At 38.4% G+C, this 72,089-nt stretch overlaps 3 protein-coding genes across 3 annotated transcripts; 2 read left to right on the plus strand and 1 right to left on the minus strand.

Moving 5' to 3' along the window:
- The first annotated feature begins 4,443 nt into the window (after nucleotides 1-4,443).
- On the plus strand, nucleotides 4,444-16,751 carry LOC125177791. Its single transcript, XM_047880189.1, has 5 exons — nucleotides 4,444-4,690; nucleotides 5,187-5,345; nucleotides 5,666-5,907; nucleotides 7,016-7,448; nucleotides 16,518-16,751. The coding sequence occupies exons 1-5, from the start codon at nucleotides 4,495-4,497 to the stop codon at nucleotides 16,718-16,720; spliced, it is 1,233 nt and encodes a 410-aa protein (XP_047736145.1). The 5' UTR covers nucleotides 4,444-4,494; the 3' UTR covers nucleotides 16,721-16,751.
- Nucleotides 16,752-18,528: 1,777 nt separating this feature from the next.
- LOC108677256 lies at nucleotides 18,529-22,559 on the plus strand. Its single transcript, XM_018165459.2, has 5 exons — nucleotides 18,529-18,587; nucleotides 19,148-19,366; nucleotides 19,767-19,928; nucleotides 20,331-20,578; nucleotides 21,612-22,559. The coding sequence occupies exons 2-5, from the start codon at nucleotides 19,156-19,158 to the stop codon at nucleotides 22,212-22,214; spliced, it is 1,224 nt and encodes a 407-aa protein (XP_018020948.2). The 5' UTR covers nucleotides 18,529-18,587; nucleotides 19,148-19,155; the 3' UTR covers nucleotides 22,215-22,559.
- Nucleotides 22,560-40,064: 17,505 nt separating this feature from the next.
- Nucleotides 40,065-49,031, minus strand: LOC108677263. Its single transcript, XM_018165464.2, has 3 exons — nucleotides 48,624-49,031; nucleotides 47,701-47,894; nucleotides 40,065-47,338 (listed from the first exon to the last, which is right to left on the minus strand). The coding sequence occupies exons 1-3, from the start codon at nucleotides 48,708-48,710 to the stop codon at nucleotides 40,858-40,860; spliced, it is 6,762 nt and encodes a 2,253-aa protein (XP_018020953.1). The 5' UTR covers nucleotides 48,711-49,031; the 3' UTR covers nucleotides 40,065-40,857.
- Between the last annotated feature and the right edge of the window lie 23,058 nt (nucleotides 49,032-72,089).

Here is a 72,089-nt window from a genome sequence, read left to right on the forward strand (position 1 = left end):
GTAGAAAATAAATATAAAAACATTTTTTAAAAACCACGTTTTTCGGTTGGTCTCAAAACTAAAAACAATGAAATAAAACAAATAAACAAACTTTTAAAAACCACGTTTTCTTAAAGGACAAAAAAGAAAAACTTTAACTCTTACATAACATTACATAACATTCTACATAACTTCAATGTTATGTAATAGTTAATGTTTTTCTTTTTTTTTGTCCGTTAAGAAAACGTGATTTTAAAAGTTTTTTATTTGTTTTATTATATGATGTATATAGTTAACAGAAAGTTTCTTCCGTTGCCATGATGAAACCAAAAGTGAAAATGTAAAATTTCTCATATGCCTATAACATTGCAGAGCCCCAGACATCGTTGCTTAGGTACCTAGTGTCAACGAACCACCATTTTCATCCAGTAGTGCAGAACATACTAGGTTTTATTTCTGCAGGACTTTTCGGTGAATAAAAAGTTATAATATGGTCCTAATTCATAAATGTAGTCAGGGCTGTTTGTAGTGGACGTTTTATGATACGACTTATTCGGTCACTAGCTTTTGCGTCCAAAACTTCGATAATGCGGGTGTCCGGCTTCGACACGCTATCTCCCATGAAGGTGAACATTAAGGAACATTAAGTAAACCTTAATTTTTACATTAAACATGAATTAAGCATTCAATATTAATTGAACATTAAACATGAATTAGGTACATCACAATAATTAAACATTAACTAGGCCTAAATCATCAATTAAACATTGAAAATTAATTAAACACTATTTAAACATTAATTAAAACGTTTTGTACGCACGTACTTCACTGACGTACATCACTTCCAGTATGTAAACCGAGCAAGGTGTAGCGTCTAATGGACAGAATAATACAATTTATTTATAGACATGCATGAGGAGATGAAAGCATGCCGCTCAATCAGTACGTCAGCAGCAAAATACAAACAATAAATATGCTACAAAAATTCGACGAAATTACAAATGAATTAATAAATTAATTATTGCTGTTATTCATTCAACGATAATCGTCGGTGTGTGGATTGGGTCAAAATCCTTTAACTAGAATCTGTTGACATAAGATATTCTTTGATGCGTGCTTCCTGTCCACTGAAAATTGAAAAAGGAAAAACAGATCAAATTATTAATATTAAAGCCTTGCACTTTGATGCTGCCTCATATCATGTTATATTTTGTAATAAATATAATATCAAGCGCGATTTAGTCAACTACATATACCTAAAAAAACCAAGTTAAAAACTAAACCAGGGCTCTGCAATTTTCACGCACTTATGCTTTGATTTCTTGGCAAAGTTGTGGCAGCAGGTAACTTTACATGGAGCTAAATTATTGGTCATCAGCAGTCATACCGGACGGCAAAATTTTTGATTGCCCACCGCGAAATGTGGCGGAAAGCTCAACCAATTGTTAATTGATGATCATACATTGATCAATCGACATTGATTATGAGTTTTTGATCAATCATTTAGCACACATGAGCTCTTCTTGGTTTTACGAATCTATTTAATAGAGTATTTTGAATGAGTAATATTAAAGCTGCTTGGTTTACTAATTTTGCACCTAGGCAAAATAACAAATGTTTTTGACAAATGTTATTGAAAGCAATAATGAATGAATTACAATTCATGGATAAGCAAACAGAAGAATACGAAGGTTTTATTTTTAAGAAAACTGTAATTGAAAAATCAACAGAGCACAAATAATTTTGGGAGCTTACGTTAATAGAAAGGAATCAATGGTGCCCATTTATTTTAAATAACTTCTGTGGTAAAGTAGGAGGTCAATAATTACAGTTATGTACCTCCGAAAAATCTGACCATTCACCCCCGATCAAAACCTGATCATTTACCTCGATTGATCGAACACTCAAAATATCTTTTAACTCCACCGTCAGTAAAGTTTGGAAACTATTCGTTACTAAAAATCCGGGACTTAACCTAGACTCCTAGAGCGAGCAAACCGATGGTTGGGGACTTGAGGCCGAGCCATCTACAGGCATCATTGTTCAGATCAGCATATTTTTCTTTTCAATGTTCAACTATTCTATAGCCAATATAAACTGCCCGATTTCTTGCCCATTTACCCCAATTCACATATTTACCAATTTTAAACTTACCCCAGATGTCGAAGCTGGCTTTAACCATTTAAATCACTTTAAAAAAACTCACTTGGAACTCACAGGAGCCACGACCGGTCTAGCAGACACACAAATATAAAAACACAACAGTGCGGTAGAATCGCTAATATGGAAAGTAATTGAAAAATTAAAATTAATTATATACACCAAATAAGTTTATTCCATCGAGACACTCGCTCTATAGGTTAAGTCTCGGATTTTTAGTAACGAATAGTTTCCAAACTTTACGGACGGCGGTGGTCAAAAAATATTTTGAGTGCTCGATCAATCGAGGTAAATGATCTGGTTTTGACCGGGGGTAAATGGTCGTTAACCCATTAAGTCGTTTATGCAAATTGTGATGATAGGCCCTCTGTTATGCTACTAACTGTAATTGATTCAATATCAAATAATCTAGCCGAGGAATGTAATAGTAAAATATATCCGTGCAAATGAAAGGTGCGATCAGCAGCAACGAAAATAGAAATGAAATCAACTAGTCCGGTGCAATTTGCGTCTCACGTATCATTAATTGCACAGATTATGATTTTGTTGCATCAGGTAGAAATGTCCAAGAACGTAAAGATCGCGTTTGTCCAACGTCTGAACAGAGTTGCTGGATTTACTGCCCATTCTGCAGGTTAATTACTTACGCGACATTTCCTGGTGGTTATCCACGAAATGGATAAATTAGATCCATCGACGAACAATATCTTTAGGAAAGCAAGTACTTTTTTTATAAATCTCAGTTTTAGCTATCCTCTCGAAGGCCTATAGAGCTTATAACTAATCTTATAGTTTTGAAACTGAGCTTTAACAAAATGAGGCAATTACACGATCACTTTCTGTTGATCAGTAATCCATGCTTGATTTTGAATGTTTGCTATATAATAAATTAATACAACATATTCCATTGCTCGTTTGTTATACGCAGACAATATTGTACAATGATCGTAGGTGCTTCTCTGCTGCATGCATCGTTGCCAAGTTATCATTGATCCACAAAAGCTGTGAAAAACTTTGTTCAGACCACAATTTTGTGGAAAGGAACATCGGCAAACCCAATGCATGTAGTCAGTTACGCACGGCACTCTGCACTGGACCGTCACAAGGTAGAGTGCGTATTTCATCGACTGGCAGAGTTGGTATTGTATACGGTATATATATAATACTAAAGTAAAATTTTATTAACATAGGATGGTAAAATCTGTTCTTTTAAGCAGGTTTGAAATTAAGACCGGATAATTAGCTCTATTTAAGATTTGTTATTGTATATGTTTTTTTTTCAATATGTAAGACAATATTTTTCGTTTGCGTTAGGAAATCGAAAATCGGGTTACCGAGAGTCATTTTAATTTGTTAACAACGTTTGGAATGTATCAACATTCATTATCAGTGAACGTATTAGTATTTTAATGCATATTTTTGTAATATAAACAAATAATAATGCACATGTCGGTAATGTACACTCATTAAAATGAACAAATTGGTAATATACACTCATCACAATGCATTTGTTGGTAATATATACACTCATTATGATGCACAAGTTGGAAATATACACTCACTATGATGCGCATGTTGGAAATATACACTCACTATGATGCACATGTTGGAAATATACAATCATCATAATGCATTTGTTGGTAATATATACACTCATTATGATGCGCATGTTGGAAATATAGACTCATTATAATTCAATTGTTGGTGATGTACAGTCAGTGCAGAGCATATGTTTTTTATATATAATTATAATAATGCAAATGTTAGGTATACCGGGCGTCTCCTCAAATCTCAAATCTACTCGTACTGTAATAGGTTTCTTTTTGCTAGTACAAAATTGGTAGTTCAATGCAGAATTTCGTATAAACCTTTTGTTGGCTGATTAATTAACCGTTGTCAAGGTTACTTGTGGCTATGACCAAGTAACCACAGTTACCGTCAGCAGAACAAAGGACACGTCGCACCGTGGATTTACCTTGACCAAAAATCATTAATTTCCTTAAATACATCCAAGGTCCTAATTTATTTCTCATCAGCAGTGCATCTATTCATCAGTCCAGGCTGCAACATTAAATATAATATACTTGTATACATTTTAATTATTTTACAAATACAATTAACCTTCATCATTTAGCATTCTGTGTCTTAGACTTGAATTCTAAAATCTGATTTTGAGTAATTTTCTCTTCTCGGTATTCCTTACCTTAAAACTGTCTCTCAAATTTAGGTATGTATAACGAAATCATTAGCATCTAAATTATCTCGCATTGTAAAGTTGATAATTTCAATGTACAGATTAATTCTCACCCAATAATTTTCAGAAATTCAAAAGCCGCTGTAATTAAGGATAGCAAAATGGCATGGCAATTCGAAGGACCACATCTAGCGCTTCTGTGGCGCTATGTAGGACTGAGCGTCGTCGCGGGTATGATATTATTGCTGGCAGTATGCGGTGCAGTGGTCGAGCAGCAGTACTACGGCGTTACTTACGACTCCTACAGGAACTTCGCTACAATGAGTTACAGTTATGCTTTAGAAAAAATACATCTTGGTAAGAAATATTCAAAGCTTTATGCTTGATTCCTGCACCAAGTCTTTATGCAGACGCTAACTGAAAAGTTATTTTCAGTTTGGTGCAATTTTCATAACTGTTCCCCTCAGATTTTGCTAGGTTAGAGCTCTATAGTAAAGAGCAATTTTTTAGTGAATGTTCTACTTTTAAACACTCGTCTTTCATTAGTTTTAAACCATTTAAATAGTTCAAAAAATTGTGCTGAAACTACTCATTTAAACCATTTCTCTGGAAATGGATATAGATTTAATTTAATCAGAACAATAAAATAACACACAAGTAAAGTATTTTGTTTATTTGGGTAGTCAAGTATTTTATTAATGCTTACTATTTACTGAACCTTGCAGTGAATTTGGCAATGACGAATATTTAATTTTTATAAAGTTAGCTGTTATGAATGGTTCAAAGGTCATTTATATTTTATCAATGACTTTTGAATGATAAAAACGTACGTGAAAAATTTTTTTTTTCTCAGGCCCGGTCTCCAGTCATTCAATTCTTTTGTGTCTGAGCTCCTGCATTCTGAATCCCAAGTGTCGAGGCTTCGTTAAAGAAGAGAGGGACGGCGAAGTGTTCTGTTACCTGCAAGCAGGCGACAGATGTGAGAGCCAAGCCAACTTTGTTTACATTCCAGGTATATCCTTCTTTTTGTATGAATAATTGAAGGAACTCATTTCTTGCAAGACAACTTATAAAATTTCTTCATCGTTTTTATGATTGTAATTTTTATTCTAAATAATATCATTAAGTCTTTTTGCATTTTTTATTAAAAATGAAATAAGTGTTTTAAAGTTGTTTGCAAATTAGCTAGAGACGAGGATTTAGCTATCAACAAGGTTTAGTTAACAAGAGGTGCAAAAGTTCCAACGAAGAAAACATCCTCAAACACGAAGAACCTAGTTTATTGGAACTCATCTTTTTCAAAATGCAAAGTCACATCGCCCCATTTACCAGGTGTCCAGTCCTACGACCTACGCAAACGAGAAGATCCTCTCCTGCCGCTGACGTGCCAGCAGCGCTGCTTGTCTAAGTTCTACGGCCCCACGACGAACTGTTCCCGCCCAAGCAGTGGTTACGTAGCAGCCTCATGCACTGGGGTTAAGGCTTACAACTCCACCACGGACTGCTCCAATAATCCCTACAATTACACTTGTGAAGAATGTGGCCGCCCCAACTGCTGTGGAGAGCAGTGCGAGGTGAGATGAAATTGCTTGTTGGGGAATTACTAGAATGTCCATTATATCTGCTACTTTTAGATGATGATATCCACAGCATATCTATCATATTCACAGCATATCTATGATAACCACAGCATATCTATGATCCATATCTATAATCCACAACATATCGATCCACAGCATATTGATAACTTCCATAGTTTATCCATATTTTCCACAGCAAATCGATTATATACACAACGAATCCGCAATATCCACAGCATATCGATAATATCAACCACATATGCTTAAAATCCACAACATATAGATTATATCCACTGCATATCGATTATATTCACAGTATATCGATAACTTATACAAAGTTTATTACGTAAGTTTATTCGTAAATCGTAATATTCAGCAAATCGATTATATCCACAGTTAATTCGATAACACCTATTCGATAGTTAATTCGATAACAGCATGCCAATAATATCCACAGCATGTCGAGAATATCCATTATATATTGATATAATCCATTGTATATCAATAATATCCACCGAAAATCGACAATGTCCGCATAATATCGATGGTATCTACTGCACATTGGCAGTATCCACAACATATCAGCATTCCATAGCATATATATCGGCAGTATTTACAGCATATAGATAGTATTGATGTGCTATGCACAATGACAGAGTTGCGTGCAGTTACTCATGTGAGGGCAATAAAAGAGCGCATTTACGAATAGGGTAATTCGCTGCTACGGGTAATTCAGGGTAATTTGCGATACGAATATGGTATCTCAATGCTCAGAAGTCGTAACGTTGATTCAAGTTTTTTTTTTTTGCATCGGAAACAAATGACACGGAGCGTCATAAGCCAGTCTTTAATTTCCATTACGAACAATCTAAAAGGTTCCTTGCTTTTTTTGCTCTTAATTAGAACCACAGAAGAAGTAATGAACCAAATTCACATTAAATAATCAAGTAAATGAATTCGTTTTGTGCCTTACCAGGTAAGCAATGAAAGAGATTTTGGAGGGGTAGAAATTTGATCCAAGGTTCTTCCAACTCCTGACAGTGTGGGGGGACGGTGAATTAATTAACTTGTACAAATATTCTATGCCTCGAATATTTTGCAGGTTTGCCCCAGATACTGCTGGGAGTTGCCGACTTTGTCTCAGCTGAACAATGTTGGGGCTGCGAGTTGTCTTAACTGCGAAACGGTGCTGTGGCAAAATCTATATCCGAATGCCATTACCGTTAAATGCGACGGCATTTGGCAAAGAAACAACTTTAATGGAGCAAAATTTTACAGCACTAGCGGATTAAATTTAGATCCAGGAACGTTTTTATGGCTCAAAATCGCGGTAAATTACGCAAATTCTGAAACTCTGGTGTCATACTTTGACGAAATAAACATCGACGACGTAGATAGCTTGATGGTTGGAAACTACATGGGCGGCATCGCTGGCAACTGCTGGAAGGCCCCTTTCACAGGCCGCGCGTTCTTCATGAACGCCACGAGTAACTGCCTTCCCTTCTACCACGCGTCCAACGAATGCAATGCTACAGGTGTGCCCTCTTACGAAGAACAAATCGCTGCGAATGGCACAATAACTCACCGAGGCTGGTCTTGGCTCAGCGAATGTCGTCCTGACCTGAAGAGCGTGCGTGTGGATAGTATCGACTTGTTCGTGTCGGTAAACTTGCAGGCGCTGGCAGCTAAAAAACTTGAGATCAACCACGCCGACATGTGCAGCATGACTTAGTTTTTCGGTGGTTCAGCCTACTTATAATTCCACAGCATTATTTCAGATTGTGAAGTTAGCTGCTGCCATCAAACTTGGTTAGATTTTTGCAAGGGCCTTCAAAAAAGTCAAATGTAGAATAATTACCATTCCAAATTTAAAGCATTCCTTCTGAGATGCGTGAATTCTAACAATAGATTTACTTCAACGCTCATTAAGCAAAATACATGTACTAAGCTATGCATAGAACTGTAAGCATCGATTGAGAATTTGGACATAAGAGGGAAATTATATTAATGCTCGAAAATTTCTGAAAAAATTGCACCTGATTGATGATGATTGCACTTGCCTCGAGCATTTTCCCAATCGCTACTATATTCAGTCAATACTAAAAATTACTATACTATACTATATTCAGTCAATACTATACTCTATACTATAAACTATTCTATATACTCAAACTATACTATATTTAGTCAATACTAAAATACATTAATATGTAGGCAATATCTCAGAACTTTTACATTATATTCGTAAAAGTATTTCGAACTTTTTCACGTTTTTAATTTTATTTATATGTCATAATAATTAAAAACACGTACAAACATGACTATGTGGGTGATATTATGAAGATTGCGTTGATATTTGAGAACATTGGGCGATGCGCATTTTACAGTGGATTTAAAAAAAATTATATGAAGCGGGAGTTACAGCATTCTCGCTTCAGCTTCCTTAACTCGACAACTGCATCATGGGCCGGCGAACGCGGTATGCGGGTTGATGCGGTAAAAATATTTGATAATTTACAGCTATGTTTTGCGCCATGGTCTCGTATTCGTGAATTTTCATTTTGTGAGCAACGTGTTATTTGGGAAATGATGTAATAATGCAAACAAATTCGTTATGATATGGTGTGCCCGAGGAAAAAGCTACTATAACAAAATTTAGATGCCTGCTCGGCTCTCAAAAAGGGGCCGCCCAGGACTCGGGTAGCACGTAAATCAGCCGCTCATGTCCGCTTCGGTAGTCAGTGTTTGCCCGAGTGTTCGATAGTTAGCCTCTGGGCAGCTTGCAGTCTCGGAATGACTCGGCTCGGCCAGCACTTCTCATACTCTGAGGTTTGAGTTAAATAGTTAGAAATATATTATATATAAGGTATATAGTTATATATTTTATAGTTAGAAATGAGATTCTGACCGGGAGCTGTCGCCTAAGAGTTTCGTTGAGGATAACACCAAAGATTTAACATAATTTTCCCACTGAGTTTTATCGCATTCGTAATCCAAGAACATTCAAATGATAATAAAGTATTTTCGAGGGTGGTACTCGTTACAACAGCTCTCGAGCTCCTTCTCAGATAATATGGTATGAGATATAAGTTATCCAGTTTATTTTTTCACTGACACGAGTTTCATTTTAGATAACTAACGGTATTATGTTAATGCTCGGTAATTTCAAAATTGTGTACCAGGTATAAATAATATCGCGATATATGATGGAATGATGCGTTCTTGCTATTTTAGTTCCAGTAATCCTTATATGTCGTCAGCAATAGAGCGTAATCAGTTTTAAATTGTCATAGATATAGAAAAAGAATGGTTAGTATCTGTTTAAATATTCACTGTTTGTCTCTTCTAATTAAATAGAACTAATTAAAATCTTTGTCATTCACTATCGCGTGTCTTTACCTAGCACCGTTCGGTGACTTCTCTTTAAATAGACGTGAAAAAAGCGTGCGATGTTATCACTTAACCTTCTTGCACCGTACAAGATGTATTAACAAGAAACAAATTTTACCCCTTGGGCTTATAATCTATGGCAGAAGACAATCTATGCAGACAGAAAACAATCTATAATCTATACAATCTATGCAGTTCTAACAATCTTGTTTGAACTGCAGAAGTAAATTTCGTTCACAAATTACCAAAGGAAATACTGGGCTATAACTCTTGTCCAGCATGATAAAGAACACAATATTCTTCCCAAGATTAACTTAGCGAAAGTAAGATCCAACGACAGAAAAATGAGTGGCGGGGCATGCACGGCAAAATATTTCATTGTTTACGGCCAATTTTGGAGTGAACACTCGAGACATCACTCAATGACTGGTACATAGCCCCCGATCGCACTGTTCATGTCAATCATCGTCAGGAAATGTTTTTTCGTGATTTATCAAAGCGATGCTGTACGAATTCCTCACTCTTTTTTTAAAGGAATTCTTGATTGCTGAGAAATGACCAGCATTCGTCTCAATTACTTGGAGCAGAGGAGGCGCTGATCAAATGTCGTACGCGTCACCACCTCAGGCCTCTAGTCCGGTACACACGTCATCCTTCAGTAATAAATTAATTCATCCGCGTATGATGAATACGCTTCATAAATATCGGCAAACCACGGGAACATTAACACACATTAATGTGGATCTCACAGATTACTGAATGACAAGGTTTAATTTGCTTCAAGTTCGCAGGTCTCTCCGTTGAATTATAGCTGCCTTGATAGCTTTGCCTTCTTGATGCACTCGGTTTTAGTGAGGACGAATATCTGCTGAAATGAACTTTGAACTTCTTTTAAGAGAAAATGTTTGGTTCGGCACTTTACTGTTACCATTCAGAATAAAAATTTACTTCAGATGAGATTTTTTATTTTTCAGCCAGTGCATGCAATTACTCTGCAGCGAAATCTTTCACTCGCGTAATGTATGAGTAACGAATAAATATCAGGAATTCCAGTTACAAGGAACTTATCCCATCCAAACTTGGTGTTCCATTTATTTTGATCACATAACGTTTTCGTGTATTAACGAACTTTCTGCAACGTGCAACGGTGCAGCAAGAATTAGGCTCCCGCTTACGTAGGTAATCACTAGAAGTGAAAAATGTGGTTGGATACAAATCTTAAAAAAATAAATACTTACAAAATCTTTTGAAGCGTGCACCTTGCTAGCTGTTGGGTGCTCACTCCTCATTAAATTGGACATCACAGCCACGTTGCGGTGGCGAAACTGCCCCGAGCTCGGACGTTCTACCCACGAACAAATAATTTCCGTTGGCTTGTTAAAGATGGAGTTTCCTACGGTGGCGAGCTAATAATTTCGGGTGGTGGGGCTTTTTCTATTTTGCTGACACATATTTTCATTGCTGTATAACTGACACGAATGATCACCGTCTATTCGGTAGAATTGTAAATGACATTTAGAGTCGTGACCATAAAAACATACGGCCATGAAGCTATAAACTCGGTCCAAACTATAGGCAAGCCTATAAAAAGTAGGGCAACATGGGGCAGCGCGCCCCCCCTTTTTTAAACTAAATTTTTGATGAAGTTCTAATTGATACGATGTGGTTCTTTGTTTTGCTTAAATGCACAACTAATGAGGCATATATGATGTGAATTAGAAGCTCATATGTTTATTCGATTTTTAATGAAACACTATTTTGTAAAAAGTGTCAAAATGGGCCCATTGCCTCACCCCTGGGGCAATGGGCCCATGGGCTTGGGGCAAGGCGCCCACCCTTGGTCCCTTTACCACAGATGCATATTTTTCGTTTAAAAATTAAAAAACAACACTTTACAGTTAAAATAAGAAAATGTAATAAAAAATATGACATTCACTCATTTATTAACAACTCAAAAAATCATATACTTAACTTGAAAAAATATACTTTTGGCTTAAAAAATCTATCACTGACGTGAAGAAAATTATTTCATTGACATAAAAATATATATCCTTAACTTGAAAAATATATCCTTGCGATAAAAAATTCGTCCTAAACATGAAAAAATGTATCCTTGACTAGAAAAATATATTTAGGTGATCAGAAAAAAACTTCGTTCCAGTTTCGTCCATAATCTAGATATTATGTGCAGAGAATTCGTACCTAATCGTGATTTTAGCCAACAACATAAAAACTCATCAACTTTTGGCTCATTGGTGTTGGCTGAAATCATTTTTTGGCAAGGCGAGAGTCAATAACTCGATAAGGGGTCATAAATACGCATATTTAAAAAATAACCCTCCTGCCTTGAGGCGGCAAATCAAAAAATCATGCAATATGAAGTGTAAATTGTAATTCAAAAAGCTAGTCATAGTTTGAAAAGGTCATTGAGACAAATCTAATGATGTATAACACAAGATTTCACCATGCGCGCTTTGCCCCGTGACACGCGTGGGCCCGTTGCCCCCACTAGGTATCATTTCAATTTATATCGTGTCAACATTTTATTTTAAAAGCTAATAGTCTAAACTTGATCTTAAAATTATCCCTATAAATATTACTTTAAAAATATAATTCACAGTAATTTCAAAAGCTTCATCTACAGTAATCGAAAAAAAAAAATTATTTAGCAGCAAAAAATTTTTTATCTGGACTAAAACAGTTATTCACAAATAACTTAATAACGCAAACACTTAGCAAAACGTAAATCCGTACACTTCATCCCAGTGAAACTGTCGACCGGCGGTAGAGAACACGGACCACTATCTGCCATACTTAGCGAGAAACCCGCTATGGGCCCATGACCCGCAGTGGGCTCGCTGCCCCATGTTACCCTAAATACTTACATGAGACTTAGAACATGAGATTTAGAACTTCTAAATCTCGTTTCTCGGCCTCCAATCCTAGTGATAAGTTGTTAAGTTTTTTATAAAATATCTTACATATACAAGGCGGAATGCTTTCGCGAAAGGCGTCTGGCCCCACTCGCTGGGTTGCCTCACACCATTGCCATATGATGGAAGAATGGATAGAATGAAAAATTCTGTTAGAGAAATGTTTAATATTCACGTCAAATAATTCAAAGCTGCTCTACATTTGAATAAATGCACGACATGTGGGGCTACGAAGGGCTAAATCAACATGTAAGTACTGACCAGACGACACAAGTGGCCTGCAAATTAATGCGCTTCTGAAAAGTGCCCTTAATACGCTGTTGCTTCGATTGACCTGCGGAGCTCGAGAAGCGAATCTTTTCCACGAGGCCAATTATTGTGTTCTTCTGATCTGTATGATGGACGACATCCGGAATTTGCTATTCAGATTCAGCATGACCAAATTACCAAGTTCCGTCATGGAAATAATGGCTTAGGAGAATAACACTTGATGTTACTGTGTAAGTTACGTTACAATCAGGAACAATATTCCATGAAACTTAATTCTCTTTCATGTTGTAAAACTATTTTATTCTTAAGATATTTCTAGAAGTTTTGCGCACATCTAAACGCAGAAATTCTCGTGAAATAATTTAAATTCGATGGCCACAAACTGGCGTTACTTGATTAGAGTATAATTTCAAACAATTCGGTTTTCGATAAAAATTACATTTCTTAATTTTCCAACCGAAACTACCTGATGATGGATGGTCTCGGCAGGTGCTTCTATTGCCATCATTTGCCATCGCAGACTTGCTGCTGATCTATATTGGCTGCTGCTGCCATCGCATGCTAAAGAAAATTTGCAGTTGCAGTGCTTCTGCACAGCACGTCGTGGCACTCCGTTCCGTGTCATCACAAGGAAAGGGCGTTAGCCCGCTGTGCCAATTCGCTCTACGCCATCACAAGGGGAAGTGTGCTTAGTAGAAACTCCGAAGCCTTTGGGATAACGAACAGCAAAATGTCTCATCCTTACAATCGACGTCGCCCCAGCCTGGGCGACATTACGTGGCTGTTGCTGCTGGCAGTGGGCACCGGCGCCGTGATCGAGCAGCAATACTACGGTGCCACTTCCTCCGCTTACATTAACTTCGCTTCGAGCGGCTACGATCTGTCGCCGAGGCTCCTGCTGGTCAAACCACTTGGTGAGGAATGTGTACGACTTATGTTTGCTTCTCGTAAGAAGGTATAACGCCGCATCAAATGAAAGTATGTACAAAGCGTGATTCCCTCTCTCACATTACGGTACCAATAAGTAAATACCTTTGCACGTGGTTATTAGTGTATTATTTGAGAATATGTCTTTGTGAAGACAGGTTCACAAATCCGTCCCGGTTATGGTTAATTCAGTTGCTTCCACCCAGGAGACTTAAATTAAATAATGGGGTCGAAAACTAACAATTATGGAAATGATGGCCTACCATACAGCTCAAGGACTCTTAACCAATGAAGTTGCTCCAATTAACGTCAACCTCGTCTACGTAGTCAACTTAAAGATAGTTGCCAGTTATTCTTCCGGAGGCAGATTTGGCAATTATCGTCGAGTAAGCCACAAGGTTTCGTTTTTCTTGGTTTCTTTCAAATTTTATTTGATTTACAGACTCATACGTCATATGAGTTCATCAAATAAATATGGGTCTCCGTGTTTAGAGTTATAGAGAAAAACTCAGCGTTATTTTATAGGTGCTCGTGAGAAATACTGCACACCGATTTGAACACCTAACGGACTCGTGCAAAGACTTACATTCAAGTAGATGCGTCTTACTAAATTAAAACATATGAAATGAAACTGGCTGAAATACGGTTCGTGCAACACAGCACGCCTCAGGCTTACGAGCATCAGACTTATATCCGGCCAATGAATTTAACCAGAAGGAAAATTAAATATTTATTCAAGGAATAAAAAATAACTTCAGGATCACTCCTGCAAACATTATTTCTATTTTCACTCAATGATTTGCGAAAATTTGACAATCATGAAATATATCTAGCTTTAAGTAGGTTAAAAATGTCATCGTATAATCATATAATTTCCCTGAGGTCGAATCACCCGCGACTCCTTGGCGCTGTGCTTCCGCTCCTGCATCTCAAATGCCAACTGCCGGGGCTTCGTCAAGGCGGAGCAGAACGGACAAGTGATTTGCTACCTCCAGGCTTATGACCGCTGCGCAAGCCCAACACCTTTGGTGTTTACCGCAGGTACATGTGCCTTACCACAGCTATGTCAGTCCAACACCTTTGCTGTTTACCGCAGGTACATGTGCCTTACCGCAGCTGTGTCAGCCCAACCTCTTTGGTGTTTACCGCAGGTACATGTGCCTTACCGCAGCTGTATCAGCCCAGCACCTTTGGTGTTTACCGCAGGTACATCTGCCTTACCACAGCTGTATCAGCCCAGCACCTTTGGTGTTTACCGCAGGTACATCTGCCTTACCACAGCTGTGTCAGCTCAACACCTTTGGTGTTTACCGCAGGTACAAATGCCTTACCACAGCTGTGTTGTCCCACACCGTTGGTGTTAACCGCAGGTGCATCTCACTAACCATGGAAAGACTAACTAATTTTCATCGCATAAATCAGTTTGGAATGCAGATATGTATCCAATTTATAATTATTAGAATTAAAGCCAATGAAAAGAAAAAAAAATCCAGCTATCCCAAATCCCGTTATTCGCGTAATAGCTAATTCCGTTACTAACAATAATGCTTATTATTTTATACGAGTTAAACATACATTCTACATTGCAGATACGACTCCTATTATCCACTCGTTTCAAAATACAGGAAATATTGAATTGAGTCGTTTAAATTCAATGTAAATATACCAATTTCGATATAGCATTTTAATTTTTGACGCGGTTCTTTCCTCATTTTCATCCAATCCTATGTTATTCTCATTCGATGAATGAAGTTTCTGATCCAGGTAGTATTGCAACACAATAAGTATTCTGGAAACGAGCCAGAACAGCTAATAAGTTGTGGCGCCAGGCTTCAAACAAACCCACTCACCCAAAGTGTGACAAATATAGAATTTATGATTTCCTCGTCATGATGGTTCCCAGGTGTCCAGTCCTACGACCTGCGACGGCGCGAAGATCCTTTGCTGCCGCTGACGTGCCAGCAACGCTGCATATCCAGCCTCACCAGCGGCGCAGCGAACTGCTCCTCCAGCGACGCCTGCTCAGCAAACTACAACTCCACCACGGACTGCTCCAACAGTCCATACAAATACTCATGTGTGAACTGCAGCCGCCCCAACTGTTGTGGTCGGCAGCGTGAGGTGAGAAAAATAAGCTCAGGCTGCTGTGGAAGGTAGTGTGGTGTACGGGGCAAGGACGAATGAGCTGCTGTGGAAGGTAGTGTGGTGTACGGGGCAAGGACGAATGAGCTGCTGTAGAAGGTAGTGTGAGGTACGGGGCAAGGACGAATGAGCTGCTGTGGAAGGTAGTGTGGTGTACGTGGAAAGGACGAATGAGCTGCTGTGGAAGGTAGTGTGGTGTAGTGCGAGATAATTGGCACGAATGCCATTCACAATTGCACATGGTAGCTTGGCTCTCATTCACACGCAACCATCAAGGTTCTGTAGCGCATACCTCATTATTTCATTTCTGTTAAGATGGTCGGCACCTTTCATTTTCTTCATATATTGATCATTGAAAATGCAGTAGAATAAAAACAACGCATATCATGTGTTTCCATTCCTAAAAAGAAGAACCCTATGATTTGGTTGCAACTAATTTAAGATTCCCTCAATGTAACGATTACATTTTTATAAAGGCTTGCTCTGCAATAGGCTTAAAATCTTAATTCGAAATATTCAAGTATATTTTTTCACAGGTGTGTCCCAGACACTGCTGGGAGTTGCCGTATCGGACGTCGAGCCTTACAAGTGTTGTGTTGTGGCCAAACCAAGTGATGCGTACGATGCAGTGCGAGGGTTACTGGATGGGAATCAATAAATTCGCCAATTATGCTGACATATTCATCTCTGGAGACTTGGGTTTTAGCCCAGGAACGTCGTTCTGGCTCAAAATCCTGGTAATTTACGCAAATTCTGAAAGGCTAGTATCGTATTTTGATCAAATCAACTTCAACAATGCGAACAGCTTGATGGTTGGAAACTACCTGGGCGGCAGTGCTGGCAACTACTGGGAAGCGCCTTTCACAGGACGCGCGTTCTTCAGTATCTATAAGAGTAACTGTGATGAGTTCTACCACACGTCCAACGAATGCAATGCTCCAGGTGTGCCCTCTTACGAAGAACAAATCGCTGCGCAAGGCGCCGTACGTTATATTGATCGAGGCTTGCCTTGGCTTAGCGAGTGTCGTCCTGACCTGCAAGGCGTGCGTGTGACAAACTTCCTCTTCTTTGTGTCGACAAACTTGACGGCGCTCGACGCTAAGAAGCTCGAGACCAACATTACCGACCTGTGCAGTTTGACCTAAGTTTGTAGTGGCTCTGCATCATCGCGTTTACTCATTTACATTGCAAATTTCAAAGTTCGTCAATGCTAACTATCTATCTTTGATAGATTTTTCCACTCGCTTCTCCGGGAAATAATAGAAAAATATGATAGAATACTTGAAGGGAAGCTCCAGCTCAGTATTTATTCATGTCAAGTTTTTATTCGCTTTAGGTGGAATCAATTTGTCTGCACAAAAATGGGAGCGATTGAATGATGAATAATGAATAGATCATATTTTTTTCACGAAAATGCAATGTTCATTCTGCCAGTGCACTGATGTTTTTGTCAAGAATGATGGACTAGTTAGCATTTCGATAAACTGATGATCGAGGCTCTCACGTGTGATCAATCACTGGAAAAGAGAATTTGATTCGCAGAATTAGTTTGCTTCTCAAGTCCGAGTACAATTTTGAAATGTTTGCACAGTTTTTCAAGTCACAGTACATATACAATGTCGAGTATTTTAATGTGTTTTCGTCACACACTTTCATTTATATAGTGAAAAAGAATAGATTAGAATCCCGCAAGTAGTAGCGCCTTACAGACAAAAGAGTACACTATTTAATTGTATGTTAATGTGAACGCGGAAGTCATCGGTCTCTTTCTTGATCGCACAGCTTAGTAGGAGACGAGAGCCGACGAGCAAAGCTAAGACCAACTTGCCACTTGAGTGCTTGATGTACATCAGCAACCACCAACTGACATCAATAACTGTCAACACTGATCCCTACAGGACCAATGAGTGCTTGATGTACATCAACAAGCACCAACTGACAACAACAGTCAATACTGAACACTGCAGTAGCAATTTTCTATTTACCGGCAGGGCGACACCGTTTATGCTAACCATAGACAACGCGATGCACGTCCATCCATAGAACTATGTGTTCCGACGTTTGATAATCAATAATATAATTGGAAGCGTTTTACGTGTCGTTATTTTCCTTTAGGCGATTTTGGGTTCCATCATAACAGTCAAACGACTCATCTGAGCATTTACATGGAGTAAGCGTCTAATATTACAGGCACCTCCTATTTAACTGACATAAATTTTATTTCGTATAACGTTGGCAATTCTGAATCTATTTGCAAGTAATTTAAAACATACGTCAATGTTTCCTACCAGCAAGGCCCTGACGAAGCCATTTTTTCGTTCTGACCGGCGTTATTTGTCATATTTTACAGAAGTTATCGATCAAACTTGACCGAAGCTTTGGTCAATAGTCGAATACAGCCTGTGACGAAAGTTATTGGTCAGTTAACGGTGTTCGTGTTCACAACAATTATCTGATTGCAATATGAACGGAAATTAATGTGGATTCCTGTATATTCACAAGAGTTTATATTCAGACAATAACATAGCTGGAGCATTCTTAGAAGCCTTGCCGTATTTCCTCAGTCTAAAGTTAGTGATGTCTTATAAAATTTCTCACATCTCCCATGCGTCATTTTTTGCAGAAATCACGAGTATATGCATGCATAGTTGAAACACTTCATACATAAAAACTATCAACTAGGATGAATTTTCCCGTTATCTACACTGTCATCTTCTTGACACATTTCATTCACCACTATAGCACATGTCAAACGTAAATCAACGTGTGCTCTAAAGTGCACTTTCTTGAACACACTTCTCATGATTAATACTCTCGAATTTGAAGAAAGGCCTCTGCCACTCTAGATAATTGCTAGTGATGCTTCGCTTAAGTTCTTTAATCAAGGTTCAGAAGTCGATGGCGTGGCGTGAGTGGCAGAGCTCTGGGGCCGCTATAAGGCGAGGGCGCTACCAGCCGCCGCCCACTGAGCTGTGAGACTGCGACGCGTCTTGTCTCTTCCTAAACTGTAATGTGAGACGGGCTTCATTCATTATAAAGAACAGAATTTTTTATTTTGAAAGCGAATGAACCATTTTTTTAGCGTAAATAGGGATTTCTGTTCATCTGTTATAATCAATAAGATTAGCCTACTCTGTAAACTTTTTCTGTAAGATTCCAGTTGTAATTATAGTTGATCTGTTACACTCACTTCTGAGAGATTGTAATTTATTTCAAGTTTCTACTTTTTTCTCCACCAGAATAAAATTTTTTTATTAAATGTGAAGCCTTTAAAAAGTAAGACAGCTCGCAAGTTTTTGCATTCGGGATTTCAATTCAAAAATTCAAATGGCTTCGTTAATTTCCGAAGTCTTCAATTCAATTGAATTTCCTATAACGCATTTCAAGATTCAAACTAAGTCCTCGGCAGCTTCATACGTATGGGCATTGAGCTCCCTGCATCGAGGCAGCGTTTATAAACATAAACAACACTCGCTGAATCATTGCTTTATTAACAACAGCAATTTCTTTGCAAATCACTTTGTCCTGACATTTATGATTTGTACCCGAAATATTCTCACGAAATTCCACAGGATCCGCGATGGCAAGCAACACACACTTGACATATTGGAGAGCAGTGCGGCGCTGTGTGGGCGCGCGGAGTATTCTGATTATATTGGTGGTGTTGACATCACTGTGCTGGGCTGTGGTGGTAGAGCAGCAATATTACGGTGCCACCAACGATATGTACACTAATTTCGCCATTACACAATACGATTCTGCGCCTCGGTTGCTGCAGATCAAAGATCTTGGTGAGAACTTCTGTTCGATGAGCCAGCATTTCGATTTTGGGTCTTGTTTTGAACTCTCGAGAGTTTCATTATAAGATTCTATTAATAATTCAGAAATACTTGGCAGTTGTTCAATATTTTAAAACATTTACAAATAATTTAACTTTAATGCTTTCGTTAATTCAACTGACTTCTGTCATATTACATAAAATATGCCCGTCAATAATTTAAATACGCCTGTATAATAATATAATTATATGTAATCAATCATATAACGTCTGTTTTTAAGTTATTCATAATTAATGCTGACAAATATTCTAGAGCTTTCCTAACTTCACGCTCTGATAACTGTTTGTTCGTGGAATGAGAATAACCCAATTGTCCATCAACGTTCGCTCAGAGACTTAACTACATTTTTCAGGCAAGGTTAAGAACGATTCGTTTGTGTTGTGTCTTTACTTCTGCATCACGACGCCAGGCTGCAAAGGCTTCGTTCAGAAAGTCGACGGAGAGAACCTTCTGTGCTGCCTTCAGGCCTTCGACATATGTTCTACCGAAAGCTACACTTTGGTGTACAATGCAGGCAAGTTATGCTCTACATTGAAGGTCTCTTTATATCTTTAATATACTGTGACAAGTGTAGAGGCAGAAGCTTCTCATCGATTTTCATTCTACTATCATTCTATTTTGACTAGTATTAGCAATAATAGTTACACCTGACTTGAAAACGGATCAATTCAAAATGGACCCGACTGGTCATTCTCACCTTTCTGAATCGGCACTCTATTTTTTCCTTATCATTGGGCAATCTGATGCCTTGTTCATTTACGATACTAAAAAATGCATCTCCATGAGGTGTTTTCACTCGTAATTATTGGAATATAATAAGAAATTAATGCAAAATATTGGAACATGCTGAAAATTTGTACCATCTTAGTAGTATTAATTAATATTAAATTTGAAAGTATTGAATTTTACCTTGCAGATGTGAGATCATACGATCTACGCCCTAAGGACGACAAACTGCTGCCGCTGACGTGCCAGCAGCGCTGCCTCCTCGCCCTCCACGCCAACGCCTCCTACTGCTCCAAGCCTCCTGGCGAGGCGCTGCCTCACGCCTCCTGCCTGGCCTCAGGCGCTCCTCCAAAATCCAGCTCCGACTGCTCCAACAACTCCGTGCAGCTGCCGTGCACGTCGTGTGGCCGCCCCAACTGTTGTGGCATGAAGTGTGAGGTGAGGCCATGGCGTCGTGTGGCCGCCCCAACTGTTGTGGCATGAAGTGTGAGGTGAGGTCGTGGCGTCGTGTGGCCGCCCCAACTGTTGTGGCATGAAGTGCGAGGTGAGGCCGTGGCGTCGTGTGGCCGCCCCAACTGTTGTGGCATGAAGTGTGAGGTGAGGCCGTGGCGTCGTGTTGTCGCCCCAACTGTTGTGGCATGAAGTGTGAGGTGAGGTCGTGGCGTCGTGTGGCCGCCCCAACTGTTGTGGCATGAAGTGCGAGGTGAGGACAATACGAATGCTTCTTTCATGCCAAAAATCCTTTCTATCTTGCTTTATTACCCCTTCTATCTTGCTTAGTAGTTCTTCACTAGACAAAGTATATGGTCATTTTATTTGCTCGTATTTATGCTGGAATAAGACAGAAGATTGGATGAACAATATTACGTGATTTGTCACATTTACCCAACTGAAAATTGAGGAACATTTCTCCCGCAAATATTCGCATCCAAAATAGTGCGCTTGTCGAGGTTTCATGGAACATTTTGTTTCATGGAATCTGGATAAAACTAGGCTTTGGGAAAGAATAAATCGTCATAACGAGTATCGTCTTGATACTCGAGAATTCCCTGGATGAAATGTTGAGTAGAGTAAGCGACTCTCGAAGAAACCCGAGTTCAAAGAATTAGCAGGGCTTGGAAATGACGCATGTTGTGGCCAGTCCATTACAGCTAATCGATCAAATAGCCGCGTGAGTATGAAAGCCTTCATGGTGTACAATCGAGGACATCTTAATTATGTTTATTCTTCGGAATTCAGAAGATTTTATCAGGAAATGCGACCGTCCGTAAGAAATGATTAGAATATTGATTTCACAGAACACATACATACACACAAAAAAAAATCTTGATATATTTTCACAAATTCGATAAAAATGATCTGCTGCAATGTGAGCCATATATAGCTGCAATGTGAGTCACAATAGCTGCAATGTGAGTCATAAGAATCAAGTACGCTAGCTTCGACGACTGAAGAGCACCGTATTTTGCAGGTGTGTGCGAAGCAGTGTTGGGAGCTGCCGATTCCAACAACGAATCTGACAAGCGTGCAACTGTGGCCGAACAAAGTGTTGCGTTCGGTCGCGTGTGACGGAATCTGGCAAGGCGTCAATAAGCAGGAAAATAATCCCGATATGTTTACCGCAAATGACATGGAGTTGGCCCCTGACAAATTCCTCTGGCTCAAAATCAAAGTTTTTTATGAAAATGACGTGGAACTTGTGTCATATTTCGATGGAATTAACTTGACCGACACTAATAGCTTGACAGTTGGGAACTACATAGGCGGAAGTGCAGGTAACTACTGGCAGGCACCATTTGACGGACGGGAATTCTATTTGAACTACACAAGTAACTGCGTACGGTTTTGGTACGCCTCCAAAGAATGCTCCGCCGAAGGTATCCGAACTTACCAACAACAAATAGCAGCAAACGCTACCGAAATAAGGAGAGGTTTCTCATGGTACAGCGAGTGTCGTAATGATCTGCGTCAGGAGCGTGTGGTGAACATTACTTACTATGTGTCGGTGAACACAACCGCCTTGAGCGAAAAGAAACTTCAGGCCAACAGCTCCAACAATTGCAGTCTGACTTAATTCTCTAAGTATGGAGGCATTAACCATCGTCAATACAATTCTCATCTCGTAGCATAGTAACTTGAGTAACCGTCACTCAGCCTTGGGCTTTTTTGATTCTATAGCAGATCATGACTTTGACCCTCAATTTTGGAACAGACGAAGCTGGGCCAGTGAGACACAATTATTAGGAGAGAAAATCCCTGTCTTGTTGCAACAAAAATCAACATCAAAGAACTGATTGCATGTAGTGTTAGTGTTGACGTGTTCTCTTAGGCATTCACTATTCAACACATGTGAAAAGCACAAATAATGACAGATTTAACTATCTTATCTCATGTCATTAACCTGTAACACTCGCAAATAAAAATTAACTCCATTGATTGTTTTTTTACATTTTTATTTAGCTGGAAAATTTTTCGACTGTGAAAAATTTTGTGACTGTCTTGTCACTCAGGCAGAGAAAAAATTCTGACAGAGAAATCACCTTGAATTTTTCGCAGTATTGTAATGTCAGTTAAATTGGAATTTTATCCGTTCCTCACTCTCACATTCAATGAATGAATAGACTTTAGATGTATTTGTGAGGAATTTTAATGAACGCTTGCTTATTCATGTGAACAATATCATGTGCGGACCCGAGTTAATGATTGCATTACTCATCATGATCTAATGACTGTATTATTCACGTATATTCGTGAGAATTGAAAAAGAATTGTGCTTGTTTTGAGTAAGTAACAAATCTAATTAATTCTGCCCATAGATGCGACCATATAGCACTGTTAGGATGTGAAAAATTTTATGGAAAGAATTTGATAGAAACCATGATAATATCGTACATATAGTGACATAATATAATGCAGCAACGTAGAGTTTTGTTCGCGTTCTAGGCAATATGTAATCAGCTAAGTCATCATTACTTAATTGATGCCGGATATTAGTTTGCTGTTTTTCTTCTAAGTCTAGAGCGATCCTAACCTTGTCGAGTGCAGTGACAGTCGCATCGAACGACGATGATAATATTTGCCTACATTATACTGTGCATTATCGGTTTCTTATCAGTATTGCACTCTTACGCCTTTCAACTATTCATCTTACATTGTACCGGACAGTGAAGTGTAGTGAATTCTGATCTGCCCAATTGCAACTGATTATCACTTTTCATCGCTCGGCCATTTGTGCATTAGAGTAAGGAGTGTATTAGGAGTCGCTTCATCGATTTTATTGACGAATGGAGTCCGTTATCTTGCCATTACCATCTTAAACACACCGTGAAACCTTGCCCACTTATGAACCTTCTCTGTCCTAAGTGCCTCGAAAGCGTTACTTATCAATCATGCCTGAACTCAGTCTAGTTCATGAGTAAACTTATCTGCTCAGTATTTTTGGAAGCTTTTGTGCTAATGGGTCACAAATTATTGGAGTTCGGAATGAACGCAATATCCCCAAGACGCCGAGCTTCCCAAATCAGAAAGCCGCTCATTTGATGGCCGCTGTCCACCTAACAAAATGAGGGTCTCGCGCACAGCGCTAAAAGCTTTTAGCCCCGTGAAATATCGCCCATTTTACCCTTAATGCCTTCTTCATTTTACTTGAGAGCAATTTGGTTGGCCGTAAATCCCGCGGAAACGCCAAGTTTGCCCAGATATCACTTTAAATTCCACTTCAATTTTTCAAATAATGGTGATCTATCAGGAAAGGCAAACCATGACTAATGATCTTTGATACAAGTTTTTAACGGGCTTCATTGCACCTAACTGATTTTAAATAATTCACAATGCCTGGGCTTAATCACAAGCGTATCTTGATTGTCATTCGGAGAATCGAATTTTTGAATAAATTATACCGTCCATTCCTATTTTTGGAAATTACACATTTTTAAAATCGTGATTTTATATTTAATTTGAAAATTTCCGCAACTCAAGCCATCGAATTCAAGCCATCGAACTCAAGCCATCGAACGCAAGTCATCAAACTCAAGCCATCAAAATCAAGCCCTCAAATTCAAGCCATCGAACTCAAACCATCGAACTCAAGCCATCGAACTCAAGCCATCTGTAGTATTGTAAGCCCATTCCGTACTACTGACAGGCATGCAACCTTTCTTTGAGCCTAGTCATAGAATTAGAAGCACTTCGTCCTGTATGTCCCTGCGAGGTGGTCTGAGCTACAGGGTGACACAAAAAAAACAGAGCTCACTAAAAGTCTTATAACTCCTGAAATTTTATTCAGTTTGAAACAAAAATTCTATGGAATTATGTACAACCTATGTAGCCAACATCTGCAAAATCTCAATTCTATACCACAAAAACTCTTTGTTCTACAGCCGCTCAAAGATATGTTAATTATTCAACTTTTTATGAGCTCTGTTTTTTTTGTGTCACCCTGTATTTAGGCTGCAGAGCACGACTAAGGTATGAGTTTGACGAGGTTAACTATTGTTTTCTATATTTGTTATTAGTGAAGGTTATATCGTGCTAATATAGTCAGATTATTTATTCATTGGTGTTAATTGTAAATATTGTTGTCCGTCCTCTAGGGCACAGCGGAGTCCTTCTCCTCTCGCGACTCCTCTCATTACGTCGCTACTCTCATTATTGCTCTCAGAAAACTCTTATGCTCCTATCTCCTTAATAGTTAGGATAATTAGACTTGTAGAGATCTTTTGTTTATTGAACCTTGAGATAACAATCTCACACCATCGAACGCAAGCCATCAAACGCAAGCCATCAAACTCAAGCCATAGAACTCAAGCCATCGAACTCAAGCCATCGAACGCAAGCCATCGAACGCAAGCCATCGAACTCAAGCCATCGAACTCAAGTCATCGAACTCAAGCCATCGAACTCAAGTCATCAAACTCAAGCCATCAAAATTAAGCCATCGAATTCAAGCCATCGAACTCAAGCTATAGAACTCAAGCCACCGAACCGAATTGATTCAAGGAATTCCGCTGTATGGATTTTGGATCAGTATTTTGCGCCAAATTTGACAGCCTTCTTTATTATCGAAGAAAAAAATCATTCATGCTCTGCCTGAATATTTTGTCTAATGCCACCTATCGACATCCCTGAAGTTTGGACCATTGCCACCTTTGGAGTGGATAAACAAAATGATTGCTTGCACTGAAATGCTCCATATCGGTGGCAGTGGATGTAAAAAATTATTAGTGATAGTGAGATCAAACCAAGCTGGCGAGCCCATTAAGCGACTGTTATTAGTTTTGATGTCGGTACCATTGATGTTTATTACTTTCTCCAAGCAACCCCTTTCAAATGGCAATATTTACTGTATATCGACTATACAATTAAGTTATACCTGAAAGCAGGTGTAATGCTTTGTTAACATATGCTTGGGCTAAACTTACAAAGGCTTGGCACGAAAAAAGACAGTATTATACTCCCGTTGACCATGAATGCTACACTAAGTTAAATATTAACTTAGTGTAGTCACGTTATGACTACACTAAGTTAATTAGGAGCAGCTGTAACTGCTCCCCAAAATGAGACGAGACGCGGCCATGACTAAAAGCTCCTTCACTTCTTCCGCCCCACTAACAAGCGACGCTAATTACCGAGGACTGCGCTTGTGAAGAATATTGTACAGCTCAAAATTTAGAGAAAAGAATGCTCTTTTTAGGTAAATTGACTATGTATTGTAGTGAAATTACTTCCCCATTTCGAGTTATGGCAGGGTGTGCCTCAACATTTTTTGTGCTTCAGCTGAAGCATCAGCGTTGAGAATTTCCATGTTCAAGAAATCTAGTCAATTTTTTGCCACGTTTCCTTAGCAAGTTCGTAATTCCTCCTCGTGGTTGAATTTCCATTCGCATTTATTACCTTATTTTTTACTTTCACTCCCAACTCTTAATCTACTTTCTTCTCCTCATCCTCTTTCCCCCTGCTCAATTTTCTCATCTTTTTATCGTTGTTTCTGTATCCAGTTTCTCTTTCATGTCCTATCTTGCTAATATCTTTCATCTTTTCCTCTTTGGGGAGAGAAATCGGCTTTTTGCTCGCCTGTGCTACCGACAGGCCGTGGACTCCGGCAGAGTACGATTAATTATTTTGAATAATAAAAAGAATAAATAAGATTTAAGTGAAGTAGATAATGGTAAGCGATATTTATTACGTGCACCAATTGACACTGGCCACGAGGCTAACGATTTAGACCGAAACTCGTTGTAAAGAATTAGTAAAGATATTGCATCAGTATTGCTCTGCTAAATGTGTACACTCAATCGTGTAATGTAATTGATTGACGGTAATAGTGCATCGTAAATTAGGTAATGAGTCAGCTTGTTGTTCACGGGCGATGGAGCGCGTTCCATGCAGGCACCTTGGCACCTACATGGCATTAGGTCCCTATATAGCATGAGGCCCTACATAGCATGAGGCCCCTACGTAGCATGAGGCCTCTACATAGTATGAGGCCCCTACATGGCATGAGTCCCGGTCCCGCGCCTATTTTCAATAACCTGCCGGTGCGATGTCCCTGATTTTTGTCAAGGGAAAATAAACTCGGCGCAGAAGGCAGGCCGGTGTTGCTGTGGCAGCGACACTCCTTTGTTTTCACTGTTGATAAGACGACCGCACAAAGACCTGCTGAGAGCGCTTCTTGGTAGGCGTTAGGGTCTTGATTCTTTCCTACACAATGAAGAAAATTCCAGCCCCGATGACTGGAAAAACAGTTCTTTTTTAACGATGACATTAGCCGTACCAAATGATACAACTAATGTATGAATATTATTTTTCAGGGACGATTTAAATTTAGAGAAGGGAATTTTTTCGAACTTGAAAGCTCGTCGTCGACTGCTAAGATGATGAGAACACTAATTTTATTTAAATGAGCGGACATCGGAGTAATGTATTAATTAAATTTCATATCATCAAAAGAACTAACTTAGTAAGATATAAATTTCATTTGTTCCCGCTATTATGTTTTGATAAGCTTTATTGATTGCTTGATCACTCAATTTTCCTATGTGATCCGATGAGAATTGTTTACCGGAATTCAATGCTGAAAGCTGAAAATTGCGCTCAACTAACACAATTTAGTTTTATTTTTTATTTTACATTTTATTTTTTATTTTTTTTTTATTTTTTATTTTAGTTTTGTTTTTTTATTTTTTTTTGTTTAAATTTTTCTTCTGTTATGACGGAAGAGATAATTGGTCATATCAGTCATATTGGTCATATGAATCATATTAGTCATGTCATTCATATTGGTCATATCAGTCATATTAGTCATATCAATCATATTCCTCTGATGTGAGTTTCAAATCAAATCTTCACTCCGAGTTTCAAGGCGCTGGCAGATGCCTATTGCGTCGCTCGTGTTCAGTGAGTGAAGGTTATTGCTGACTCATGACTCATAGCGTCACGATGAATAAGCACGAACACGCAGCATTATTAAATGTATAGTTGATAAAGTCGGGGGTGAGACAGAAATTGATAAGATCATCTACAAAAAGTGCTTATTAATTCATACGATGCGGAAAACAACGGGAAACTATCAAATAGTTCAATTTCACCAATGGAAGAAGAAAAACGTCATTTGTTTTTTTAGTAATGCTCTAGTAACAATATAAATTCAATTCTCCAACAACCAATGCATTTTGAAAACTGCCTTATTTCCTGATGTTTCAGAGAAAAAATTCTTGACTTGTTCACATTTAATTGAAGAAATATCAAGTGGCAATAGAGTCCCGAGACACAACAAACAAGGAACTAATTTTCAGTGCATCATTATTCGTATAGAGCTTTTCCGAGAGATTAATTATTATCCATTAATTCTAATCTCCGAATGTGGTTTGGTTGTGAGTGCATTTTGTTGATGGACGAAATGGTTCCACATTGATGGAATCATTAATATCTAGCCGTTCAATTTCCTGGTCTAACATTCGACATATGATGAAAGCGCGGCACGAGTCAACAAAATGTCAGCCCCAAAGAATAGCTCATGATGAGAAACAAACAACAGCAAATGAGATGTCCGGTTGCTAAATTGACCGCGCGTGTATATTTTGTGTGAGCCTCAACTAAAATTGCAACCATTTTATAGTACTTACTTCCACGGCACTGAGGCGAACCGCATATACAAATTCCAGGGTTTTACCAGTTTACCGTTCTTGGCCACCTTATGTACAGGTAAATAATATTTACGTAATTTTTATTTTAAAAATTTCAGCTCGTTACAGTGAATAGATTACATTATTAATATAAATTTTGTTGACGCTGGCAGCAACAAATTTTGAAATTTTCTAGTCAAACTTTGATCGTACAAAATCGTTGATCGACTTGCGACTCGCATGAGTACGGGAATCTGGAGTTAGATTCGAGTTGAGATAATCATCAAATGCATTAAATAAAAAATATATTGATTTTATTACTACTGATTATGACAATGGATGAGCTTCTGAAATTCACTTTAGGAATTGTCGGAAACAGATATGCGACATTAGAAATTGAAGGAGCTCTTTCTTTGAGACTAGCACTTCTCGAAATTTGTCGTCCTGAAATTAATAGTTCAAGTTTCCTACATTGTAGCAATATAGACTCGGTCAGACTTCTCGTCATTTAGGAGTATGAGAAGTAAATAAGGCTTTAGGAGTAAAAATAGTAAATAAGGCTGTAGGAGTAAGAGTAGTAAGTAAGGCTGTAGGAGTAAGAGTAGTTGAATAAGGCTGTAGGAGTAAGAGAAGTAAATAAAACTGTAGGAGTAAGAGTTGTAAGTAAGGCTGTAGGAATAAGAGTAGTTAATAAGGCTGAAGGAGCAAGAGTAGTAAATAAGGCTGTAGGAGTAAGAGTTGATCGACTGTAAGGCTGTAAAATAAGGCTGTAGGAAATAAGGCTGTAGGAATAAGAGTAGGTAATAAGGCTGTAGAAGTAAGAGTAGTAAATAAGACTGTCGGAGTAAGAGAAGTAAATAAAGCAGTAAGAGTAAGAGTAGTAAATAAGGCTGTACGAATAAGAGTAGTTAATAAGGCTGTAGGAGTAAGAGTAGTAAATAAGGCTGTAGAAGTAAGAGAAGTAAATAAGGCTGTAGGAGTAAGAGTAGTAAATAATGCTGTATAAGTAAGAGTAGTAAGTAATGCTGTAGGAGTAAGAGTAGTAAATAAGGCGGTAGGAGTAAGAGTAGTAAATAAGGCTGTAGGAGTAAGAGTAGTAAACAAGGCTGTAGGAGTAAGAGTAGTAAATAAGGCTGTAGAAGTAAGAGAAATAAATAAGGCTGTAGGACTAAGAGTAGTAAATAAGGCTGAAGGAGTAAGAGTAGTAAATAAGACTGTAGAAGTAAGAGAAATAAATAAGGCTGTAGGAGTAAGAATAATAAATAAGGCTGTAGGAGTAAGAATAATAAATAAGGCTGTAGGAGTAAGAATAATAAATAAGGCTGTAGGAGTAAGAGTAACATGTAAGGCTATGCCAAGTTTTTCGACCAAGACTCTCGGTGAAGGCAAAGCAAACCAAATTTGTCCGGGCGAGCGAAAGTTAAATCAGAGACTCGACGGAAGTTTCCGGAGAGTCGAGTGGTCGGCAAAATGTTAAGAAGAGGCTGGTATATTATTACTTAACAAGCACCAAATTAGTTCATGAATATCTCTCGTAATGTGTGTTTTATCTAACCTTGAACTTTGACTTCTTGATCATTCATAATCGTTGATCTGCAATAAATAAAACTGATGGCGTGTGTTTATTTTTATTTAGTGTCCGCTACTTTTGAATGCTCTCTTCCATTTATCAATTAACTCGAAAAAGTAGAAAGTACACTTCGGGATCATCGAGTGTAACATAAGAAATAATTACGAAAAAAATGCAAGGAAAAATTAATGATGCTTATCTTGAGTTTGCCAGCCAACACTCGTAGTCATTGTGATGGCCACTAAAGGAGTTGGAAGTCAAAATTACCTTGTATTTGTATTGTATTTATTACCTATTTTTGTACGTTACATATTTACCTATCAAAGGAACTCCGAAAGAGAATTCTTGATTATTAGAAATATGATTTTACTGAAAAAGTAAAAACTCATCAACGAATATTATGAAGCTTGATGAAAGAAATGACGGTAATAAATAATTATTTATTACGAATGCATCAGTACTCAGTGATGGTCCCAAACTAATACAAGGTTATTCCTAGTCGACAACTCAAGAGCAGAGTAATAGCATGAAATAGCTGGATATTGAACTCAAGTTCGTCGCAGCAAACTTTCGCCTCGGCCCTTAATAATGTTTTCTGCTTGGCGTCACCTCTTTACAGGACCGGAACTCTATAAAAAGTTTAGTTGGAAGAGGTAAAAAGTTCGGCGGGTCGTGGAAAACGAATGACATGACTTCCACTAGCAAAGCTTGTATGATGTGCCAAATTAACAAGAGGCTTGTAAATTCAAAACATCGTTTTCCTTTATTATTTACATTTCTTCGAAATTTATCTACAAATAAACGACAATCATAAACTAAATAAAAAATTATTTAATGCTTCTTAAAAGAACAGAGAACGTCACAATGAAATGTAGGCAGGCCATTATTTTTAGTGGAGCAATACGTGCCCACGTCAGTTATGGGAGCAACAATACGTGCCCACGTGAGTTATGGGAGCAGCAATACGTGCCCACGTCAGTTATGGGAGCAGTAATACGTGCCCACGTGAGAAATTATTAACAAAAAATTAATTATTTATTTATTTTAATAATTATTTTACGTAAATTTTCGAGGCAAAAAATAATGAATATACATAGAGGAGAAAACAAAGGAAAAAAAAATGTACCCACAATTAAATGGGCTACAAGTGATTACTTATTAGTTATTATACGTTAATGAGCCAGCAGGTAACATGAGGATTCATTTTTTTGTTGATAAATTCGGTTTAAAAGTAACAAATCCGGAGTCACGTTTAATTTAGGGACTAACATTGCTTCTTCTCGTTTGTGTCTCACGGTTACAATAATTTGCATCAAAATTTAGGTCCTGTTAATTCAACACGATAAGTATCGTGGATACGCGTTCCAAGAGCCTATATATTTACGGAGTAACGCTCCTAATGCACAAAATATCACAAATATACTATAGAAATGTTATGCTATGAAAATTCTATTTCACGGGGGAATATTCTTCTTATCATATCTCTACGGGGATATTATTCTTAGTATATCTCTACATGTATATTCTCCTTAGTATATCTCTACGGGGGATATTCTTCTTGGTATGTCTCTACGTGGATATTCTTCTTATTGTATCTCTCCGTGAATATTTTCTCTGTATATCTTTACGGGGCGATATTCTTATTACATCTCTCCGGGGGATAATCTCCGTAGTATATCTTAATGGGGGGATATGCTTCTCAGTACATCTCTACTGGAAATATTCTACGGGGAATTCATTGACCGAGCAGCACTGGATGCGACGTAAACTTTTAAATTGGCTAGAGAAATTTGGGCGCAGAAGTTTACGGACGATTCAACCGAAGTTAATTGCAAAGATTCTTTAGAAACTTTATTTAGCGGTGGAAGTTACCCTCGCATCCGATGACCAGCTTCATGGAATTATAACGAAGATGTCGTAGTTGAAAGTTTTCTTGAGGCTGCAATCTTACTCTAAAAGTTTAGTTGGGATTGCTACTGTATATGTGGGGAATTTTGGTGGTCAAGAACTTATTTATCTTGGATTTGATTATGTTTGCAGGCATATCTTCCAGGTTGTTGTTTAACAATAGAATTTGATAATATTTCAATTTATCATTAGGTCTTCAGTTCTCTATCCTCTGCCCTTGTCCAGGATTTTATATTAAATTAAGGAGACTAATTTTCTAGCTGAAAACCTCATCTTATTCAATACTCATAAAAATGGAACACAGGCTTGAGACAATTACGAAGAACGCAACATTTATTACAAAAGCTCCCAATAAAGTGAGTTGTTGCCATGAGAAAGCTCTAAGGCAAATCGCTGAAAAATCAATGGAACGGTCGACCAAACGGTAGAATTCGAACTTAATGTATTTATTGGCAACATTCCGGCTGCCTGAATATAAATTTAAAAGTCATGAAAAATACAAACTCAGTTTTCCATTGGTCTGTGAAATTATCTCTAATTTCAAACATTATAGACCAGCAGGCTAAGCTTTTACTTGTGACTCTTTCAGATTGCTACTAACCGTAATTTTTTTATTAATTGCATTGGTCGTTCATGGACACTAACTCACATTTCATCATCTCCGGTCACAATCTCTCGGTATTACCGAGCCACAATTGATACCGCAGAGAAATTGAATTTTCATCCGGGAAATGGAGTTAAGCGAAGGCAAACTCAATTGGCGGTACTTGTTACCGCAGCGCAACTCCGCCCTGGCGCGTCTGCCAAACCATATTCTGGAGCCCAACAATTATCGTCCTCATCCGCCTATCTAGTTAAAAAATTTCTGCGAAATTTCAGGACGCCTAAACTAAGTTCATGAGCTTACCACAAATATTTAACATAAATGCATTTAAATAAGTCGTATATAAAATTTAATGTCTATTGAAAGTTTTTCTCCTCCATTGTTAAGGAATATAACAACTCAGAAGCTCTTGAATCTGTAAAATAGTTTATCACTTAATAGAAGAGTGTCAACAAAAATTGGCACATAATCTCACCCAATTAACCAATTCACCATGTGAAAAATCGCTGGCCTTCTCTATTTTGGGTTTTCGAAAATTAGACAGAAATATTCCGATTCAAATTTTGCGGAGACATCAATATAGGAAAAACAACATTGCATAAAAATATCCCGCTTTCAACTTTACGGAGACATCAATAAAGCAAAAACAATAATAAAAATTCTATGCATTACCTTCGGGAATAAAATCTTACCTTAAGTAGATTTTTTTAAATGGCATTGCCTGTACCGCGTCGCGACGTCACGATAACGCAGGAAGGGGAATTTAGTGTCGCTGTATCAGTACAGTTAGGAGTGAGTTTGTGTCTTGTAAGTAGCGTTTAAATAACGGTTATGTGACTGCCTCGACAGCTTTAATAGGCTAGCCTTTGTTATGGTAGGACAGGAGCAATCTCAAGCCGTGACACTCACAACGAGAAGCTTTTCGATGTGCAACGAATTACAGTGCGACTGTTGGTGTTGGTGAACCTCGGGCCATGAGTGCTTTGCCATATTGTGGCTTCTGATCTCCCAATCACACGCTATTTCCAAAACAGTATATGTATTATCTTACAGGTGAAAAGTATTTAATGAAGAGTTATTCAGAAAATCAATCGAAAAAATTAGTGGAATTTATTAATCTGAATGTATATGAAACAACTAATATTAACTTGAGAATTTGGTAAGAAGTTTTAAACTTCATGCAAAATCCGTCTGTTATGAAATCCCAGAAGCCTTCTTTCGGTGTTTGTTATCATTTATGCAGCCTAAAAAGTATTTAATCCCATGCGCTGGTTCACCAGATGGTGAAAACGATAATATTATTATATGTTTAGGAATGATCAGCGTCGACGTTCCGGCATTTGATGAGTCTATGTATTCAGGCGCGCAAAGCTATTGTCTCGATAGAAATGACTTAATCTCAGGAATATTTGCATTAATTTAGATCTTTATTAAAATTTATTTTTAAAGAATCTCGAAAGTCGAAGATATGTTTTCCTCGAAGAAGTTTATAACCCCAAATTTGATCGTCAGTACATTTCGAAGGTTGCATCAATTTTCATAAGACTTTATGTATGCGCATAGCAAACCACGAGCAAAAACGTTCAACTTGTATGGCCGATTTATGGACGCAATATTTCACTCAAATGAGCCGAAATTCCCTTCAGTTTTCGGGTCCAAGGATCCTGAGTCGCCCAACGATTTGATTTTTTGCCTCTAGCGAACGAATTTTTGGAAGCCTTGCTTGACGGTCAACTGTTTTTATGGTAGATTATGTTTAATAAGAAGGATGCATTTGTGAAATTTATAGGCAGGAGAGATACCGTAAACATCTTATATATTTAAGTGGGCAAATGACTTCATAGAATGGATTATGGGGACACATTCTGCACATTTTAGATAATATTCCAAGTAAAAAATTATCTGGCACAACCCAGTTCATAAAAATATTTTTTTTTTCGAAAAATTAATTCAATGATATTTGTTGTTTCAATCTTTAAAGCTCCGTTGTATTCCATTGTCATTGATGAATTTTGAGTGATATGAAAATAATCGCACGCTGTTTCACCGCTAGTTGAGTGCAACTCAACAAGGAAGCTGAATGCGCCCAAGGTAAACATTTAAGGATTGATAAAATAAGGAAACATGCTTGGTTGCACGTTCTCTAAAATATGTTTCATAGAAAATTGAAATACTGACTCATTACGATTATCAGTCCGGATTTTTTTCGAATAAATGTTTGTTAAAAATGATACCACGCGTTTAAAGTCACTCGCTGTCGAAGTTGCAGGAATAAAACATACGTAGTAATTTAGTCCATTAGTGAACAAGGTGAAACATTGCTAAGTCTACGGATTTTAAAACCAGTGTTTAATTATCTATGCGACTTCTTTCGTAATCAGATTAGTTAAATTTGATGCTGAAGCACCTAAAACATTCACATAATTTGTTGTGTACGGCAGATGCGCTTGCCTGACAGCAACATTGAATAATTTTAATGCATAAACCAAATCGTTACGAAAATTTTATTCATGCCAGAATATGGAAATAAAAATTAGTGTTTTAAATCCTGTCAATAGCTCAAATATTCCTAAGAGCGAGGTTTTTTTGACAATCCTTTACATTTAAAAGCAACTAAGAGTGTGGTATTTTTTTGTATGTTAAGGCTGTCTGGTCTGTAACTAAGTATATGTCCGTACGCAAATATTGTTTCTGGAGATTATATAATTTGGAAAATTAAAAAAGGAATTATAAAAATCTATACTAACTAAAAATTGTCCTTTTTAATAAGTTATTACGTTTATATTAAACAAAATATCATACGTATAACTTTCGAACCAATTAATGAGCAGATCGTTCCCATGTCAACTAAGTTGATACCAGCACAATGCAGTCTTTGCGTGGTTTGCTGACGACCGACGCCTGCCGCCTGCAAGTATTGGACAACTTCCCACTTGTCTAGAACGCGCCAATGGCTTGCCAATACTAACTAGTTCTCTGTCATGTATTAGGAGTTTCCGATAGGAATTTAGTGTGCCGGCGAGGCGATAGCAGTGATCGGTGGCGCGGGGAATGATTGAGACAATGCGACATAATCCGACCGAATTTTGCCAACTTTGTTTATTGCGAATTTGGTGTATTTGAAAGATAAGACTGGGAGTTGTCAGAATAACTGTAACGGAACAGTGTAGTATATATGAGCTGTGTAACAGTGTGGTATAAATGAGAGATAAGATTGAAAGTTGTTTGATTAACTGGAACGGAACAATTTTGTATATATGAGTTAGTAACAGTGTTGTGTATTTGAGAGATAAGATTGTAAGTTAAATTATCTGATTAAATATAACGGATTTCATTTTCCGTGTTGATAAGTGTTTGGCGTTGTTTCTAATAAAATGGTAACTTTAGAATCACATGGAAACTGACTTTTACTTAGGACTTTTACTCTATTCCACGAGTTAATCATTTCATTCCAATTATTGAATGAACCTAGTTAATAATAATAATGAACACTAGAGTGAATTCAAAAGTCGTACGGTTCATCATGAAGACGATATTTTATGAACAATTAAGCGGTTTATTGACGTTAATTAGACGGCAGTTTTTGGGGACCTACTTAGATACAAAATTCAACAAGACGTCAAATCCTACTGCTTGAAAAATTGCAGGAAACAATGAGAAAAGAAAAAAAAACAATAACGTACAAAAACAATGTAGAGCCCATGCCTAAATACAAAATACTTTTTAATGTACTAAATATTAAGTCCTTAGTATCCTTAGTGTGTGTTTTGGACGTAGCAATCCTAGGCGGTGCTGGAGCTTCTAATCCTTCGGCATGATAAATGTCTAGTAACTCAGCAAGTAAATCAGTAAGAAGAATGCTATTCTTATAAGCACGACACAAATATATGTAGAGTAATTTACACATATTACTGAAAATATGAAACTATACTCACCCGCCGTAACTAGTTATTAGAATACAAGTAATTAGAATTAAAAATGGCGTATAATTCAGACTTAAACTGCCCTGAAGATTGAGAAATTACTTGTGGTCGTAGCTGATTTTAACAGCGATCTCCTATGAAATGATGATAGGCGAGAGGATTGCAACGTAACGATCAGCTACGGTTTGGATAAGTTACAAAAATATCTATCGAGAATATGAATATTTTTGTTCGTGTCTAACAATTAAGCGATCTGATCGAGATATGACTCCAGGTTATTCCAGTCTCTAATTAAATAGAATTAATCCTGCTCAAAATAAACACTTGATCAATTGACTGTCTTATTAACTTCAAACAAATGCCAAATTCCCCATCGGATTGGTGCCAAATTTCCCCATCGGAAAACTATGATCAGTGAACGGTCTGCAAATTTGATGCACTCCGATAAAACATGGCGGCTAATTGGAAAATTGCTGGCTGCAACGTCAATTCACAGACGCAAGTCCAGCAAAAATGGCAGAAGCTTGTTCATAATTGCTCGCTCAGGACTGGTGTTAGTAATTAGTCATCTCTGACTGAAAAAATTTATGGTATTAAAGATAATTTCATAATGAGTATTGCATGGGAAACTTTCTCATAAGTTTTTGTCTTTCATGCAGCCAGAGAAAGAAACTCGATGGCGATGAATGTGCATAAAAGATGTGAGGAGTCTGGAGAATTACATTTTGTACTCCATCTCTCCAATGTACTATAATAAAAATGTAGTTTCGGGAGATCATTGTTGTAATAAGAAAGTTACTAGACCAGGAAATACAATATTTCATTGTATTTATAATTTTGTTGTAAAGTAATCCAAGTAAAGTAATCCAAGACCCTGAATTAGATATGCATTCATTTCTTAGGTTAGGTTAGGTTAATTGCAATCTTATTATTTTCTTTATTATTCCTGCAGCATTTCTCATCCGTTTAGCTATCGGTTACTAAAAATAGAGCAATTAATAAAATCTCCATCCTCTACAATACAACACATTGAAGAAATATTAGAAAAAAATCAATTTCTCTTCTCTGCTAGTTATACATGCCATGAACTTACGCGTTATACATGCCATGAACTTACGCGTTATACATGCCATGAACTTACGCGTTATACATGCCATGAACTTACGCGTTATACATGCCATTAACTTACGCGTTATACATGCCATTAACTTACGCCTTATACATGCCATTAACTTACGCCTTATACATGCCATTAACTTACGCCTTATACATGCCATTAACTTACACGTTATACATGCCATTAATTTACACGTTATACATGCCATTAATTTACACGTTATACATGCCATTAACTTACGCGTTTTACAAGCCGTTAACTTACGTGTAATACATGCCATCAACTTACGGTTTTTATTTGCCATTAACTTACGCGTAATACATGCCATTAACTTACGCGTAATACATGCCATTAACTTACGCGTAATACATGCCATTAACTTACGGTTTTTATTTGCCATTACCTTGCGCGTTTTACATGCCATTAAATTACACGTTTACTTCAGCGTGAGGACAATTCTGAAAAGTCTTTTAGTGTTACGTATGTAAACAATTATTTATCCAGTATTCGGTATCCTGCCGGCAGTTATTTATGCAGTATAGTGCAGGCTATTATTGTATTCAGTATCTGTCATGAAATAATTGAAGAATTGTTTTTTGTGGAAATGAGGGTTGATTCAGTTAATTTTAATAAATATTCGTATTTGCAATGTTGTGATCAAGTGAATTCTTTAAATGCCTCAATGTTGAAAACGGTTCTCTTAAGAGGCTTATAATAGTAGGCGAAAAAAGTTTGAATGAACTGAAATTAATTAAACAAAATGACTTGTGTTTTACGTTAATTTCATCTGCATCTTTCTTTTTCTTCTTTTTTGTGTTTGATGAGTGCTCATGGCTGAAACATGTTTTCTTTATGTTAGCTTCAATTTCTGCTGTTCAACATTAATAATTTGCCTAAATCATTTCCATGTGCAAATTTGTCATTTCCATCTCTTTCACATGATTACAGATCAATCCCGAACTGCAAGAATAGGTGTAAACATATTTTGTTTCTATTAATATTGACGATGTATTTATTGGCAAAGGTTTTCATTACGAGATTATTCTTACTTTTTCTTGGTTATATAAAATATCTGATTGTATTGTATTTCACTGCCTTCCTTTGGCGTTATCTTCAATCTAATTTCATTTCAAAATCGTATTTTTAAGCGTTTCAAAATGCATTGACGAAAATGCGAGGAAACACTGTTGAATTAACCATATCTCAAATTCATGTTTGATTTTGAAAAATGTTCATCGATACTTTGACCATACGAATTAGGCTGGAGAAGAAGGTAAATTTAAATGAGGGCTTCAATTTAAACGCTCAAGTAGATTGTGTGATTAACTGCATCCTTTGGATTTGTATGAACGGAATCTCTTCATTTTATGGTATTTAATGAATTTAATTGAATAAAAAATAAAATGTTTTTCGCATTTAGCCTGATTAGGTGTATTATTGTGATTAATTTTAATTTGATACCTAAAACATCCTTCGTCCGTTATATTTTGAAATGGGAAATACCAAGGCTGGAAAACAAGTTTAATTTTGTTCGAAGTAATAAGATTTATTTATAGAAATATACGTATATTCCACAACTCAAAATGAAAGTCAAAAGTTGCAAACACTATTGCATGTTATTTTAAGGGGCGGTATTCTATTCTTTTATCAATGGTCGCAATTTTTAGAGCGCCGCTTAAAAAACTTTTCCATCCCTTCGAAGTTAAATAATACGACCTTCACTTTCACAGCGCCCGCTGCGAATTTCGAACAAGCCATTATTTAATTGCTTTCTTTTCTGCCGTATTTTTTGCCGCTGCGTCTTTGGTGCTGAAATTGCTACACACAAAATGCTTCTTGTTCCAAGGGGTTTTCTCTACGGTAAGTCTCGTCTGCAAGGTCGTCAGCTTATTGTTATTCTGGCCACGTAGCGCCACAAAAACTCGAGCACTTTCTCAACGATCGGAACTCCGACAAATACATCAAGCCACCGTAATGGTCGTCCTAGAAATGGCGCTAGTAAACTGATATGTTCGATTCCAAGTCACGCAGCTCCATTGGGTTTTTTGATTGTATTGTTTGTTCTCAAAAAATGTTAGGCGAGAATTGTGTTACTCCTGGATTTAAATGTTTCGAAGCTTGAAATTTCAAACCTACGAAGCCATATCGATCAGAATTTCAACTGTCGTAGCACTTTTAGATGAACGCTGTTGATTTGACAGTTAGGCTATCGCAGCTCAGAGTGAATTGTTGTCTTCATCAGTATGAACTATTATGAAGATCTTTCCCTCCGCTACTGGTACAGTTCTGAAGGCGACCGTCAATGATGCATTCGCTGTATATAAAAAATTTTAACCATTAACTGGTGAATTTAACTCAAAAGCTATTTAATAATTTGACGAAGTATTCATAATCGCAATGGAACAACCAATTGATATTTTGATTACAAATAATAGCACGAGTTGTCGGTAATTAAATACTGAGGATTTTGTTAGTTTCAATTAATGTTACACTGAAGTGAATTATCATCATTTAATTAAAATAAAAAATTCTCTGCTGCCGCCCCGCAGCAGACATGAAAATATGTCCCATGTGAGTGAATGGGCCCGGAAAAATGAAATATATTCAAAGAAAATTCTATGCATATCATTCAATTTTCTCGTCGCGTTGTCGCATTTCAATGGAAATAAAATAAGCTGATTTAAAAAATAAGCGTATTTAATTCAATCACAACTGACGAAACTGAATTTAGTGTCAAGGAATAGAAATCTAATATTTATGTAAACCAGAATAACATTATGGTGATAAAGGAAAATTTACCTATGTTGAAGTTATTCAAGAACTTATTTTAAAAAATATTGCGGAGGCTAGCTTTCTCATCGGGAAAAAACATTCAGATTTCAAGTATGGCAGTCTTTGATTGAGAGTGGCTCAGTTCAATGGGATTTAGACTCCTTAAGATTTTTAATTTAAAGCGTGGAAAATATTAACAGTTGGTCTTACCGATGCGCCAGCTTCAGAAGTTGACCAGAAGGAAAACTTGCTTAAACTTGGAAGCTCGAAGTGAATATTTTCATGCAAAAAGTGTATTGCCTAAGCAGGCAGTGTGAATATTAGGGGCATCAGCGGTATTTTTAGAATTTTTTCTTCGATTGGCACTAGAAAAACTTTGAATTCATTCATTTTCTTGTTTAAAGCAAAGAAAACTGCGAACACGAGTTGTTTTCAACGGCTAAATGTTACAATACTGAAAAAGGCAAATAGCATTCGGAAGAAACTCTGAATTACGTGCGAGCCACGCTGTAAATTAATGAATATTTCTATATCCACAGATATTCACACAATTAAAGAACATTATTTACAGAGAAAAAAGTACCTTATCTACAAAAGAAAAAGCTCGATTATTTATAGATAATTAGGGGCAGTCTCCAACAATTTGAGTTCTTTATACGTATGCACAGGAGGTCAATTTTTCGCTTCTTTAGCGCAGTCGTTAGCTTCGCTCCCCAAGTTTTCGTCGAATTATTGTTGTTTTAAGTAAGCGCGATTCTGAGGCCTGAGACGCATCCAAATCGTGATCCACTGCGATTTTCCGATTAATGCGTTTCCTCGAAGTTAATTTGCGTGGACTTCCTGTTTCTTCAGGTCCCGTAGGGAGGCTCAAGTTTTTCACATTTTTCGGCAAGTCATTATTTTCGTTGAACTTGGAAGAAGAGCTCGTGGAAACACTTTTCTTGACGCTTGTGCCGACTATTCTCAATTGTGCTCCTGGTTTAAGTCCTGGAATATTGAGCTCATTACTCATGATAGTTGAGTTCGATGTCGCTGATCGAAGAGTTTCGACTACCGAATCCAAAGAGTTTCTTGGGACTTCGGCTGATGCCAATTTTACTTTCTTAATCAAACGCCTTTTCTGTGCTCGTACATTAATTATTGAAGAATGAGTGGATGGAATTGAATCTTGTAAAATAGTTTTCTCTGAATCTGGGTTTGAAATTTCAGTGTTAGCTTTGTTCGAGTGGACTTGAATTGAATTTTGGTCTTCCTTTTCACGATTATTTATTTGATTGGCTACGTACGCGTCTTGATGGCCGACGTTCTGTTTAGTTACATCATCTGTATGAACTTGCGGAATGTCTTCGCCGACTCTAATAGACAAACGTGAACTTGGGGAACTCACATTTGGTTTAACTGCTGCATTTTCTTCTTCCCTTGTTTTGTCCCATGGAGTTCCTGAGAGTTCATTAATTATTCGTCGTCTTACAGCAGTTCTTCGAGTATTCTGCGATTCAGAGATTGTTTGAATTTCATCGTCTAAATCATCACCCGACGTGTTTTTCATATTTTTGAATAAGTCTGAGAAATTTATAGAAGTTGTGGTCGAAATTTTTTCTGTGGAAGTAGTTACAGATGAAAACGTTTCATTGTCTCGAAGGTTTTCCTCTCCACCGTCCTTCACGTGTGTCCTTTCTTGCTTCAGAAGAATTTTTTCGTCAGTCGCAGATTGTTTTTCAAACACATGTTGGTAATTTCCGGGTTCAACCTTATTACGAGCTTCGGTTTGATTAACTTCAGAAGCATTTTGACCCGCTGCAACTTTGGTCGTTATCAAGCGTCTTCGAGAAGTTCGTCTCACAGGATAAGTAGGAGCTGGGACCTGAGGAGGTGTTGACGGGATCGTTGAATTTTGGTCCTTCTCAGTTTTGTCTGATGTTATGGTAGAGAGGTTCGGTGCAACTTGACCCCTAGTCCTGGTCCTTAATCGTTTCGGTATGTTGATTAATTCAGTCGTTGAAGAGGATTCCTCAGATGCAGTGGTTGTGGCTTTGGATGAGCTTGTTGAATACGTCTCCTGCTGCTTATTAGACTCCCTCGTTCTCTGTTGGGTGCTCGAGAAGGACTCTGGTATTACGTTGGATCGATCGTTTGATTTATTTGCCACGGAAGCTTCTGGTAACAAATTCAATGAATCAGGCGATGAAATTTGACTTCTGTTTCTTGATTTGCTATGCTTCGTGGGTACTTCAGAATTTGGAAATGATTTTTCCGGTTCAGTGGTTGAAAAATGAGAAGCATTCGTATGATCAACTTGGGGCTGACTTGTCGTAGGTCTCACTCTTTGTGAGACTAATTTTGGAGTGGTGATGGTTTCCGCGTGCAATTTATTATCATCACTGTCAAGAGATATCAAAGGAGCATCAGATATCAAACGTCTCCGGGTAGAAATGCGCCGAGATTTTATCCTTATTGAGCTTTGAGTGGTTGAGTATTGGGACTCATCTCTGAGTTGGGAGCGCTGAGTAGTTGAGTGATGGGACTCATCTCTTAGTTGGGAGCGCTGAGTGGTTGAGTATTGGGATTCATCTCTTAGTTGGAAGTTTTGAGTGGTTGAGTATTTGGACTCATCGTTGCGTAGGGAACGTTGAGTGGTTGAGTATTGGGACTCATCGCTGAGTTGGGAGCGCTGAGTAGTTGAGTAATGGGACTCATCTCTTAGTTGGGAGCGCTGAGTGGTTGAGTATTTGGACTCATCGTTGCGTAGGGAACGTTGAGTGGTTGAGTATTGGGACTCATCGCTGAGTTGTGAGCCTTGAGAACCATCTTCAGGACTCAATGAGGTATTACCACGTTGCAGCTGACTCGACTCTTGGATAGGTGTCAGAGTAGAGATCGATTCTTTTACTGGTATTTCTGGTTGAGTTTTGTGATGCTGTGTAGTAATATTCGTTGTTTTTATTGAAGTTATTGACTCTTTTGATTTTCCCTCTACCTCATGTATGGAATTATTTTGGGTGGACGCGGTCCCTGGTACCAAAGCAAAAACTCGTCCACGGCCTCGAGATACCCGCGGGGAAGGAACATCTTTGGCTGGTAATGTAGTATTGACTCCTTCTTTTGTTCCGGATGAGTTATCCAATTTCGCAAGTGAGGTCACCGGTCTCCTCTGCCTAATGCGTTTTCTTGCAGTTACCGCTTGGTAGTCTGAAGTGTTATTTTCAAAGTCAAGGTTTAATTTTAACTCATTTTGTGGTACTGATACATTGTTCCGAGTTCTTGCTGTTCTTTCTGTTACAGAACGAGCACTTGGTTCAGTGACAATGGGTTCTTCAGATAACTCGTAGTCATTCGATACTGGCAGAGGTCGCCTGTTTAATTTTACCACTTTCCTTCTGGCTTTGTTCTGGGCTTGAGGCGGCAATGCTGTTTCGTGACCTCTTATTTCTGTCGGAAAGGGAGCGATACTATTTACGATTCTAGCGGTTGTTTCCTTAGTAGGTTGAACAGTTGTAGTTGGAGTTGGTGCAACAGTTATCACATAGTCTGGCTTTTCTGGTGTGTCTTCATGGCCGTTACTTGAGACCAATGTATGTGCATTTGTGGCTACGACCGGCTCTACCTCCTTGCCACTTGACGCGATCTCAGGCTGGTTATCAACTGAGGCGGTATTGAGCGTGGATGAAATGTTCATTCGATCCTTTTGTGTTTCTTTCAAAGACGACCCAGAATTTCCATACAAAACATCTTCTTCCTGGACGTAACTTATGAGAGTCTTAGGCGTTTGCGTTTCATTTGCTGAAGTAGGAGTCAAATTAGTCAACTTGGACTCCGCATCACTCGATACGACACGATCTTTTTGAAGCTGAACATTGCGTGCGGAACTAGAAGATGAAATTGACCCATCATCATGCACTTGGTCAAAATTATTTTCTTTGTGATCAATTTCTTTGATTGAGTCTATAATTGATGAAGAAATGTCGTTCTGCTGTTTGTCGTCAGATAAGTCGACCGGATTCACTCGGAGCTTCACTCTATGGTTTCGTACCCGACGTCTGCTCGATTGGTTTATACCTTCTGGGATGAGGATATTTTGTCCAAATGAGCTTAGCTCGTCAATTGTTCGAGATTCTGTCAAATGATTCGATGACAGCAATTCTTTTTTCTGCTCCGTTGCGACGGTCGTTGTAGCTACATTGGTATTTATAGCGGCAAATGTTCTCGAGTTTCTTGTGTGGTGAGCATCGCCCTGTTTCCCTGTTAGGGATTTTTTATTTGTCTCTGCATTACCATTGATATCATTTATGCTAGTCTTCCTTTTCCCACTGATTCCCCTAGTGAGATGATTCGTTATTTGATCTCTAATAGAAGGGCCTAACCAAGACAAGTCAAGATACGGCGATGGTGTGAATTTGACAGATCCACGCTTATCATTTACTGGCCGTCTGGTGGATACATAACCTTCTGTCGTGGTACGGGGCAGGCGAGTGGTCCTCGGTTTTGGAGTGGTTGTCGTGGTGGTGGTGGTGGTTGGAAGTAAATCTGGATTCACTTGACCATTTCTTTTGGTCGTATTTACTGAGCCTACAGTCCCTAAATGATTCGAGTTAGGAGCAGCCGTTCGACGTGCAGGAATCTGTTGCTGTGTGTTGAAAAATTTAGTTCTCTCAACTTGTGGGGTTACTGTGTTCAAGCTCAGCCCGAATTCAGTCTCGATGATCTTGCTGGCGTTATTTCTAACATCTGTAGATGCTTCAACTGATGAGGAATCTTTCTTTTGGCGAGGCTTTCTAGGTGGCTGAATTCCGGCAAGCAAACTTGCAGTCGCCGCATCCAGATCATCATCCAGCAATATTTCCAAGTCATGTGATGATTTTACTACATGTCCTTTCGATGGAGGAAATCGCATAATTTCAATGCTGGACACTAATGCGTTGGGATTAATGTTTTCCCTCAAATCACGTGACGCCGGCTTCGTGGTAACTATTTCTCTTGCCTTTAAATCAATGTTGTTTTGAACAAGTTGAACTCGCCCTCTGCTACGGCTCCTACCGCGGTTACTATTGGGAGTTTGACCAGATTTTGGGGACTGCGTTACAGGATTTGGGGGCAACTGCACCTCCAAAGTGGACTGTATTTTTTGAGAAGGAATCAGTTGAACGTTATTTTTCACTGCTGTCCTTTCTGGTTGTGTTTTTATGACTTGCTCTGGGCCTCTATTATTACCTCCGTTGCGCTCGTCTTTTAGTGGAATAGTTGGTGCTGCTGCATGAAATTTATTCTCATCAAAATGACCAACATTGAGCGTGGGCCGATTTTTTCTTGTGCCCTCGGAATTGTGGACTGACCGTGATGTACTTTTAACACCTTCTATGGCTGAAGAACCTTCAATAACTCTTCCTTTGACCCTTCGAATTCCAGGTGAAAATCCTGGAATCTTCCCAGATGACCCTTGAGCTTGATTAATTTTTTTGGCAGTCGTTAAACCGCTATCAGGATTGTATAGCTTAGCTTCGTTACCAATCGAAAGTGAAACTTCAGAAGAACTTATTTCCGTCAATTTGATCGGTTCCTCATTATTCAAATTGGGTTTTTGCGCTTCAAATACTTCAATTTTTCCATGCTGATTTTGGAAAAGAGGAGGAGGAGGGAGAGAGGACATAGGTTCCTTCCAGGCACCGAAAGTGGCTACATTAATGCCAATTTTTCCTTCATCGTTTGATGTCCGCTGGGAACCATCTGACACGCGGAACGAAAGATTTCGAGCTCTGTTTGTAGACAAGTTGTTTTGAGAGAGATACGCGTCGCGGTCTGATCCTGATGACGGCACTTCAGCTTCAGAATTTCCCAAGGCATTTGGAGGATCAAGGTTCTGTAAAGACGCGAATGATATTTTTTTTGGACTTTGTGGAAGGACTGCTGCTCCGGCTAATGCTAGCTGAGGTTTAGCTGAACTCAAGTTCCCTCCTCTTTTTCTTGGATTAACAAAGACAGTCTTATCACTAGGAATGACTTCTTCTATCGGTGATAATTGATTTGTACCGACATCATTATTTTCAGAATTTGACTGATTCTTAGCCGCCGGCTGTCGTAGATTCAATGCCAACTTTGGAGCTTGTGCTCTTGAAGACAGAAGAGCAGCATTAGTTTCGAAATTGGCGTTGGTAGCCTTAATCCCGAGCTTGTTGTTAGAATGCTGGCTTAGTATGTCGGAAGGAACTTCCCCTGTAGCAGATAAAGGTGTACTGGGTTCAACAACCACTGAAGGATTTGCATTCGCGTCATTGGGAGGGGCAAGACTAGAAGGAATTTGACTAAGTTGCGAGCGTGATTGGATTGAAGTTTGACTGTAGAGTGAGGGAGTTTGACTTTCACTTCGTTGCACAGGCTCAGACAAAACGGTTGAGCTCTTTGAGGACTTAACCAGTCCAGACGAAGCAGTTGGTTTTGGTTCTGGTTTAGGTTCTGGTTCTGATTCCGGTTCAGGTATTGGCTCTTCAGAAATTTCTGGTAATGAATTTTGAGACACCAGAATTGGCTGAGTACCTGCCGATACTTTCCTTCCACGAGGGATGCTCTGAATATTTTCCTGAACTCCCGCCGACTGTGCACGTGTCTTGGAGGAACCATTCAAAAGATGTACATCGCTCAGACTTGACGGCAGACTTGGACTTTGTTCAAGAGGTGAATTGTTTGAACGAGGATTAATATCTTGTCGTTGTCTGCTTAGTTGGGCATTACCGCTATTTTTTGGAAGCTTGGAAGAGAGAGTGAAACCTTCGTCAGCGTCTAGTTTTGAATCTATGAAGGACGGAGCTGAATCATCAATACCACTGACGTCTTCCGATGATCTTGACTGAGTGATGCCTGTGTCAGTGAATTCTGAATTTTTAGATACGTCTAGTGAATCAGTAAGTGGTAGGGATTGTAGAGCTGGAACTCTCGGCAGTGTATTCGTTTGTAATGAAGTTGATCTTGGGTTTGAGTTTCTAGATTTTTGGATACTTGAAGCCCCTGTAGCGCGAGGAGAAAATGAAGAGTTTGCTATTAGTTGTTTGTTGGCTGCCTCTTGTTGCGCCTGACCGAAGACGCTGTTGAGGCCATACAGCAGGTGTGCCGAGTGGCAAGGGAAGGCTCGGTCTTGCGCGATGCAAGTTCTCGAGTCTTGACTGAAGCGTGTTTGGTTCGGGCAGAAGAAACTGGAACATTTCGAATTGGTTATTCAGACTCATCTTTTCAGGGAAAATTGTGTTTAGATATATATGCGATCAAAATATTTTGTTATTGTTGTTAACTACATCAGCAGAATTACTGGCACTGTTAATTGGGATTTTATCCCTTAAAATATAAAACAATACGAAATATAATCAAACATGAAACTCATTGAAATTAATATTCTACCATCAAAATTTTCATATATACTGTTAATGCCACAATGTGACTTGATTTGTATTTTCTAAATAGTAGTACTCGGGTAATGAAAATAAGTAAATCGATTCCTTATTACCTTGTAGTCGTCAATATTGTTATTCACAGCAGCACAATTACTTCCCAAACTTACCTGAATCTATAAGGTTCTCGTTGTCGTCCCGAAGGTGCCGTGTTGGGCATGCAGATGTGGAAGACTTTACAGTCGAGCGCCTGGTCGGCGTAATAGCCGTACTGCAGCTCTGCGCAGCTGAAGGAACTCTGATCTGCCCCCACCACCGCCGCCGCGTCCGCTGCGAACCCGTACGGTGAGTGTGGTCCCGAGAACTGGAATGCCGTTACAAGTTACTGTTGTAATTGAGTTATTTTCTAAGTGAGTAATGAGTACGGCGGGTGTGATCCCAAGAACTGGAATTCAAATACATGTTATAGTTACTGAAAATGTAACGAGTATGAAATAGAGTAATGAGAGTGAGTAAAAAGTAATTGATGAGGATGAGTAAGATAATGTATATAAAATTACATGGCATTTTCGGCGGCTAGAAAATTCGGAAGGCCATTGCATTGAAAACCCTTGTTTATTTATTCGCTCTGATGCTTGGAAGGTCCTTCATTGAAGAGCGAAAATCTCCCAGTTGAATTATCTGATCAAATGGCACCATCATGTGGGGCTGATGATATTTCAATCTTCATATCTCTCCTGTATGAATGATACCAAATCGGACATTAAAAATAAACGAGTACATTTTTGTGAATGCCCTCCACAAGGAAGTTTGAACGTCTCCATGAATTATTGCACTTTTCTCGAGCGCGGTGAAGGTTTCAGCGATTGATGACAATCTTAGTTTTGTTCCAGTAACAAGAGCATCTTATGAACGAAATGAAATCTGCAAGATTACGATCAGTTTAAAAAACTTCGTAGTTCGTAATCAGAGATCCCTGGATCTCATAACAATGATCCCATGATGAGATGACCAAACCTGCATTCAGATTCCAAGATCAATCCCCGCAAATTATGGCTATTGACAAGCAATTGATGAGCGGTAATGCGCTTACGTGACGGGGATGTGAAGCAGTGAAGGCGATGCAGCACAGCGCTGCCATTAGCCCGATGGCAGCTCCTCTGAATGTGAGCCTAAGCATGTTGATCCCAGGCAGGTTTCTGCTAGTTAATTGTTAACATGGGACTTGCCGCGGCTCAACGTGCGGTATCAGGCTGCTTGAGTCTCAATATCTAAAGTTCGTTGATCGTTGTCGTTGCTCGAGGTCGTTGTTCGATTATCTATTATGTCGAATTTTCTCCGACACTTACACTTATTATTGCATGTCCTGTAAGATCGAAAAGATAGATCTATTAGTGTCTATGTACCTTTGCACATTACAGACAAAAATTGAATGAAATTTTATAATCGCAGACATGACATAACTTGATATTCGATACTTTGTCCAGGGTCTGAAGATTAATAAAAAAATAAATATGGTAAGATTGAGCCAGCGTCATGTCATCAATATTAACTAGAACACAGACGATTAAAATTAATTGCTTGCTTCAGAGAAGTGCTTAAGTATCTCAACGATTCATAAATCCCGACAAAATATTTCATCTTGCAGGCTTAAGCAACGTCTGTGAATAGCGCTTCTCCCGCGTCCGCTTCGGGATCACAATGGCATTCAATACCCATCTCGATCGCTCCAACGAACTAAATCCTATTTCACGCGGAGATTTCAATAGCGTATTCTGAGGGCCCGGAGGCTTGGGCAATGTCCTCTCAGTAATGCATTCTCACGACGTCGTCTGGGACGATGGTGGTGCGGAGCTGTGGTATTCTTGCTGCAGTGCCTTCACTCTGCCAACTCACTGCACTGCCTTCACTCTGCCAACTCACTGCAGTGCCTCCATTGCAGAAGTCTGCGAGGTCAGGCTCCAGGTTTTGTGGCGCATAGAATGGCAGTAAACCTCGCATATTATTTTGAAGGATTTTGAAGATCGTAATACGAAACAATTGCTTATGTTTCGCAACATAATACTCTTGGATATATATTTTAGCACTATTTACTTTAAAGCGTGCATGCATTAAGGATCTACGATATAGGGACGCATTTGCGCATTAATTTTTTAGGAGCTTTTTGAAATACTTCATAGAAATTATACTTTCAATATGAAGGAATGGATTTACTAGAACTTAACTTAATTGGAAATGAAAAGTGAGACTGAAGTAGTAACATGTTTGCTTGAAGAATGTATAGACCACGCCTAGTGACTCTAATAAAATTTAATGTTCATCTGAGAGTACAGTTTTATCTTAAAACCGAGAAGCACTAAAAAGCCCATCAAATGACTCATGAGGAACCGCTATATATAAACAATCGCACCTCGAATCCATTCCGGTTTCATAAACCCTCCTTCTTCGTCCTCTCTCTGTACAGCCCAGCTGGATTAATTTGCGATGCAGCGTCGACTGATTGAATTTTCAAACCGACTCTTTGGATTAAGCTTTCGTTTGCTTAGGTCCATGTGCAAATTTGTGAAGCAAAACGAGATTGAATATATTTTAATAATTGGTGTGTCAACTGCCGCGATCCGTGATTATAGTTCAGTATTCTTTTAAGCCAGGAATGTATGCATAACTTTATTACGCGCATTTAATACTGCCCACGCAGCATTATCTGCAACATTTTTTAATGCATGTTTCTAACAGTTTTTTGGGGTTTAAATCATCTTTAACTTTAAAATATATTACATCTAATATGTAATAAATGTAAAATATTAAATCTAAAATAATCTAAAATCATATTCCCAAAGAAGAATGTTCTCCCGTGAAAATAAAATGTAATATTTTTGAGCTCATGTGCCATTTGATAAAATTCCAAATTAATTTCCTCGTTTCCAATTAAAAACGGATTTTTAAGGGGACCGTCTACCCTCCGGAAAAACTTCTACAGTTATTATCCGATCATCATCAAACTTCACATACATACGTAAATGTAAAAAAAAGAACATTTTGCTCCTATGAATTTTTCGAAAAAATTGATAGAAAACGTGAAATTCATAGAAAACGGCCAAAAACGGGTACTTTAGAAAATCTATCTCCTCCTACATATATCGTCCTACAACATCGAGACACGTATCATTAGATTCGTAAAGACCATACCTATCGACCAACCCATCACTTTCTTCATTTTCCCCATAGTTTTTTTATGCGCGTTTTTCCCATTTTTCCATTTTTCCCTGCCCCCCCCCCTTCTCCCCCATATATATGACGAACCATGCACAAATTAAAAAAGTGATGGGTTGGTCGACAGGTATGGTCTTTACAAATCGAATGGTATATGTCTCATTGCTGTAGCTTTAAACTCTAGGAGGCGATAGGTTTTCCGTGAGAGCAGTAGGAGGTTTACAACACGCTCAAAAAACGGCCGCGTGGGACGTAAACGGACGTAAAAGAGTCGTAACGTAGCCTAGATACCGTAATTAAGCCTCAAACCAAGTCAACGAGGCATAGAGCGACTGGCAGTACACCTCCCACCTCGCTGTCTTGATGGGCACTGAGTCTGTTGGCCGCTATACGCGATATTTTTAGAGCTTCTATTGAATTATCTCCCATTCAAATAGTGAAGGCTGCCCCCCACCGCCCTCCATTCTGCGACGCGTCTTGCACGTCAAAATGCAGGTAGAGATATGGTTCTGATACCGTTCGACGCGTCAGAAAGTAAGCTGATGAGCACAAAAACCGGAAAACGCCAAAATTTGAAAATTTAGGGTAGACGGTCCCCTTAATGGCCATGTATAAAATAGATGCATAAAAAGCATCTCATTAATCAAAGAGAAGTAGAGTCAATTCATCTTCTCCATTCTGATTGGCGGTGCAGAATGTGGTCGACCAGAGTCTCCAGAAAATTTCCCACGTAGCGCTCTTGATAAAGCCAGTTTGCAAGTCAGAAATGCCTTCATTTCGGGACCACCGCTGCGTTCATCCAATCTGTCTAAAATGCACGCGTCAGGAGAGCTGTTGCATCCCACGCGTTCCTTTCCATCAGAACTTTCCACATTGCACAGGACTTCATTAATCCCCTCAATCCTTCTTGCTCCTGTTAACCTCAGGACCGTGTATCCTGAAATGCAGGCGGCAGGATCTGTCGTAGACCCGCGCAATTCACTTGGCGCAAGTCAGCAGGTTTCTAAAGCCTGGCATAATTCGGCACAATTCTGCATTATGAGCGCGCCAGGGATGCTAGACTTGCATAAGACGTGCGGTCTCATGACGTCTTCCATTTATTAGGCGCTCTTCTTGGAACCCAAGCCAAGGCACCAAACCACTCATGCGTGCCATTGCTCACTGAGCGATCCGCTGCAACTGTAATCTGAACTGAAACGTAACGGAGACTAGTAAATAGTTGTTTTTATTTATCTGCAGTATTATTAATTACCTTTAAATGTATTTTTCTTTTCCGATGAAAGAGTTACGGGACATTTTTGACTTGATTGTAACAAGACTGCTCAGCACGCGTTCCAAGAAAGTTAATTTTAGACTCCGCGATTTACGAGCAAACCAAACAATAAATTATGTTTTGATTTTATAAAATAAATAATAAATATTAATTAAAAGGTAAATATAAATAACAGGTAAAACACACAATAGGTATATAAATAATAAATAAATAAACTGGTGAAAATTCACAAAACTTGTAATACAAAATTTCATTTGGTGTCATTTTGAGAGTAAACGGGATTGAATTAATCATAATGTATCAACAAGTGTTTAATTCGCAACAAATTGCATTTTCCAGTCAAAATATGTATAAATCTTGGAGGCAAAACATTGTGATCTGGATGGATCTGTGAAACCTTAGTAGCAAGCATTAATCGAAAATGATATTAAGTGCTGATGGTGAAGATTCGTAGCGTTCCCTTGTTGTCTCGTATAGAAAGTCATTTTTGATGTAAAACAGAGTTACAGTATATTATAATTTTTCTGCAATTTCAGCGATAATGATCAACATAAAAGGCTAAAACATTATTAAGTGAAAACTATGCATCGTTTCCACTCATGAATTTAAATACTGTAATGAGACGCCCAAAAGATTTCCATCATTTCGGCATGTTGTGCTGCGCGGTGGTGAAGTGCTGCGCGGTGGTGCAGTGCTGCGCGGTGGTGCAGTGCTGCGCGGTGGTGCAGTGCTGCGCGGAGGTGCAGTGCTGCGCGGTGGGGCAGTGCTGCGCGGTGGTGCAGTGCTGCGTGGTGGTGCAGTGCTGCGCGGTGGGGCAGTGCTGCGCGGTGGTGCAGTGCTGCGCGGAGGTGCAGTGCTGCGCGGTGGGGCACTGCGCGGTGGTGCAGTGCTGCGCGGTGGTGCAGTGCTGCGCGGTGGTGCAGTGCTGCGCGGTGGTGCAGTGCTGCGCGGTGGTGCAGTGCTGCGTGGTGGTGCAGTGCTGCGCGGAGGTGCAGTGGTGCAGTGCTGCGTGGTGGTGCAGTGCTGCGCGGAGGTGCAGTGCTGCGTGGTGGTGCAGTGCTGTGCGGTGGTGCAGTGCTGCGCGGTGGTGCAGTGCTGCGCGGAGGTGCAGTGCTGCGTGGTGGTGCAGTGCTGCGCGGTGGTGCAGTGCTGCGCGGTGGTGCAGTGCTGCGCGGTGGTGCAGTGACATCTGAGATGACCTGTCGCGAACTGCCAGGCAAGATGGCGGGCCAAAGGGACGGTGGGTCAAATAATGTAAGCATGTTTGGTTAAGTCAGTTATTCAAATTGATTCAACTAATATTATCATCTCACGGGGCTCTGATTGTGCGGCAAAGCTTGAAGCGTGTGAATATTAATCTCATATTTTCATCTTAGGTCGAATTTTTATCATTGCCCTCTAATATGGCTGATATAAGAGTATCCATAGCCAGAACAAAATAAATGAGTTCTTACTTAGCAGAAATGTATCGGGAGTGCAAGTTTACCCCAAACGGTGCAGTGAGGTAGAGGACGTCGGAAAATCTAACCTAACCTAACCTAACCTAACCTAACCTAACATATTTGTCAGACCCAGAGCCTCATCACCAGCAGCCTAACTTTCACGGAGCGACCTCGCGGTGCTACGCTGGTGCTGCATGTGGCCCATACTTTCAAAAAAAGTTAAGAGATCGTAAGTTCATCAGCCATTCATTGACATGAAATTAACTCTATATTTGGTAACAATATGGTAAGCACGATAGATGGTCAATAATTTTGAAAAAAATAATCGCATGAGAACTGTTATTGCAGCGGATTTATTTTATTCGTCGCTCTTAAGTTAAAGGATAATCACGCACAAGGATACATGTAATGTGGATACAGTGAAATTAAATAAATCGTTTCTCATAAGCTTGCATATTTCATAAATAATATTAGACATAAAATCTGTGTTTTGTAGTCCAGCAGCAATCACCAGCAGCTTCAGTTGAAATAATGATGCACTGATGACTAAAATGCATACTTCTGTTTACTTGAAAGAAAAGTGTCATAATTACTACCTCTTGCCGCAGATTGTTGGTTTAATAAGAAATCAGCATTTTCTTTTAAATGTGAAATTAATAGCCAAGTCCTGCGGTCAATTCCGTGGAGATTTTTTCATACTTGGATTACTCATTAATTATGAGTTAGGCAACCGATAAATGAGATTATTTATTAACAAAAACGGTTACTGTCATAAATAATAAAATTCCTAATCTATGTAACAGTTTAACTTATTTTATAAACCTTAGAGAGTTAATTTCATGCTTCCTCATAACTATGGGAACCAACTTGATTTCCTGTCACATGACTAAATGATAAATAATTCGCAAATATTTATGGTAATTTGTTCTCGGCTCTGTCATATGTTTTGAGTGATAAAAAGATCCATTTTGAGTAAATATTTCTTAGGCTTCAAACGATGGCGATGTTGAGCCGTAAGCCTATGAACAGGTGTACAGAAACCATAAAAAGGATCTTGTTATACGCTCACCCAATGAAATTAAAGATGCAATTATCATACAACAATTTCGAAACCGCGACATCGATGTCATAAAGTTCGACAGGTATTCAGTTGAAACTGAATGAAAAAATTAATCGAACATGTTTTAGGAAAAGTTGTTGCTACAATCAACCTTTGTGGGCTCGGCCAAGTTGTTTATAAAGAACTTTTCTCGGATGTTTGTCACCAGGCACTCCCGGCCGGCGGGTGAAGGCCGTCAGCTCAAAACTTGTCCAGGAAATTCAGTCGCCGTACGAATAACATTAAAGCTACCAGATTGTGGTTCAAAAGGTCAATTGGATTCTCATCTTAAGAGACGGGCTATTCCTACCGCACATGTGCAAGCAATAAAAGGTTGCAGAGGGACAAGTTTTCAAAGGATTGCTTGATCCGCTGACTTGAGGTGCAGTTCAGGATTTAACGGAAGTCATTTTTACGGTAAGAAACTGAGAGCGACTCCATTAGAAAGCATAGAAATATGTTACTCAAAGGATTATATTCCACAGTGAATCGATATATACTTATATAAACTACACACATCATTAGTCTTCATCTCATACAATTTTCCGAAACGGAAAACAAAATATTTCGTATATTTAACTGAACCAAGCGAAATCCTAAATTCTTATGCGTAACTACACATCCTTTCATTTAATTGTATTTTTCAAATTATTTCAGACGATCATTAATTTATTTAATCATAAAATTATTAGCCAATAACATGGCTTGTATTGCAGAAACAAGTTTGGGGAGACTGGGGCCTGCAATAATTGCCGGTCGCTGCAATATCCCGTTCTGCTGTGCTTCATTTACAGTATTGCTTCAGCCCTGAAATGCAGTAATTAAAAAGACAAAATTTGCGTTGTACATCAAATAAAGTATGAAATGACCACGAAAAAACGCATAATAAAAAGACGCTTTATCCCCTTTATATCGCATAAAATGAATGAAGCTTAGGAAGTGGCTAACGTAAGAGTTTTTTTATTATATTCATTTATTTATATAAAACTTGATGTTACGATCCCTAAAAGATAAAAAGAAGTAACTAAATTTTATAAAGAGCAAAACACGGTATTTTCTGTCAGAAGAAAAATACTGAAGAAAATCATTCTGCACTATTATTACATTACTGAATTAATTTCCTATTTAATTATCAAACATGAATTCCAACAAATAATTTCAATTTAATTTGTTATTAGAGGTGTCATTGTTGGGTAGTTTAAGGAATGAGCATCGGGCTGGTGCCTCGCGGAAATTTTAAATTTTCGAATAATTCCTAATTGGTCTATTTACCCCCAGACGATAAATTTTTTCATTTCAATTGCATCAGGGTAATTAATTTTGGCGTAAGTGTATTTGAAATTAATTTTCCCGACAACTGGCCAGTAAAAAAACGCCTCTTCATAAGGTGTTTCTTTCAACTCCTACCATTAAAAATAGGTTCTCTGGAGAATAAATAAAATGTTCCTTTTATTTAATAAAAAGTTACTTCATTGATTACTAAATAAAATGTGAGGGGCAAATTCACTATTCATCCACCCACTTAGTAAGCCTAAGATCTAAATACAATTTCCTATATCTTAACTTCTGGCGAGTCATAAAGATGACGCCATCGAACCAGACTTTTCAGTGCAGGGAGGGGTCTTAGGTTGTTACTTGCAGCCTGCAGTTCTGGTCCGTTCTTCTCAGGCAGCCTGCAGTTCTGGTCCGTTCTTCTCAGGCAGCCTGCAGTTCTGGTCCGTTCTTCTCAGGCAGCCTGCAGTTCTGGTCCGTTCTTCTCCTGCTTGTCTGCAAGTCATTCCAGTCACACGACCTTGTCGTTTCATCTCCCAGGAGCGTCGGCAGAAATATCATGAGATTATTTCTCGACTCGCTCCAGGAAACGCTAAGTGAACTGAGCAAGAAAATTGAATGCATGTGATTCATAATTCGACGCTTCCCATGAGTATTCCCTGATCATTTATATTTTGGTCTTCAACAAGCTACTGTTGTGCGACTAAAAAATTGTTGTAAAAACAACGAGACCAGTGCTCAGGCTTATGATATTTTTAAAGTAATACCTGGCATTAGCTTTACAAGCGGTATAGTGACGCACCTACAGCATTCATCTCGCTTCATGAACGCGTCTGCTATTCATTGAATTCCATGAACGTGCCTGTCATTCCATGAATGTGTCTGTCATTCCATGAATGTGTCTGTCATTCCATGAATGTGTCTGTCATTCCATGAATGTGTCTGTCATTTCATGAATGTGTCTGTCATTCCATGAATGTGTCTGTCATTCCATGAATGAATGTGTCTGTCATTCCATGAATGAATGTGTCTGTCATTCCATGAATGAATGTGTCTGTCATTCCATGAATGAACGTGTCTACTTCCTTTTAATGAAATTATCCACTATTGCGAAACCGTTATTACAACCGAAATACCAAAGAAAATAAATTGATCCCTGAATATTGATAATGTGTTCAGGACGACAAAGTAAATTATTATGTATAATTTTGGTGTGATGAATATCGTGTCCGATTTGATATTATATTGGCACTGATTTCACCGTCAAATATTTGGTCAATTTCGCCGTCAAAACGCCAATCACCAGGCTAAGTGCTAGTGAACAGACTAGGATATTAGCACAAGTCCCTCATTATGATTCACCCTATCTGCCCGTCTGCGAGCATTAGAACTTCTGCTTATCGGAAGATTTGAAACCTCATTATTATCGAGGAGAAACTCTCTATTTCTCTTCTCTTCTATGTTATAAGTTTCTCGAAAAAAAATAAAGTTATACTTTACATTTAACTGTAATTCGACCCTTGGATAGGATAAAACCTCTGAAAATCATCGCTGCTGCCCTTGTCCGTCACCTCCCCCTCAGCCATATCCAGTTTGAGTCCCGCGACTTTGAGCATGCACGGTGCAATTCAAAATCCAACATTATAATAACAAATGTTCCACCTGAAAATTATATTTGAAAGTTTCACTAAATCGAGAAAAACGAATCGAGTCCAAATTCCTTCCGAATTTCCTGGAACTAAAGGCTTATGCATCGTCTAACCGCGCAATCTTTATTTAATTTCGCGAATACAGAAAAAACACAAGAGTTTAATCTGAGCGCCGCGAATGCGGTTGCCACCACAAACCGCATCATGACAGCGCATTCCACTTTCACTGCTTACCGTAAGTCCCAAGAATTTGCCTATTATTCACCTCTGTTATTTTCCTAAGCAATAAATCCCGGAACGGTATGGGATTGTTTACCAGAAACGCGCATCTCGTTGGTAGAGAAGAATTTTGAGTCGTCATAAATCTGGGGTCGTACGATTGCTAGGATTACGTATTGAAGGGTTTCTATGCATGTAAAGTGACATGCAGTATAATAACGGTAGCGCTCCCATGGCAATGGGCATTAATTCAAGCATATCGGATGCTGCGTTTATCTTTACGTGTTTGGACGCCGTCAAATAAGTCTACATAGACTTGCCCATCCCAAGCTTCACTGATATCATCGTGAGAATTGTTCCTTGAGACCAATCTGAACAGAACAATAATTTGTGCCTTGAATTCACGTTGAACCGAATTATGGAGTTGCAGACACAAATTTAAATGATTTTACACAGCAATTTTTGCGTTTAACCCTTGCCGGACTGCTAAATAAGGTACAACTGCACATGGTACAATTATAACGTTGTGAAATTATGCAGTCTTTCAAGGGTTAAGAGAATTTTCTGAACCAATGCCATTAGAACGAGGACCAACAAACGCTCTTTCTTAATCAGCGCTTCACAGGTTCATAGTGAGTTAAATTTTTATTCATTTAAGGGGCATCTCTCTCCCTCGATGAGTGCGTGGAGTGACTGCGAGATCCTCACGAACACTCATGCGTGTTCACCAGCACCTCACGAACACTCGTACGTGTTCACCAGCGCCTCACGAACACTCGTACGTGTTCACCAGCGCCTCACGAACACTCATATCGTACGTGTTCACCAGCGCCTCACAAACACTCAGACGTGTTCACCAACGCCCCACGAACACTCATACGTGTTCACCAGCGCCTCACGAACACTCGTACGTGTTCACCAGCACCTCACGAACACTCATGCGTGTTCACCAGCGAGTCGTTGAGTCAAGGCCGCAGGGCGCATGAGAGAACAAGTTCTGTCAGACGTGACCCCGTGTAGCGACATGAGGTACACGAGCCTTTTTAGGGAGAAAAATTCTTGCAGAAGATCCGGCCGCTAAAAAAATGCGATTCGTTCTTAAAGTATGAGAAAAGCGAGTGTAAACGCATTCATTCTAATATATAAAATGCTGAAAAATTCTCTGAGGAAATACAAGTAAAAATAATGTTAAACATTTCTAAATTCAGTGGAGATGCTGGCTACCTTTCAAATAACATTTTGTACAGATTATATATTTCCAAATACATCATTTTTGGGCTGATAATCTGTAAAAAATTATTTTTGCAAGTAATATAAATCAAGCAATATGGTGATCAAGCAATCACAATTATAATTATTATCACACCTATCGAGGCATAAACATTAAATACAACAGATTTTTTCATACATTGATATGTTTTTTACCATCAGGTTCACGCGTTAATGTCAAAAAATTTTCAATTAATAGAGTGGAATATTCTTTGTCCCCATTCAAAATTTACTTTAGATCAACAAAGTTGAAGCGTTTTAATGAGCGAGCATGAGCTACATTGCTTGCTTCGCCACAAACTTATAACTTCTAATTACCGCGACGAATACAGAAGCTTCGCTCAGCCGCTATGACGTTCGTCCTGAACTTAACTCATTTGAATAATAATGTTTATGGCTCAGTGAGAGACAACTTTGTGTTGTTGTGCAATGCTAAAAGGGCTGCGGTGGGTGTCATTCGCTGCATCGCACTCCGTCAAAATACTGTAAAATCAATAAGAACGTGCGTTGCATGTATTTTGCCGGAAATTAACCTACGAAATAATGAAGTTACTCATTATTTAAACTCATTTATAGAATGGAGGATTTAATACCGCAAGATACATTCTGTTAAAATGCCCTGAGCAAACATATATTCATAGCAGTGTGAATATGAGTTTTATTTTCACATTTTTACATGAATTGTAGAAGCTGCATGATTTCTGACATGCGATCTCAAACAAACAAACCTGAATATCATGTGAATGCAATAATCTCATGAATTAAACAATGCAGGTGAAACTTGCAAGATAAATACGGATTCTAGAGCTCACTTTGATTACTCGTATTTTTGTAGAGTTGCCCCAGCTGGAGCAAGGAAAACATGGCTAACATAATATTGTCTCCTCAAACTGAACCCACTTTGACTTTTTAATCTGGAAAACAGATCGCTTCTAAACAATAGGTATAGACATTAACACACCGATTTAAGATTGTAAGATTGTAATATGTTCAAAAAACTGAGGTTTCACAGCTTCAATCCTGCAGCATCTCAAATGCACTCGCCACACAAAATTCAACTCTCGCGGGAAGTGTTTACAAAAATGAATAAGATGGCATAAATAAAAAGAATAGTAACGGTATTTAAATATATTTTGGGTGCCTTTTGCAATAAATCGTGAGCAACGCACGCCATTAAACTGCACTTGAAGAAGTAATGTGTGCACAGCCTGGCGGGGGGCGAGGAAGCCTGCCTCTGCTGACCTACAAGGTGAACGAGTCTCGGCAGAGCCATCCATGCCGCGCGTCTGGTTATTCCCTAACAATACCCATGCTCTACTGATGGTAACTCTCGTTACCAGGCCTTTAGGTAGGAATAAAATAGATGGCAGCCAATTTAACCCTGAACAATAGGTAACCCTACAGCAAATGATGGTAACTCTCGTTACCAGGCCATTTAGGTAAGGGAGAATAGCATAAGCGGCTGATAACTTAACCGCAGACGAGCGGTACTCGTTTGTATGATGACGGTAACTCATGTTAGCAGGTCATTCAGGTAAGAATTGCATAGATGGCGATTAAGGTAACAGTAGACCAACGGTAACTTTTGGTCTACTGACGGTAACTCTCGTTACCAGGCCTTTAGGTAATAAATACATAGACGGTGGTCGAAGATGAAGGGTGAATCATACCAGCACGGTTTGTGTTGTCGGAAATTTGCTTGGTCGGTCCCCACTTTCTAGTTAACAATTTGAATTTTATGCATGTAATCTGCCGTAAAATATTAGCGATCAGTATTAATTTACAGATTCGTACTAGCAATTCGTGAATTTTTTTCCGATTGAAAATAGCATGATCCGTTGAATTCAGCAAGATTAATTCTTTTTCCTTCATTTTCCCAAGACTCCTGTGGGATCTGACAGAGTAGAGCGCAGTGAGTCAGCCCTTCAGAGGGAGTTGCGTTCGCAATAAACTATTAATTTAGTTTGTTATAGCACTACAAATTAAATAATGGCTATTGGTGAAGAGGTTTAGTGCAGGGTTGTGCAACATTGAGCATTTGCGCAAAAAAAAACAATCGTCGACAAATTCGATTTCGGTTGCATGACGGATTCTTTTGAATTCCACGCATTTGCGTAACTCCGGTTGATTGACTTTGCTGAATCTCATGTCAAATACATTTTGTCGGCAAATGTTAGATATTTTATGTAATTATAAGTACGAAAGAATATTTATTGGTATAAAACTGCTAGATCTATTTTTATTCTTCTTGTGTGTCATATTATTTAATTTATATTCTATTAATGATTTGCAGACTATAGTTGAGTTCTGGATATCATCAACAGGTATAATTTCTACCATTATAATGCATCGCGGCTTGGTGCGGGTTAACTAAAGCTTGTCTGTAGTAGCCAAGTTAGAAGAATCCCGGCAAGGAAAAGATTAAGTAATTAACCGAATAAATCAATCTTATAGCTTTGAAGTTTTATTCAAGGGGAAACTGAATATTAAAGTATCTGAAGACAATGATAGAACGAATCAACGAAGAATGCAACAGATCCATGCACTTGCAGTAGAAAAAACTTATTATGTGTTGAGAGTCCCATATTCCCATTAAATTATACCTCTGAGCCATAATAAAATCGTACATATTACTAGCGTAGGCCTTAAATGCCCTGAATGCACGCGCCTCCAACAACCCAGTGCCGCTATATGCAAGTTCATCGAAAAGACGAATGGTTAGGCCTGTTTCAGTCACTCAATTAAGTCCTATTATAATGAGGGTAATTTTCCCACGCCAACAAATTCATTTTCATAGTGAACGACCTTGGCACTTTCATGCCCCACAACCAACTTGAACCTTCCTGCTCGCACAGGAACATGAGCGTCTGCTGGTGAAAGCTGCGGCGTGTTGTCCTCGGTGTGGTAATTATATGCCTGCCTTGTGTTCAAAATATTGTCTATGTGTGGAAGACACTCGGTGCCTACTGAGGTGTCAATTTGTTGCTAAAGTAACACGAAAAAACTGACTGGAATGTAGACGGCTTGTAGGAATGTGAATACGGCAAAAAATAGTTTTATTTTAACGATATTACAAGATACCTAATACACTAACTGTACTTCATTAACATACAACGTAAAAACAATGTTCAGTCACTTAGTCCTTTTTCTTTGAGCTTCAGTGTTCTTAAGAGTTTTATTGTTGTTAATTAAATTTTATCTTTGGATGTTTTGTCTAAATGCGTCTCAATTAGTGACGTCAATAAGTGAATTACTCACACCACGATAATCTCGATTTAATCCTCAAACAACCAAAATTTAGAAATAAACTTGACACATGCATTTCAACGACTACCTAACTTGGAAATAAACATAAAAATAGACAAATATATAGAGTAAATCAATTAAGTGCATCAAACATACGATCAGGATGAAAATGATATTCATTATTCTTGCCCATTTTGCAATTATGTTCAAACGCTCAATTCGGAGTAATTTTCCATTCGTTCATCAAATCAGAAGCTCAATGGCGACTCGCATACGAGCGCGGGATATTGATATCACCGATACATGTCGATACATGATTCATGTGTCCTCAATGTTATTGCAATGCATGACTGTTGATGAGTTATTGGTGGATACCAATCATGACTGTTATTGGGAGAGACGAGGCATGACTGTTGACGAGTTAGCTCGGTCAACTAGCCGGAATTTATTTAAGTTTCCCTTGTTAGCACTCAATACGTCGGTAGCCTGAATAATAATTATATTATTATACTATATTATTATTATTAATAAAATTAATAATAAGAGCTTTAGCCTCTGTTCCATACGATAGATTAACTTATAATTCTTTCAGCAGATCATTCTTTTCCCAACATCAGATTTTGTAACGCTTCACGGGCAACAACTTCTCCGACGAGAGTTTCGTGCCCGCAGAGCGTTAGGCCGACCCATTATCCGACACTTAAATTCAGTCACAATTTATTGTGAATTCCGCGCGGGTTCATCGATTGCCTGAGCTTTTAAACGACGCTTTTTTGAAGACCTCATGACACGCCACGTCAGTCACAACTTCCCAAAGTTGTCGGAATTAATAATCTAAAATGAATGCATTTCGATGAGACTCTATAACAAAGGCCAATTAATTCTACATTATGATCTGGGTAATGAGTTATTTGATGTTTTTGATGATGATGGCTGATATTTAAGAAAAGATTATAAATCTACTCGTAGCTTAACGGTCTTCGGATTATGTATAATATAATTAGAAGTTAAAACACGATTATAAATGAAATACTATTGTCATTTTTTAGCAAAGAATAAGCATGATGTTATCGACATGCTGTGTCGGATTAGTTTAGCATATTCGATGATATTACAAATGTTATGGTCGCTCAAATGTGTAACACGAGCTAGCAGTCATCTGTCGAATTAAATTGATCTCAAGAATAAAGAATTTTGTTTGAAAAATTGATCGGATCGGCTAAAATATCCTTTTCAATAAATTGAATGACACTTTTCACTATCTCTCTTCTGTTGACAAGTGCTGATGGTAAAACGTCTTGTGAAGTTGCGAGGGCTTAGCCTGGGACCGACATGAGGGAGAAGGCGACATGAAAAATTCGAAGGAGTAAAGTCTAAATATATACAGCGACATGGGATGGATGGTCGAGTCTCAGAATACGTAAATTGCTTTCCCATAGAAAACACTTCAGTGATGCATTAGAAGCGCCGAGGTCAAAGGTGGAGAGACCATTACATCGATTTTATGGTCCTGGTCATTATTCGGTAGGGATTTCAATATGAGCAACGCGATAGAACTTTTCCTACCACCGCACGACGACGGACAAATTTAATGTTCTGAGCTCAGGTAGATACTAAAAGTTTAAATAGTATAGAAAACTTTCATCATGCCGCGATATAAATGAATAAATTTACTTTCCAGCATATGTGAAAGTAACTGGAACTGGCTCCTAACTGAGATATTTGATGCCCGTTTACATAATAAATAAAAAATGGAAAGCAAAATGAATCTGCTGTAGCATTAATTTCACCATCTTGGTCTTCTTTTACTTGAAACAATTTCGAATTTTTAAGATTTAGCTTAAAATTCTCGAATTTTTGAAAGCCCGGTCTTCTGGCGAGAAGATTATGACACTTTATCGTAAAGCTGTTTTGCGTAAATTTATTCATTCGGCAAATACAGTCGGGTTTCATTTTTCAGTTGAATGATCATGAATTCTTGCTAAGTGGTGCAAGATTTCTCTAGAAAAAATGATTTCTAAGTCATAAAATTTATACATGCGTAATGAGTTTTTTAGGTCATTCAAAATTCCTAAATTTTGAACTTCTTACCACCATCGAACATAAGTTGAATGCTGGCCAAACTTTATGACACAGTAATAGCTTGAAATAAAAATAAATATGAATGCATTAAACTATATCTCATGCTATGTATGAACTTGAATCATTGATAGTAAATGCGCTAATATTAATCATTGCTGAAATCCAATCGTTGTGAGCAATGCAACATCCCGCACTAATGATGCATATAAGATTTTATTTGGAACTAAAAATCCGAACAAGCATTAAAGACTGCAAGTCAAAGAAACGTTGTTCACATTCAATAATTTCCACAGTCACAAATTGAGTGCCAACGTAAATTTGTTAGTCAAATAACTGATGTATTTTAAAACGTTTCCTTCTGATCGACAGCTCGCTGACGATCGAATCTTATCCTGTTACATTTTAAGGGGATCGACCTAGCATTTTGAAAACTTCTACAGTTATTATCCGATTGTCATGAAACTTCACATACATACGTAAAATGTAAAAAGAAAAACATTTTGCTCCTATGTATTTTTCGAAAAAATTGATAGAAAACGTGAAATTCATAGAAAACGGCTAAAAAGGGGTACTTCAGAAAATCATTCCCTTTAAAGAGACGTCATGAACGTAAATATTCACGTAGAGAGATGGCAGTGGTACCATTGGAAAGAGCAGAATTCCAGCTTTCAGATGAGCCCAAAAACCGAAAAACGCCAAAATTGAAAATTTTAGCTAGGTCGATCCCCTTAACTCCATCAAATTTCGCCTAAAGCCAAACGATAATACGCAAAATTTGATATCAACCCTTACAACACGATCGAGAGTCACTGAAACTTAGATTGATATCTAAATTTAGTTATTGAACTCATATTTTATGAGGCAATACACAGAACGCTTGTATATTGATCGTCTTGATAGAGTATTAATTCAATATCATTATTTAGATGCTCCGATACGTTACCTATCCATCGCATTCCATCCATGCAACGAAAACCTCATCGCTCGTAAAATGGAAGCAAGCTACGGTCGTTTATAACTGCCGCGTTGTTTTGAATGCCTCGCTTAATTGCTGTGATAAAATATGGTGTTCTGAGCTGTTGAGAATAACGCTTGGACAGACTGCATGGTCCGACATCATTGTATGCGACTTAAAGGAAATCCAGAAATAGATCAGGGAAGTATTTTTGTTGCTGCATGCAATTCTAACGTTGATATTATGTCATGGTGAAATTAGATTTTAAAATAAAAAGTCACGCGCACAATGAATATACTATCTTGCTAGACACGGTTGAAAACTGAATTTAGTGTTAATCATTATCTTTCTAATATCAAAAACTGAAAAATCATATGGCGCAAACTAACATTCGCTCATTTTAACAGTCAAACACATATTAGCGACCTGATGATTGTTTGTGGCATGAGTAACCCTGGACCGACCGAGAGAAATAGTCGCTGTAACAATGTTACGAGCATCATACTTATTAGGTGTTATTCTTGGCTACTAAATCCCTAATTTCTCCAGACGGGAGCATGGACTAATTTCTAACTTTCCCTTTCGAAGTCTCATGAGGCGCACGCATACAAGATGGTTTGCATCAGACGAGTGGAGTTTCACCCGCAAAATTCTTTTCTGACTTCACACTATACACCATTAGACGAAATTTCAAACGGAAAAGGGAAAAGTCAATGTAAATTATTTTAGAGCGTCTCGGAATCAAAATATCTCCACGAATAAAATTAATATTGAATATTTGGTGATTACCATTTAGTTTTGAATCGATCCACTTATATTAATGTTGATCAATATGAATCGTATGGAAATATGGATCTTTTAGAAACTAATGTTAGTCACGAGAAGAATTTTGCTACAATAATTTATTGGATTGCCACTCGTCGAAGTTATACTCGAAATTGTTCCTTGTATTTGTGATGCTATGTCGTCATACAAAAGTTACAAGGTTGTCAGCGTTTCAAGTTTAATTACTTCTCCTCACAGCGATTGTAATTCTGAATTTACGTAAAGTGAATTCCGTTGTTATTCCATGATAGATTTCTTGCAGGCCCGAGCTGTAAACAAATAATGCGGATTTTCGGTAATTCCGATTGACATTCACAAATAAAAGCTAATACGCTGGAAATGGCAGTGAAGAATCACATGCAGACGGTCGGTCGTCAATCTTCCACCAGCGCTGCTTTCTCCGTCACGCAAATTCATTCATCAGTAATCAAAGGATATCCGAGGTGAAGGCTTCTGTGCCAAAACACGCTCCTATTTAGGGCCTTTGGAGGCGAGAAGAAAGCATCCAGGTTATAGCGAATCCTTCGAAATTCAGGATTCCTTCATCATTCAGTCCAGCGGCAGGACGTTGCGAGCGATGACGACAGAGCAATGAATATGGCCGAGCCGCACTCACGATCCTTGTTTTGTTTTCCGTGAGGTTTGAGGTTTACCCTGCGTTCCCTATAACAACGGAAAAACAAAAATAATATTTTTTACGAATGAGTTGTTAAATTAAATCAATTGAATAAGTTGAATTGTTAAACTGAATTGATTATGTTCCATTTTATTAAGATCGTCTTGTATGTGACATCATCAGCAGCTCGTCTGAACAAATCAAGTGAATTCAGTAAGCAAAATCTGAATTAGATCATAAAATTCATCATTCAACCGTAAGCACCGCATGCGTTTCAGAAAGTAATTATTAAGTTTCTTCTGAAAAAAAAATCATTTACATGATGTTATTATTGTAGATGTCCATTATTCAATCCAATTAACTATAAAAATTCTCCGACGTATCTAAGAATGCGTGATATAAGAGGCTGAACTAAAGCATGGCTGCGGTCTTGCCTTTGAGATTACCATGTACTTAGCATATTATTTTCAATTCATTAATCATGTTTGGCGCTCTAAATAGAATGCATAACAAAATTTACTATAAGGATATTGCGTTTCCTTCGTTAAATAGTAATAATAACCCTAGAAGATAGATCAGTCTCGCAATCTCGCTTGGTCAGAAATGTCCACCCAAAAGGCTCTCTCTCGATTTTCTTCAATTTTCACCCAGAAAGCTCCCTATTCCCCGATTTTCCTGTAATTTTCACCCACAAGCTCAATTTTCCCACACTTTTCTGTAATTGGCCGCAAAAAACTCAGATCTTTTCTACATTTTCGTGTAATTTCCACCGACACTCTCCCTCCATTTATCAAAAATTGGCCGCAAAAAATAGGCCGCAAAAAATTAATTGGCCGTAAAAAAATTGGCGGCAAAGTAATTGGCTTCAGAACTCTCTTTACTATATTTTCCTGTAATTCTCACCGACATCATCCCTTAATTTACCAATAATTCTCAACATAAATTACTATCTCCCGTGATTGGCCTAACGCGTCTAAGCTCCCAGTATCCATGCAACTGAAGAGATCGTGATGAGCAGGTCTCGGGAGGTTACCGTGGTTACCCATGGAAGGTTACAGTGATTACCAACGGGAAGTTACAGTGTTTGCTCATTGGAGGTTACCGCGGTTATCCATGGGAGGTTAACGTGGTTACCCACGGGAGGTTACCGTGGTTACCCACGGAAGGTTACCGAGGTTACCCTTTGGAGTTTACCGTGGCATGCACGAGCCCTGCCTCAGAGCGATTTTTTGCTAATGGAAGTTCTAAGTTTGGAAATATGTCGATGAAACTCGCATTTAAAGAGGCGATCTACATCATCACAATCTCTATATATCGGTGATGAGAGGTTACAGCAACGAAATTGTTCGCGATGTGAAGTTTGAGTTATACATACAGGGAAAAATGTTACGGAAGAATCGAGCTGGGTACTGATTTCTACTATATTGATATTTTTATACAAACTTAAAATATGAATATCTTCATAGACATTAAATGTGGAAAATTCTTTCTGGTCAATTCCAGACCTTGTATTCTTTAAAATTCATACCATATGACCACCGTAACGGTGAAAACAAAAGATAATTCTAATTGCTATAAGATGGGTATTTTTTTAAAGTCTTCGAAGTGGGGAACGTATTCAAGTTTTAGCCATAATTCATTTATCACAAACACAATGTGCGTGTGGGCAGTTGTTATTTATTAGAGTGGAGATAGTTGTTAGAGTGAGTAAAGTATATAGCAAAATATGTTCACGATCTAATATCACTAGCATTCATCACACCATTTAAAATCAGTTGGAACGGCATGACAGTAATGATCAGAGCGCATGCAGCTCATTTCAATTAATCGGGACCTCCTCGAAGTGACCATCGTTTCATGAATAAAAATATTGAAATTATCAATAAAGGTAAATCATATTAATATAATTTTCGCGTCAGTTAGAATTTCTTGACAGGTTTTAATTTTATGTTTCATAAGGATATTATTGAAAACGTTTGGATGTCTTCCATATAGATAATTATTTCCTCTCATTTATATTTCACTTGCATGAGATATAAATTGTTAACTAATTAAAGAGAAACCAGAAGTTATTGGTGCAACCATGCGGAAAAAATTAGTTGTATTACTGTTGCAAGTATAGCAACACTGAGGATATTAGTTGCCTTACTGTTGCAAGTATAGCAACACTGAGGATATTAGTTGCCTTACTGTTGCAAGTATAGCAACACTGAGAAAAGACACTCGACTTGAACATAACTCCTACTTGCTTCTGTTCATTTATAACTTTCATTAAGCGGGAGATATCAAACCATCGTTATGTATGTTAAGTATAAGCGGTATCGATAAAACCATATTTCATATTTTAACTTTTATCTTCAGCTATAAAACCAAACATATATATATTAAAAATTAGCGGTAGTGATAAAACTACCCATATATTTATTAATTATTAGCGGTAGCTGCGGTCAGTTTCCATCTCACGACTTCAACCTCATCAATCTGCCATAAATGGACTCGTCTCTTCCGCGGAAAAATAATTGCGTTCTCATCCGCAAACGGAGAGTTTGTTATGAGAAGCCACTTCATTTATTAAATTTTGACGGTCAAAACATCTTTGGTGAGAAATTTTTAAAGCAGCAATTTACAAAACGATCAAAATTGGACACATTTCCTAACCAATCTCGTGAAATATGAATGTGTTCCAATGTGATTATATCGATGTAATCGCATCGGCTTGTTGTGTTATAATTTTGGCATTGTCAATCATGGGGCAAAAAATATTTACAATTGTTAAATCTGATCAACAGTGAAAAATCTTTCCTTGATAATTAAATTATAACAAGAGGAAAACAAAGTATAATACAAGGTTCTTGTATTGATTGAAAAATTTAGCAGCGAACATCAGATAATTCAAGTCAAATTGCAATGCCGAAAAATTGGCGTCGTTACCATTAAAACAAAAGATACACGATAATTTCGAGTGCAAGCAACATCACTTGATACCATTCGAGACGTTTAAAATGCAGACCAACGTATAGCATCAATACCGGTAAAGCTGCATCAATTGGTACCATTGAAGAAGTTCAATATGCAGACAAACGTGGATCATCAATGCCGGTATAAGCAACATCAATTGGTACCATTAAAGAAGCTCAATATGCAGACAAACGTGGATCATCAATGCCGGTTCAAGCAACATCAATTGGTACCATTAAAAAAGTTCAATATGCAGATAAACGTAGATCATAAATGCCGGTACAAGCAATATCAATTGGTACCATTAGAGAAGATCAATATGCAGACAAACGTAGATCACAAATGCCGGTACAAGCAACATCAATTGGTACCATTGAAGAAGTTAAACATGCAGACAAACGTAGATCATCAATGCCGGCACAAGCAACGCCTCCGTACATACAATCTATCAGATCAGAAAGTTGAGCTTTTTAAGGCACCGCGGAGAGAGCAGCCGGTCACTTGAGTCCCACCAGATTCACTTTTTTTCGCTCAGATTACAAGCAGGAGACAAAAAATAAATTAATTCAGAGCAAAAGGTCCTGTTGGCAGGAGATGTGGTGCTGTCTCTGCGGTCTTGCGTTAGATTTGTGATTTATAAACTTTTTCAATTATTTGTATATGACTTTTAATTTTCAACAAGATTGTCCCAAGTTTGATTTGATCCTCGACGCGGTAAACGGATGTATTCAAAAATTAACCGCCATTCGCATTAGGGCGCATTACCCTAACTTGTATTCCATAATCCAAGTTCAGTTGCAACTACAATTGCGGAAAACAAAACACTTCCGCACGTAATATTTCCCTTTCTTTCTAAATATACCGAAAAGTTTTATAATTATGCGCGTGAAGACAAAATCGGCAACACACTCTCGTCTCTGATATTAGTTATAAATCACCATCCAGGTTACATGAAATATTTTGCCCTCACCTGCAATGAAAGCAAGAACACAAGCTTTGCGCCTGGGCTATGCTGTCACGAAAAAAGCGACTTCTTATACTAGTGGCTTTATGATATCATCGCAGAACTTTCTACGGCAAGCTCCCTTTGTGCTGCAAACTGCAGGGCATCAAAGACAACAGTTCTTTTGTTAGCTTCTAACGCTGCAATGGTTTCCACGCGTCATTTACCAAGACGGCTAATTTATTTATTGAAGAAAGGTGAATTAACTTTGTCTTAAATTTGATGAAAGTTTTTGCAAAGCTGGAGTTCTAATCGATGCCATCGCAAATTAAAATAAATTTATGTTTTCCAATATTTGATTGCGATCAAAATCACATTTCAGTTTTATTGGAGACGTAATTAAAAAGAATGTAAAGAGTTTTTGAGTTCTAGACACTCAATACAAAGCACTCTAAATATTAATTTCAGCTCACAGAATACACGTGGGCTGAACTTATTTTACACCTTGGCTGGGCTCAGGAAAAATATTCGTGCAGATTCCAGCCTTTAAAATGTATTGTTCTATGTTCTATGGCCTGAGTGGTCTACCGCAACTCAACGTATACATGTAATTGCTGTCGCACCTTTAATACGTTAGTGTTTTTTTAAGACAATTAGCATAAAGCCCGAGGCATATTTAATTTCTTTTGAACATCCACTAACGAAATGAATTTATTACTTTCGAAGATGAAAAATCTTGCTTAAAATAATATACTTACGACAGGTAGAGATGTAATGATTAATTTTCCAACTACTTGTTACACACTTAAAACTTTCATAATGAAATCAATCGAATTTAGTTAACAGTTTACCGAATACTTAGGCTTCTGGATTTTGAGTTTCTAAGCTAAAGGTAGAAATTAGCGGGAGTTCAGTAAATTAGGCAAATAATGTTGCACAATTGATCATATCCATACAATAAACAAATTAATACCCGACATCAACACACAATTGGAACTCCTCGTCAATCCCATACAAGCGCAGTGAATAGTGAAGTCCACCCAGTAAACAAACTTGTTCGCGCTAAGAAGGCTCATCAGAAAACGCACGACAACAAAGCAAATTCCGCTGAGCGAACAACCGCACAGCCCGGCAGCGTGCCCGCAAGTGAGAGGAAGAGTGAACTCGCGCAAGAATCTTCTTCAGGAGGCGTCCTTAACCCTTTGTCCACGAGTGTACTAACCGTCAGCAAGGCTACTCGTACCCAGAGCCCTGTTAACTAGAGTTACCGCCGGTAAACTAAAGCCTTAACCCTTTGTCCACGAGTCTACTAACCGTCGGCAAGGCTACTCGTACCCAGAGCCCTGTTAACTAGAGTTACCGCCGGTAAACTAAAGCCTTAACCCTTTGTCCACGAGTCTACTAACCGTCGGCAAGGCTACTCGTACCCAGAGCCCTGTTAACTAGAGTTACCGCCGGTAAAATAAAGCCTTATCCTTTTGTCTACGAGTGTACTAAC

Source organism: Hyalella azteca, unplaced genomic scaffold (genome assembly GCF_000764305.2).
Source record: "Hyalella azteca isolate HAZT.00-mixed unplaced genomic scaffold, Hazt_2.0.2 contig4936, whole genome shotgun sequence".
NCBI lineage: Eukaryota > Metazoa > Arthropoda > Malacostraca > Amphipoda > Hyalellidae > Hyalella > Hyalella azteca.

What these genes read in the sequence shown, in the direction of transcription:
- LOC108677256 (XM_018165459.2), top strand. Translation starts at nt 19,156, where the DNA reads ATGGCAAGCAACACACACTTGACATATTGGAGAGCAGTGCGGCGCTGT. An exon ending in GCTGCAGATCAAAGATCTTG is followed by an intron (nt 19,367 to 19,766) that starts GTGAGAACTTCT and finishes TACATTTTTCAG; the next exon opens with GCAAGGTTAAGAACGATTCG. An exon ending in CACTTTGGTGTACAATGCAG is followed by an intron (nt 19,929 to 20,330) that starts GCAAGTTATGCT and finishes TTTACCTTGCAG; the next exon opens with ATGTGAGATCATACGATCTA.
- LOC125177791 (XM_047880189.1), top strand. Translation starts at nt 4,495, where the DNA reads ATGGCATGGCAATTCGAAGGACCACATCTAGCGCTTCTGTGGCGCTAT. An exon ending in TTTAGAAAAAATACATCTTG is followed by an intron (nt 4,691 to 5,186) that starts GTAAGAAATATT and finishes TTTTTTTCTCAG; the next exon opens with GCCCGGTCTCCAGTCATTCA. An exon ending in GCTGTGGAGAGCAGTGCGAG is followed by an intron (nt 5,908 to 7,015) that starts GTGAGATGAAAT and finishes AATATTTTGCAG; the next exon opens with GTTTGCCCCAGATACTGCTG.
- LOC108677263 (XM_018165464.2), bottom strand. Translation starts at nt 48,710, where the DNA reads ATGCTTAGGCTCACATTCAGAGGAGCTGCCATCGGGCTAATGGCAGCG. An exon ending in CTGCTTCACATCCCCGTCAC is followed by an intron (nt 47,895 to 48,623) that starts GTAAGCGCATTA and finishes ACGGCATTCCAG; the next exon opens with TTCTCGGGACCACACTCACC. An exon ending in CGAGAACCTTATAGATTCAG is followed by an intron (nt 47,339 to 47,700) that starts GTAAGTTTGGGA and finishes GAAATGTTCCAG; the next exon opens with TTTCTTCTGCCCGAACCAAA.